Genomic DNA, 72,089 nt, shown 5'->3' on the forward strand with positions numbered 1-72,089 from the left:
CAAAAGTCCTTTACGTGAACAGCACAATAAAGATACAATCAAAGATCATGAAGCATTATGAAAACTATAAGTGTTGACGAGGCATTCGTTACTATGATGAGCATGAAACTCGTGCCAAGAATTCATTTAACGCGATTGTTTATAAGCAACCTCCACTACTTGTGAATATAAGTTCATAACGATTAGGTGAAACTCACTTATATTCTAGCGTCATATTCATGCATGAAAATTAAGCACGCATTCTCAATAAACATACATAAATAAGTTATCAATCAAACGGTTAAACAAATTGAATCCACAACTTATGAAATTCCAACGAAAGTTAATCAATTCATATTGCAAACATAAACATAGTTTCGAATCACCCCCTAGCTAAAGGGGGTTTAGTTCCTCATAACTTTGAAATCAAAGAAACACCTAAACATTCCAACAACTCAAACTTGAATTGTATGAACGTTTAGGCACTCTTCTCTTCCATTCCTCATACGTACAAAACAAAGAGAATTAAATTTAAACATTGAAATCAAAGAAACACCCAAACATTCCAACAACTCAAACTTGAATTGTATGAACGTTTAGGCACTCTTCTCTTCCTCTTCGTTGTGGCACAAGGTCTAAGGAGATGTTTAGGGCTTTAGGTGTATGTGGAATGGAGTGGGGAATGGTTGGAGTGGCTGCAATGGAGGAGAAGAAATGGTGCAGAAATTGGAAGGGGATGCACGGCAAAGAATGGGGAATTTTGTGTTGGTGTGTTGTGTGTTGTGTTGTGGTGAATGGAATGCATGTGAGTGACAACTAGATATGTTGATGAATGCATGTGGAATGTTTGTGGTGAGTGAATGTGCACGGCAATGAGTGATTTTCTGACTATGAATGTGTTTGCATGTGCACGGTTTTAGGGAGAAAGGTGGATGAATGTGCATGTGAATTAGGTTGTGAAAGCATGTGAATGCATGTGTTGATGAATGGGATTGTGGAGATGCACGGCACATGTGTAGGAATGGGCTGGAATGTGTGGTGGATGAAGATGTATGTGCAATGAAGTGGAATGGATGTGGCTGCAAGGTTTTGTGTTAGGTGATAAGTGGTGATGATAAGTAATGATATGTGATTATGATAAGTGATAAGTGGTGATGATAAGTGTATGATATGTGATTATGATAAGTGATAAGTGGTGATGATAAGTAATGATATGTGGGAGTGTGGCTGAAATGAAGGAGTGGAATGTTGGAATGTTATGCACGGCTAAGGATATAGGAAAGGTTTAAATGTCCTAAAACTAAAGGGAACAAGGTTCCAACACTTTGGTCTTCAATTAGGTCTTCAATTTCGTCCAACACTTTGGCTCCAAGCATAAGCTATCCATCCTTAGCCCAAAAGTGCTCCAAAAGTCTCCAAAATGCATCTTTTTGCTCCTTTAGCCCTTTGGACCTACAAACACACGAAAATAGCTTAAAGTACTAAAATAACTAAAGAAACATAACGTAAATGCACGAGAACAAGCCATTTAAGTCGCATGAATATGCTCCTATCACTGTTGCATGTATGTCATGGGCTGCGTAGGCATCAGATACATAGGATATAGAGGTTGCTGATTATGGCCAGCATATGGATATGCAGGGGGAGGCTGACTTTGGCCCGACTATTGAGGAGGCTGACTATGGCCTGACTGTTGGGTTCCCGGACTATACAGTGGTTGTGGCTAAAATCTTTGGAAAAACCACGCAAACAACTGATATTGCTTGTTCTCTAGGTCCGAAATCCGTTTATTATTATTTTCATCCCTTATTTTCAACTCATTATTTTGAGTCATCAGCAATGCCATTGAACTCTTAGATGATCTCATGGAGGAAATTGATGTAGAAGATGAAGAAGATGCATAGGACACCATATCAGGAGTCACACCATGACCGTATCCTCTGACTCTATTATGCCTATCAGGACCCATTGTATCAACATAAACTCGGGTCCTAAGATCTTCATTATCCTCCTGGCCCGACTCAATCAACGTTTGCAGATTGCTCTCCATTGTTGCCTTGCATTACAATTTTTAAAAACAAAAATTCAATCGTAAAACAAAAAAATAAGCTATAGATAATAAAAATTAATAAAATGAAATACTAACACGAAAAAATCAATTACCCATGTACGCTCCGATGTTTCATCAATCCATGTTTTATCTTTTCATGTATGACATTCACGAAAAAAAGTTACAGGATCTGGTTCTTTCCCATGCTTCTTCCGCTTTATCAAAAATAAAATTTCATACAAACAATATTAAGCAAACCTCATACTAAAAATAAAATTTATAACTATAGATTATTTAAAATTAATCATTTCTTCAAAATGTACAATCCATACATATTCTTCCCGCACTCTTGCAAAGGATTTTGTACCAGTAGTATGGTTCATTGATTTCAATCCCCGATTAATCTTTTTTTTTTCAGCAACCTCCTGAAAAAAAAAGAAAAAAAAAGGATTATATTAGGCAAATTTAAAGTTATAACGAAATAAATCATGTAAGGTTTACAATATGCCAACAAATCATCCCACTGGGCAGGAATCACATCAGGAGGAGGTTGGCTGCGCACCTCTTCTGTTCTTTTAGTATAATACTTTTTTTTTTAACTTATTTCTAAACTCTTTGTGCGCATGCTCCGCAATCTTAAGCGTCATATGATGGATCAAAAGCATTTTTACTATATCTGCATCTTCAAAAAAAATATTTCCCTACATCCATAAAAACAAAAAACAAAAAAAATCAAGCTAGTCAATTATTATTACAATCATTGACTTATTCTTCTATTTTCAACTAAAAATAAAAATACCTATACCTTTATTCTATTCCAGAAAGCTTCCTTATCTTCTTCTGTAACCTTACGCCAATTTTTCTCCAACTGGAGATTTCTATAGTCTCTAACCTCCGCTGCTACATGTTTTGAAAAAGCACTAGCATTATCACTAATGCATTTTCCGGACGAATCAAACGAACAAAGCTGTTTCATCCATTTAGGAATTGAGGGTCCACGCCTCCATTGAGATGTACCTTGTTAATACAAAAACACAATTAAAAACCAGGTAACAAATGTATATTTTCAGTTTAGGCATAATAATAGTTTAAACACACACAAAAAAATAAAAATAAAAACTGAGATTAATAATAATTCAAAAAAGAACCAGCATCACCCTCGTCCTCTTCCAAATGAAGTTCCCCGAAACGTTGATCTTCACGAGAATTATCCATAGCAAAATTTAATGGAAGGAGAAGGAATATGGCTGAAATGGGGGAAAGAGTAAGCTTGAAATGGGAGAAAGAGAGGGAAAAAACAAGAGAGAGAAGTGGAATCACGGAAGTGATGGGAAATAAAGGAGATTAAATATGGATAAAAACTTAGCGTCGAAATATGAACACATTACATCGGTTAAAACCGACACAAGGTCTGACTCGACCTAGACACACGTAACCTGACATACTTTTGACTCAAAGCCTGACATACTTTTCACTGAAAGATCATTGTGTCGGTTAAAACCGACGTTAGTTTGCATAGCATCGAAATAAGGTCCTAGTGCGTCGGTTAAAACCGACGTTAGTTTGCATAGCGTCGAAATAAGAACAAGTTTGCGATGCTTAAAACCGACACTATATCTGACTCGACCCATCAAAACGTAGCCTGACATACTTTTCACTGAAAACCTGACATACTTTTCACTGAAAGGTCAGTAGCGTCAAAATAAGGTCACATTGCGTCGGTTAAAACCGACGTTAGCCTGACAGATTTTCATAGCGTCCAAATAAGAACAAGTTTGTGTCGAAATAAGAACAAATTTGCGTCGAAATAAGAACAAATTTGCGTCGAAATAAGAACAAATCTGTGTAGTGTCTCTGACAGAAAGACCACCGTAGCAGGTAGTCACGAAATTGGATAAGTTTGCGTCGGTTAAAACCAAAGTAAGCCTAACATGACAGTGACTGACAAAGGTCTTCCAATCCATTTCCCCGTGCAAAAAAAGGGGGAAAATTCCCTCCCAACATAAAAAAAAAGTTTTAACTTCAAATAAAAAAAGGAACAAGGATAAAAACAAAAACAAAAAAAAATAAAAAAGTTTAACCCAAAATTAAAAAATAATCAGTTATGTTATCTCATATAATATTTTAATAAATAAATTTATTAAGTTGAATTAATTTTTTTGCACTGTAATTGTTATTTTAATTTGTTGTTATTTTGATAATTTTTTGTTGTTATTTACTAGAATGGATTAGATGAACATAATTTGAGTTGTTATGAGAAAATGGAATGAATAATATTTATAAGCATTTATGTTAAATTAACAATATTAAATATAACATAAACTTATAATATTTAGTAATATAAGAATATATTATGTTAAATTAATTTTTTTTGCACTCTAATTGTTATTTTAATTTGTTGTTATTTTGATAACTTTTGGTTGTTATTTACTAGTATGGATTAGATGAGCATAATCTGAATTGTTATGAGAAAACGGAATGAATAATATTTATAAGCATTTATGTTAAATGAATAATATTTATAAGCATTTATGTTAAATTAACAATATTAAATATAACCTAAACTTATAATATTTAGGAATATAAGATATATTATGTTAAATTAATTTTTTTTGCACTCTAATTGTTATTTTAATTTGTTGTTATTTTGATAACTTTGATAACTTTTGGTTGTTATTTACTAGAATGGATTAGATGAGCATTTCTGAAAAGTTTAAACCTTGCCAATGTAACTCAAAGCTTACATTTTATTCCTTCTACAAGATATTCAATTTTCATTGATCATCATGACATAAAATCTAGTGTAAATATTTTAAATTGAAGATCGAATTCATTCATTGTATTCATATAGGTTCAAGGAGTGTAGCTGTAAAAAATCATCAAAATTGGACTTAAAATAACCATTAAATCGTCATTTTTCGTTGATAACCGTCGAAAATTTTTGTCCCGTTACTTTATCTCAGATTGTTTGTTTTTTGCAATTTTTTGCATATACGATCTCGATTTATATACAAACATGTTTGACGGTTGGATCGTTGAAATTAGTTTCGTAGAATGCGTATCCCATCAAAACGATAGATTCACTAACACTTAAGAGTTTATTCATACTTTCATTAAGTATAACATAAGATTTTGTGGTATCCACTAGTGTAAATATTTTAAATTGAAGATTGAATTTATTCATTGTATTCATATAGGTTCAAGGAGTGTACCTGTAAAAAATCATCAAAATCGGACTTAAAATAACCGTTCAATCGTCATTTTTCGTTGATAACCGTCGAAATTTTTTGTCCCGTTACTTGATCTCAGAATGTTTGTTTTTTGCAATTTTTGGTGTATACGATCTCGAATTATATAGAAACATGTTTGACGGTTGGATCGTTGAAATTAGTTTCGTAGAATGCGTATCCCATCAAAACGATAGATTCACTAACACTTAAGAGTTTATTCATACTTTCATTAAGTATAACATAAGAATCCACTAGTATAAATATTTTAAATTGAAGATCGAATTCATTCATTGTATTCATATAGGGTCAAGGAGTGTAGCTATAAAAAAAAACATCAACATCGGACTTCAAAATAACCGTTAAATCGTCATTTTTCGTTGATAACCGTCGAAATTTTTTGTCAAGTTACTTCATCTCAGAATGTTTGTTTTTTGCGATTTTTTGCGTATACGATCTCGAATTAGATACAAACATGTTTGACTATTGGATTGTTGAAATTAGTTTCGTAGAATGCGTATCCCATCAAAACGATAGATTCACTAACACTTAAGAGTTTATTCATACTTTCATTAAGTATAACATAAGATTTTGTGGTATCCTCTAGTATAAATATTTTAAATTGAAGATCGAATTCATTCATTGTATTCATATAAGGTCAAGGAGTGTAGTTATAAAAAATCATCAAAATCGGACTTAAAATAACCGTTAAATCGTCATTTTTTGTTCATAACCGTTGAAATTTTTTGTCCCATTACTTGATTTCAGAATGTTTGTTTTTTGCGATTTTTTGCATATACGATCTCGAATTATATACAAACATGTTTGACGGTTGGATCGTTGAAATTAGTTTCGTATAATAATTATATATATAATTATTATAGTTTTTAGGGGTATAAAACTGTTAAATTAATATATAATTATTATTATTAGGGGTATAAAACTGCAAATAATAAAAAATAATCGTCCTTGTTTTGCATTAATACATATGATTCACAACAGGTTTTTACCTTACGTCGAAATAGGCTAACATTGCGTCGCATAAAACCGACATAAGGTTAACATTGCGTCGAAATAGGCTAAGGTTGCGTCGGTTAAAACCGACGCCAAGTTTGACACAGATGACATATGCCGTCGGTTAAAAGCGACAGGAAACAAGCAAAAAAATAAAAGAAAAACAGAAATATAATTTTATGATACGATATGATAACATACAAAATGAAAGAGAGTCTAATTAATACAAAAAATAATATTCCCTATCATCATCTGTTAGCTCATCGTCGGCATTGGCATGATTAACGAACCCGATAGGCAACGCTAATGATTCAAGAAAGGGAGTCTCTTCCATGCCAACCCTTGTATGGAAATTTTCATTATCAAGAATTCGATCATCCAGGTTCGGCATAGCATAATCATCAATAGCATCACTATCCTCTAATACGTCAAATAAATCTCTTGGCTGAGTTCGAACAACTACGTGCCAATCTTTTTCAATTGTGTCCTCCACGTAAAATGCATGTAATGCTTGTGATGCTAGTATGAAAGGATCCTCTTTAAATCCCAATTGATTGAAATTCACCATAGTAAATCCATATTGATCGGTCTTCATTCCTCGTGGACTTTCACTATTAACCCATTCGCACTTAAATAACATCACAACTCGACCCCTATTGATAGGAGCATATTTATGCGACTTAGTTAGCTTGTTTTCTTGCATTTACATAGCTAATTTCTACTTGTTAGAGTGTTTTAAGCTATTTTCGTGTGTTTTTAGGTTCAATTGACAAAGTTGGCAAGAAAGTACAATTTGGAGCATTTTAGAGCAATTTTGGGCTTGGAATGGATTGCACATGCATGGAGCAAGGTGGATGGACGAATTTGAAGATCAAGAGAGGCTAGGAATGTGATTACGATCTAGAAGAATTAAATTGAAGACTTTGAAGATAAGGAATCAGCTACAAAGAAGGAATATTATCCAAATTTCCTTATCTTATCCAAACCTTATCCAACCTTATCTTATCTTATCCTATCCTAATCTTTTCCTACCTTAATTCCAACTTCAAAGAGGACTCCTTTTCACATTAAATCACCTAAATATCAAGTTCTAGAAGCCCTATTTTTGTGCATTAAGTTTATGCCACATGCAACCCTTCTAGAAGTTCTAGAATCTGCCACAAGGACCATTCCTTGTCCTCCTTGGAAGCTGATTGAAAGTGTCCTTGTTCTTTGGTGATTTGGAGTCCTAATTCCTCTCCTTTTCAGCCCAATTTCGTGCCTCCCCTTCACCCTATAAATACATGATGCCACAACACTCAAAAACAACCACCCTCTACCACAAATTCACACCACACCATCCACCACACCTCAAGAGCCTAAATTCACACAAATCCCCATTGTTGGCAGCAAGGAAGGAAGGAGGAGCCACCTGGAGTGTTTCTAGGTGTATTCTATCTTTGTTTTGTGAACATGTGGAACTAACTTCTTTTTAGTTAGAGGTGAATTTGAAGCCATGATTATATGTTTTATATGAATTGATTATATCCAGTTATTGTTTCTTAAGGCATGAATGTGATTTGCTTATCTAAGTTATTAAATCTTGTTTATGTATGTGGGTTAGGGGTCGACACTTAATTCGCATGCATGAATTTGATGCTAGAGTATAAGGGGGTCTCATGTAATAGTTATTCACTTATATTCACAAGTAGTGGAGGTTGCTAGTCACAATCGTGTTAAGTAAATCCTTGGTATGAGTCTCATGCGTTTCATAGTGATGAATGCCTTGTCAATGCTTATGATTTTCACAAAACTTAATGACTTTTGATATGTATCTTTATTATGCGTTTCATATAGAGAACTTGAGAAAGATAATTTGGTTGTGATGCGTATTCCATCTAATTCAATGAAATAAGGAAAATCTGATGGTTAGTTGTGCGATGCAATTAACTTGGGGCATTGTCATTCATAGTCTAAAGGAATAATAACTGGAAATTGGTTCATATGCATATGTGTCATGTGTGGAGAAGGACCCTCTAGCTAGCCATTCACCCATAGTTTTCCCTAATTTCGTCCAAGTTGTTTAGAGTCTTTATAATCTGTTTGTTTTTACCTTAATTCCGTCCAAAATCCAATCCCCCTTTACTTGGTTGTGTCTTTTAGTTAGAATATGTCCGAATTTATGTTTTTAAGTGTTTTGAGTCAAGTTAAAAATAATTTTCGTCCAAATCATCCTTTAGTGTCTAGTTTGAGTCTATTTGATTATTTTGTGCTGTTTTGAGTCTTTTTAGTTTGTTTTGAGTCATATAAGTATAGTTTTCTATTTTTGAGTCTAGTTTAGTGTTTTAGAGTCTAAATTTGAATAGATTAGCATCCCTTCTAATCCCCAGCCTAAAACGATCCCTACTTTCATATACTACAGTCATAGGGTTTTAATTTGAGTGTTAAAATATTTCACATCAAATTTTGGCGCCGTTGCCAGGGATTAGTAAAATTGCTAATCCCTATGTTTGTTTGTTTATTTTTCTTTTGATATTTGATTTAGTTTTATTTCTTTGATTTCAGGTACTAGAGAAGCAAGACATGGCAATTGCTAATCTTCAAGCTCAAATAGCGAATCTTACTTGTCTGTTAAAAGCGACAGGAAGCAAGCAAAAAAAAAAACAGAAATATAATTTTATGATACGATATGATAACATACAAAATGAAAGAGAGTCTAATTAATACAAAAAATAATATTCCCTATCATCATCTGTTAGCTCATCGTCGGCATTGGCATGATTAACGAACCCGATAGGCAACGCTAATGATTCAAGAAAGGGAGTCTCTTCCATGCCAACCCTTGTATGGAAATTTTCATTATCAAGAATTCGATCATCCAAGTTTGGCATGGCATAATCATCAATAGCATCACTATCCTCTAATAAGTCAAATAAATCTCTTGGCTGAGTTCGAACAACTACGTGCCAATCTTTTTCAATTGTGTCCTCCACGTAAAATGCCTGTAATGCTTGTGATGCTAGTATGAAAGGATCCTTTTTAAATCCCAATTGATTGAAATTCACCATAGTAAGTCCATATTGATCGGTCTTCATTCCTCGTGGACTTTCACTATTAACCCATTTGCACTTAAATAACATCACAGCTTGACCCCTATCTCCTGCTTCAATAAGACCACAATATTTAACCTCGAACATATCTATAACTCTGCCATAACAATTCACTTGCCCAATTGCTCCAGGAACATTTACAAGTACAAAGACACCACAATTTTGATTCTTATGCTCATCATCCACATATTTTATACGAAATCTAAATCCATGAACAATGTGACTTTTGTATCTACTCACAACCCTACTAGGATAATTAGCTAGCCAATGTTAAGTCTTGAGATATCAATGTGTCATTAGCATCATATCTTGAATTCATCTGTAATAAGTATGAAGATAAAAATTGACAGAATAACTATAAACATGTTATAATTAAAATGCAAAACAATAAATAAGTAATATGATTGTTATATCAACTCACATGTTGCTTGAACCATTCTGGAAATTCTTTCTTGCTTAGCTCCTTTATTTTGTTGCATAGTTAACCTTTCTCGACGATGTTTAGTTTTCAACAATTCCTCATGTTGCCTACACAATTATGTCCAATTTAGATAATTATTTTTTCAAAGTTAAGAAAACCAATAAAACATTAAGATGTATGATTAAACGTTCTTACCTTCTAAATGGGCTAACTTCATCACAATTATTTAGAATGTATCTATGGCACTGATCAAGAACATTTAGATCGAGCTCCTCATTTTCTCCTGAACCCATATAACATCATTTCGAGTAAAAAATTGATAACCCACCAGATACTCCACGTCTAATACCATCTTCATTTCGGCCTCTACAGGTACGACGAGACTCAACGTCTCTAAGATACATGGAACAAAAGGACAAGCACTCATCCACCAAATATGCTTCAGCAATAGAACCTTCAGGACGACCCTTATTACGAACATAACGCTTCAGTGTTTGCAAATACCTACAATTATAAAACGAAATACAAATTATTATAATTATTAATTAAAGTTATGACTACAATTGTAAAAAATTTATAAAAATTTATTCATTACCGTTCAATTGGATACATCCATCTATATTGAACAGGCCCTGCAAGAGCTGCTTCATCTGCCAAGTGAACTGGGAGGTGCACCATTATATCAAAAAATGCAGGAGGGAATATTTTTTCAAGTTGACATAATGTGAAGGCAATTCTTGAATTCAATTGCTTAAATCTTTCCTTAGACTCCTTTCTTCTCTTTTCAATGTGAAAAATGTTGGAGGTCGAAATGCTCTATTTCCTTCTCTACGTGGGTGTTGACTATGTCTTATGTTCAAGAATTCAAGATTTGCACGTGCAGCCAATTCATCTTTAGACTTTTCTATATCTAGCAATGTTCCCACCACACTGTCACATATATTTTTCTCAATATGCATAACATCAAGATTGTGTCTAATCAACAGATGCCTCTAATAAGGTAGTTCATAAAAAATAGATTTCTTCTTCCATTGACTGTTACTACTTGTACTGCTTGAAGTTCTTCTTCTGCGTTGCCCAACTGAAGCATCTTTGTTTGGTTTTCCAAAAGTAAATCTCAATGTAGAAAGTTCTTCAAGACATTGTAAACCAGTCCACTACCTTGGTGCACTACGATGCTCTCGGCGACCATTAAAAGTTATGGTTTGCCTTTGAAACCTATGATTATCTTCAAGAAAACATCGATGCCCCATATAACAAATCTTATGACTCGCTGGCAAGTAAATAGATTCTTTATCATGCATGCAATGTGGACAAGCTTTATGGCCATGTGTACTCTATCCTGACAACATTCCATAAGCCGGAAAATCACTTGTAGTCCATAACACGGCAGCCTTCATCGTAAAACTTTGGTTGGAATACTTATCATAAGTGGGAGTGCCCATCTCCCACAACTCATTCAGCTCGTCAATCAATGGACGCATGTATACATCAATCTCTTTACTAGGATTGCGCGGTCCTGGTATTAACAGAGACAACAACAAATTTGGTTGCTTCATGCACATCCAAGGTGGCAAATTATAAACAGAAAGCACCACAGGCCATGTGCTATGATCATTCCTCATTTTCCCAAAATGATTAAATCCATCACTGGCCAACCCTAATCGGACATTTCGAATTTCTGACGCAAAATCCGGATATAAATTATCCAAATGCTTCCATGCTGGAGAATGTGAAGGATGTCTCATAAACTCATCCTTAAGACATTCAGTTGCATGCCACCTCATATGTTCAGCCATATGCTTCGACATAAAAAATCGTTGCAATCGTGGTTTTAAAGGAAAATACCACATAACCTTAGCTGCGACCTTTTTCCTTGAGCTATCCTCTACATTGGTAATTTTATATCTTGATTTACCACAAACCGAGCACACGGTCAAATCCGAAGTATCTTTCCAATAGATCATGCAATCATTGGGACATGCATCAATTTTCACATACGACAGACCAAAGTCATTTATCAGTTTTTTTGCCTTATAACAGGATTCAGGCAAACAATCCCCTTCAGGCAACATTCTTTTAATTAACTCCAGTAAAGTGGTGAAGATCTCGTCAGGCATTCCCGCTAAACACTTGATCTGATACAGTCTTACAACTGCTTCCAATTTCTTAAACTCCTTACAACCTGGCCACAAATCTTGATCTGCCTCTTCAAGCAACTTAAAAAAAGTATGCACCTCTTCTGGACGCCCTCCCCCAATAGGGGGTTCAGTAGACGTCCCAACACCTCTTCTGTTAATGGTTGGACAAATACATCATTAAGAAAATCATGCATGCCAATCACCTCATATCCTGTTTCTTCTTCTCCAATTGCCACATTTTGCTCTCCAATGTTTTGCTCGCCATGATGTAGCCAGCAAGCGTTTTTATAATCTTTATCCATATCATACAATATGAGATGTTCAACAATAGTGTTCCTAACAAAAGTAAATCGATTACAACATCTTTTGCAAGGACATCTAAACTTATCAGGACCAACACCATTTGCAATTGCTTGATCCAAAAACAACTTAATTCCAGTTGTATACGCTTCAAAATTTCGGGGTATTGTCAACCAACTCTTGTCCATGTTTTACCACTTTACGAAGGCAAAATATTATGTTGACACTAAGATGCCTACAATCTTTCAATCCCTATCATGTAGGCATAACTATTAGAATTTTCAATTTCTATCTTTCACCCCTCGAACTCTATCACGATTGCAATCTTTTAATTTTCAACACCTATTATAGTAAAAACAAATTAAAATAACAACAAAAAGTTATCAAAATTATGCTCATCTAATCCATTCTAATAAATAACAACCAAAAGTTATCAAAGTTATCAAAATAACAACAAATTAAAATAACAATTAGAGTGCAAAAAAAATTAATTTAACATAATATATTCTTATATTCCTAAATATTATAAGTTTAGGTTATATTTAATATTGTTAATTTAACATAAATGCTTATAAATATTATTCATTCCATTTTCTCATAACAATTCAAATTATGCTCATCTAATCCATACTAGTAAATAACAACCAAAAGTTATCAAAATAACAACAAATTAAAATAACAATTAGAGTGCAAAAAAAATTAATTTAACATAATATATTTTTATATTCCTAAATATTATAAGTTTAGGTTATATTTAATATTGTTAATTTAACATAAATGCTTATAAATATTATTCATTCTATTTTCTCATAACGATTCAAATTATGCTCATCTAATCCATGCTAGTAAATAACAACCAAAAGTTATCAAAATAACAACAAATTAAAATAACAATTAGAGTGCAAAAAATATTAATTTAACATAATATATTCTTATATTACTAAATATTATAAGTTTATGTTATATTTAATATTGTTAATTTAACATAAATGCGTATAAATATTATTCATTCCATTTTCTCATAACAATTCAAATTATGTTCATCTAATCCATTCTAGTAAATAACAACAAAAAATTATCAAAATAACAACAAATTAAAATAACAATTAGAGTGCAAAAAAAAAAAACAAAAAAATTTAACATAATATATTCTTATGTTACTCAATATTATAAGTTTATGTTATATTTAATATTGTTAATTTAACATAAATGCTTATAAATATTATTCATTCCATTTTCTCATAACAATTCAAGTGACAAAATTAATTAATTCGACTAAATTTTTATTAATTTAACAAAAATAATAGAAATTTATCTAAGTACTTAAATTAAAATTTTTAAATAAATAAACTTGTGTATTATACAATTTAAAAATTAAAGAAGTTAGTGATACAAACCTGATTTGTTGAAGAATTCCAACGTCAACAATTCTTTATGTACTCAACCAGCTCAAATAAATTCCCTACAAAAATAAATTGTTACTAAAAATTAAACATAAGAGGAGAAAATAAAAATATTACAAGCAAGAAAAACTTACTGTTGTGAAGAAGGAACCAATGAAGTTGGAAGACCAAATAAGAAAGGTGAAAGAGAGAGAACACGGGGAGGCTTTATAAATTGGAAGAACAAATAAGAAAAGTGCAAGAAAAGAAGAAGAAAACACAGGGGAGAGTATATAAAGACCATCAATCTGTCGCTTACAACCGACACCGGGTTTCAAAATATTTAAAAAAACTAAAATATATGTCGCTCAGAACCGACGCAGGCTTTAAAATATTTAAAAACAAGAATTAGTGTCGCCTAGAAGTGACACCCATAATTTATGTCGCTTAAAAGCGACACTATTTTATTTAAAGCGACGCCAGTACTTAAAAATATTAAAATATGTGTTGGTTATAAGCGACATTAAATTTTTACATCGGTTTAAAAGCGACATAGACATTTTATGATGCTTATAAGCGATAGTAAATCCGACGTCATCTTCAGTGGGTGTCGCAAGTCTCTTTTTCGCCACTATATTATATTAAACCGACACAACAACTGACACTATAAGGTCCTTTTGTAATAGTGTCCTAAAACAGAGCAGCAGCAACCGCCAAATTCTTCGAAATGAGCTCCTAAAACGGAGCAGCAACAACCATTTCAACTTCGACAGCCACTGCGGTTGTTGTTCTCATGGCGGAGGACTTTGTTCATGACCACCTTCTTTTATACCGTCGATGCGAAAATGGAGCATGCTACGTCGCTGGGCTTGCAGATCAGAGGACGGCGTGGCTGTTGTGGCTGTCGGTGTTGTTGAAGTGGTGGTGTTCGACGGCGCTCTCTCTGGGCGGAGAGTAAAGATGCAGACGGCGGCGTCAGAACGGCAAGTTGGGCAGAGATTCTTAGTGGCGCTCTCGTACATCCGTGGCTGCTATTAACTCATTTCGGAAACCGTCCTTACGTTGTTGATGAATTTCGGAACCATCACTGGGCACGATGGGTAGACGTTGTTCCTCCATGCAAATCAGACTTCCAAACTTCTTTGGGCACCCATGCAACTGGTTCTTCCTTTTGAAATTGGGTTGATCCAATCAACGCGTGATGCCGAAATCTCCCTTGTATATCGCCGCGGTGGTTTTGTTGCGGTTTGTTGGGCAGCAACTTGAGAGGACGCTGGAAGCAAGTTGCTTCTTTATTTCCTGCAAAACCGAGAGAACCCAAACAACGAAATTTAGAAGGATGGATTTGTACCTTTAAATGCTTTGTTGCTTTTCCCCTTGCTTTCTTGTTTTGTTCTTCTTTGCCGTCCGTTCTTCGCCGTCGTCTCTCAATTTCTGCAGCGTTCTGTTTGTCTCTCAATTTCTCTCTTAATTTCTGCAGCGTTCCTCTTCTTTTTGTATCTTCTTGCCTTCTTACTGTGGCTGATGCCTATTTATAGGCATCATAGGAAGTCTCTGGAGCTTTTACGTGGGGAAGATAGAGGCCATATCTTTCGCCATTTTCTCTTAACCTCTCCCACTAACTGTGTAACTTTCCACGGCTTTGCAGAGAAGAACAGGAAATCTCGCTCCACGTTACTTTCCCCATTTTGTAGGAAGAAATACGTGTCTTCTTTTCTTTTCTTTTTTTATTTTATTTTTATTTTTTTGGTTCCTGCTTCTTCTCTCTGGTGTATTCTAAGTCGAAGGCGGAGCATGTTCGACATCTTACTTTGGTGTTGAAGAGGTTGAGGGAACACCAATTGTATGCTAAGTTTAGCAAGTGCCAGTTCTGGTTAGACCAAGTTGCATTCTTGGGGCACATCATTTCTGCTCAGGGTATTTTGGTGGACCCTCAGAAGGTTGCAGCTGTGGAGAGTTGGGAGCAACCGCGAACCGTCATCGAGGTGAGAAGTTTCCTTGGTTTGGCGGGGTATTATCGGAGATTCGTTAAGGATTTTTCGGTGATTGCCTTGCCACTGACGAGATTAATGAGGAAGAATGTTAAATTTGAGTGGGACGATAGGTGTGAGCAGAGTTTCCAGCAGTTGAAGCATTGTCTCACTCATGCACCTGTTTTGGCACTCCCAGACGATAGTGGTGATTTCGAGGTTTATAGCGATGCTTCCTTGAATGGTCTGGGATGTGTATTGATGCAGCATGGTAGGGTGATTGCTTATGCTTCGCGGCAGTTGAAACCCCATGAGTTGAATTACCCTACACATGATTTGGAGTTGGCTGCTATCATCTTTGCGTTGAAGTTGTGAAGACACTATCTTTACGGAGAGAAGTGCAGGATCTTTACAGATCACAAGAGTCTCCAATATCTTTTTACTCAGAAGGAACTTAATCTTCGTCAACGGAGGTGGTTGGAGTTGCTCAGCGATTACGATTGCACGATTGATTATCATCCTGGTCGTGCAAACGTAGTGGCTGATGCACTGAGCAGGAAGTCATAGGGCCGCATTAATGCGTTGTACGCTAGTCGTGTTCCTCTTTTGGTGGACTTGCGTGCTACGGGAGTGAGGTTAGAAGCAGAAGATCGAGAGGTGGCGTTACTTGCTAATTTCCAAGTTAGGCCAATTCTTGTTGATCGGGTGTTTGAAGCTCAGGTAGCTGATCAGGAGACTCAAGAATTAATTCAAGCTCGAGAGCAAGGAAGGAGGCGAGACCTCAGAGTTCGTGATTCAGATGGCATGTTGATGCTAGAGGGTAGAATGTTCGTGCCTAATAATGTGGAGTTGAAGAAAGAAATTCTCGATGAAGCACATATCTCGGCTTACGCCATGCATCCAGGAGCTACTAAAATGTATCATACCATTCGACCATTTTATTATTGGCCGGGTATGAAGAGGGAGATAGCCGAGTATGTGAGCAGGTGTGTGGTTTGTCAGCAGGTTAAAGCAGAAAGGAAGAAGCCGTTTGGGTTGTTGCAGCCGCTTCCCGTTCTAGAGTGGAAATGGGAAAATATCACTATGGATTTTGTGTACAAGTTGCCGCGTACACAAAATGGCTTTGACGGCATTTGGGTGATCGTTGATCGGCTCGCTAAATCGGCACATTTTATTCCAGTGAGAGAGAAGTATTCTTTGAGCCGTTTAGCGGAGTTGTTTATCTCGAAGGTTGTGAAGTATCATGGTGTCCCTGTGAGTATTGTCTCGGATCGTGATCCACGATTTACATCGAAGTTTTGGGTGGCTTTTCAGGAAGCTTTGGGCACGAGACTACTTTACAGTACGGCGTATCATCCACAGACAGACGGACAGTCAGAGAGAACTATTCAGACTTTGGAGGATATGCTGCGAGCTTCGGTATTGCAGTTTGGTGATGCTTGGCACCAGCGGTTAGATTTGATGGAATTTGCTTACAACAACAGTTTTCATTCGAGCATTGGCATGGCGCCATTTGAAGCATTGTATGGCAGAGCTTGTCGCACACCGTTGTGTTGGTCAGAGGTTGGTGAGAGAGTTTTAGTGGGTCCGGAGATTGTCGAGGAGACTACTCAGAATGTTCAGGTGATTAAGTCTAACCTGAAAGCAGCTCAGGACAGGCAGAAGAGTTTAGCGGATCGGCATGCTACGGACAGAGTGTATGAGGTCGGAGATTGGGTATTTTTGAAGCTTTCACCGTGAAGAGGTGTCGTGCGGTTTGGAAAGAAGGGGAAGTTGAGTCCCAGGTACATCGGACCATACATGGTCACAGAACGAGTTGATGAGGTAGCTTACAGGTTGGAGTTGCCTCCGGAGTTGGCTAGAGTGCATAACGTCTTTCACGTGTCTATGCTTCGACATTATGTTGCTGATCCATCTCACGTGATACCTCCTCAACCGTTAGAGATTAATCCAGATTTGACGTATGACGAGGAACCGGTGACGATCATCGATTGGAAAGAGAAGGTTCTGAGGAACAAGACGGTGAATTTAGTGAAAGTTTTGTGGAGGAATCATTCAGTCGAGGAAGCTACGTGGGAGACAGAAGATCGGATGAGGGATTTGTATCCTCGATTGTTCTTTGACCACTAGGGGTTGTTACTTGGTTGTTTTGAATTTCGGGACGAAATTCTATTAAGGTGGGTAGGTTGTGACATCCCGTCCCAAAATTCATATTAACGTACGTGTGAAATTACGACTTTGCCCCTAGTTCGTTTTTGTCACGTTATTGGTTGTTTTATGTGGTGTGGCATGTGTTGGACCACACACACACACTCACACACACTGTCACTCTCCCTTTCACTCTGTCTCTTCCCTGTCTCTCTCTCTCCCGTGTCTCCCTCTCCCTTCCCATCACCATAAACGTACGGACAAACACCAAACTCACCCAAACCATCATAGATCGAGGGAACTAAACCCATATTCGAGCTCCTGAGGTCGAGGGGAGCACAGCCATACCATTTTCAGGTAAGAAATACATCGTTTTCACGTCGATTCGACGATGTCCGTTTTGAGCACTATTCATGCAAACTTAATCTAGCACATTTTTGGAAATTTTAAGCTCGTAGGTAGCTTGGTGGTGTCCCAAGGAGCCTCGGAGTAGCTCGTTTGACGAATTTGGACGTCGGGATCACCGTGGTCGAAGTTGGCCGGTTTTGGATTGTGTGGACAAGTATGATCGCGTAGTTTTTAGGCTTTAAAAGTAGTCTATCGTGATTCTACAAGTCCTAAGCTTCATTTTGGTTCAAGAATCATGAAAAATGGTTGAGAAACGAGTGAGAAAACAAAGTTTGAAATTTTTCCAGTTTTCCGGCGCCGGCGACGTCGCCGGAGGCTCGCCGGAGAAGGTGACGGAATATTCCGTCAAATCTGACGGAATATTCCTGACGCTGTTGACGGAATCCGTTAAAGATAACGGAATATTCCTCACGGTGTCAGTTGACGCCGTCCGTGTGCGCCGCACGTGCCTGCGCGTGGCCGGCGCGTGGAGGCGCGTGCGGCGGAGGAAAATTTTTCTAAAAATATGGTTGTGATCCTGAAGTTGTGTAGAGCACGTTGGTATATTCATTTGTCCATTTTGAGCAATGTATGAGAAGTTATTACGAGAAGTTGGTTATGTGCTTTAAAGTTAACGTTTTTATAGTTACTTCGCATATAGGTGACACGTACCCCGAGGACGAGCGTTCGCACTCGAGGCAGGGGGGCTACGACCCTTCCACATACCAGTGAGTGGGCTTTTGTTTTCCGTATATACCTATATACATTTATATTCCCAGAAATTGTTTAAAAAGGGTTATTTATGTTATGCCATGCACTTTATTATTATCGTTTATGCATCATTGCATGCATTAGTAGTGGCATACATATACATATGCATATTGGGTGCTGTGGACGCACAGGTAAGTGCCATGTAAGTGGTATTCATGTTTACATTCAGCAGTAGTTTGAGATGCTTAGAGAGCTCATAACCTGCACCCCCGGTGTTAGTGCTCCCGCCCAGAGTAGGGCACAGTCCTTCACGTGATGTTCACCTCCCGCACCACACGCTCAGCTTGGATCCAAGTTAGGTGCACAGTCCTGTCGTACAGACCACTTTAGGTGGTTCCGACTCGTAGGTGACCCGCGATTATTCGCACAGCCTTCACGTGATCGTAGCACTAGAGCGTACATATATATGTTACACCCAGGCCTGTCGTATAGACCACTTTAGGTGGTTCCGACTCGTAGGCAGGTTCAGTTATTGAGTTTGAGATTTGAGCTCTATATGCAGCCGTACAGGTCACGTTAGGTGACTCCGGCTGCCAGATGTTATGCTATTGATGTGATTTATACCTGAGCACTTGCATTTCATTATGAGGTTCTGACATGGCATATCTTGAGCATGATTGATATACCCTTGAGCATGTTTGGCATATTTATAAATACGTATATATGTTATTTTTCTGGGAAGTATACAGGTTTTACGGTGAGGGGTTAGATTGTATTTGATAAATGGTTTTCAAAGAGATTTGTTTTTGCCCACTCACGCTTTTGTTTTGCGCCCCTCCAGGTTCTAGTTGCTTAGCAGTTTCGGTGGTCTCCCAGAGGGTTCTTCCGGCTTTTCTGACAGATACTCACCAGCGTAGGGTCACCTTCGGGTGTACTTATGTCGCAACTTTTCTTTTGGACTGCTATAGTCTTGCTCTGAACTTGTATCTCACTTATGCTAGCACTTGTCTTAGTACTTTGTATGCTAGTTTTTAATTATTCGTACTTTTACATTACTACTCTATTAGCTTCCGCACGTGCACATGGTTACGTCACCTTCGCGTGATGGCCAGCACGCCCTGATCTTGGTCGGGGTGTGTCACAAGCTTCTCCCGTACCATTCTTTTCAATTCTTTGATCAATTCATTATTTTTTAAGAGAAAAACAGAACGGTCAGTAAGGCCTTATACTTTTTCGTTTTGTTTGGATTTGAATGAATATTCCGCAACTTCATTTTTTTGTATTCTTGATTTGTTGCAGGTGTCTTTTGGTGGTGACTCTTTGCTTTGGAAACTTGCCTGATGTCTTCGTACAAAACGGTGGGATTTTTTTTATCCCTTTGGTTTTGATATGCAACTTTATTCATCTTTATTTTATTTTTTTTCAACACATGCATCCAAATTCATGCAAAAAACTAGTGATCAGTCCTTTCCCGGACGTGGTTCTGTGGATTCTCTTTTTAACATGACAAATCAAATCCATCCAAGATGCGAGACAGGGGGTATATTTCTCAGTATATAGCTGTACCATTATTCAAGCATGGTTGTTGCTTTTAACTTTTGATCAAGTACAGCTACTGTGCAGCACCTATGAGCAAATATAGTTTTTGATATTTGGACTTGGCTTCTTCGTCAGCCAGCCTGCATGACAATTATTTTTAATGCATCAGACTCCCTTTTTTTTTTTTACTCAACACCCGTCATAGCACCTGAATTTGCCTTTGTTTGGGTAGCGGAGCTCTCGACTACTCCCGATCTTGACCTGCTAGTCTAGGCTGCTCTTCTATATGTTTGGCTTGTCTATGTTGCGGCTACGGTGCATGTGGTACGTTCCTGGCAGGCGAGCAAATTTCTCGCATGCTCTCCGTTGAACTTGAGCTGGATTAAGTGACTGCTTTTCTCCGTTCGTTGTGCTGCCTACTCGGATGTGCGATGAAGGATGCTCCTTAAGGGCCTAGCTGCGAATGAACAATTCGCCTGGAAGGTTGCTCATGTTGATTATTGGAGTGCACGTTCATCTTCGTGCTAAGATGATAGTATATGGGGATTGTACACTGCTAGAATGCTCGGTTCGTGACTAGTTGAGTGGTTTCTTGCTGGGACGCTACTTCGGGACACCTCATCTGGGGCACGTTGCATCTTGGTGCGCTACAAGAGCTGATTCACAAGGTCGTCTGCTGTACGAGGGCGTTTGTTAACTCTATGACTTGTCAAGATAAGTGTGGTTCGCCATTTAGGTTGGAAGAGCTTGGACAACATGCCTCTCTTTAAGTAGTGGAAGTGTAATGGATTCCGGGCACGAGATTTGAGTTGGGAAATGTCAAATCTGCAGAGAAATAGGGTGAAAATACCCTCGGTTCAATCGTCAGTCCAAAAATCTGAAGTCGGGATAGTTGAACCGGTCTTAGACCGATTTTGGCTGCTAGAAGAGCCATAGGAGTGGGTTGCTTCGCATGCGGAGCACGTGGGTGTTGGGCTTAGGCTCGAGCCAGGTCGCTACTCTGATCGGCTCGCCTTGTTCTTGGGTCCGTGTAGGCTAGAGCGACGCAACTTAGCCATGGAGTGCATTGGGCTCACGCTAGCCTTAGGCCCACGACGTCTGAGTTGCTCCAATTATTGCAACTGCTTGGGCCCGTTGAATCTGGGCTGGATGCCTTGTAGCATGGGCTTAGGCCTGCTGCTGCGAGGTAGCCTGCTCACCGTGGGCAGTGGGCTCGCCGAGGGTCGCTTTCGTGGTTACTACCATGGTGGCTGCCATGGTGGTGCCCCGTGGGGGTGGTACCGCTCCACTCGTCTTTGCGTTGAGCCTTATGGATCGCCGTGGTCTAAATCCTTGAACGTAGGAAGTTTCGTTCGTTGTGGTTTTCAAATTTCTAGTCATTGTACTTTTCTTTTACGTTTTATCAAAGAATTCTAAGAATAAGAACGTACGAAAAATCTACAAATGAACAAGAAATGAGAAACTTTGAAATACGAGAGTCTTCTTCGAGCATGTGAATCAAGACTCTCTGAAAGCACCAATTTGTGGATGCAAATTTCCGCCTTCTTCTCCTTTGACGAAAATGCACCTACAAAATAATAACACCTAAGATTATGACCAAGAGCCTCACGTGCCCACGATGAATGGGAGGGCTTTGGCCGAAGAATCTCTTATGCCAAAGTTAGAATTTTAGAGAGAAAGTGTTTAGGGATTTTTAGGGAGAGATTGGACTTAACTTTTAGGAGAAAAATGGGACTATTTATAGGGGTGTGACTAGCCCTATTTGGAGAATAAGGACCGGCCACTTATGGTGGTTTTATGAGGTTAATTGCAAGATATTATGTGAAATAATATCTTGCAATTAACTTGGTAATCAATCCGAATTTAAATAGAATAATTGGGAGTTACCTTTTGGGTGAGGATTTGATTAGGAGTGATGAGAGGGTTTTGAATAAATACCATTTTGATCACCTTTGACTCTTCCTTGATTAAGTTGTTATTGTCCGTTGCATGTGTGAGGGAATCCCAATGTGCCTCGAGGGTAATTTTATCTTTTTCACTCAAAAGTCCCCGTGTCACCTCCTTAATTTTCTTGATTATTTTTTGCTCCACAATATCAATTCCATAATTAATTACAACTAAGCTTCATTGACTAAATCACAAAATCAACCATTTATGTTTTCGTTTTACATTGCTTGATTTTGCTATGGATATATGTGAGATTATGCCTAGTGGAATTATCAATATTTGAAACTTCCAATCTCATAGAGGAGGTGCTAACCGTGCTATGAATATTTCATGCGCATAGGAACAACAATTTGTATTACATTATCACAAGCATTTGGAATTGTAAAACTATCTTGTCCATGACATTCTTAAATCTTAATTCACTTAGTGCCATGCTCTTTTTGTGAAGTGTTAGAAGGTTTTTTTGCCTTGTTTAACTCATCATTGTGGAAGAGCATATTTCGTAATGCCTATATCATGCCTCAAGAGGTAGATTATATTTTCCACCATTTTTACTTGATCTTGATTATCAATGTTTTGCAAGCGTTATATTACAAATAGCATTGATCGTGGATTGGCTTGACTTTTTAATACATAAAAGATGCCACAATGACCGAAAGAGAAACTCAAAAAATGTGACAAGCTGTAACCCACTAAAGAAAAAGCAAAAAATGGCCTGCATATCACATACGTGTGTAGGGCAAATAATGCACAAGCATGATCAAGTTAGGAACTATGAAGTAAAATTAAAAGTCACTTATTCGGCAAACATTCAAGGCTTGAAAGCAAAAGAAACGCATTGAATTCGCTACGACAATAACGAAATTGCTCGACAGATAAAAGTTACTACCTTACACATGCTCATTAGCAATATTGATGTTATTCGAATTTCAATTACTCTTGATGCATATGCTATTACTTCATAAATTGGTGATCGAAGATCATGAGACTGTGGGTTGAAAACCTAGACCAAATAAGAGCCGAAGGTCGAAGACCTAAAACTCATGATTGAAGACCCTATGATTGTGGCCGAAGGTTAGAATTATGGTTGAAGACTGTATGATCATGGCCGAATGCTAAACTCATGATGAAATCTCAAGTAGAATGAATTTTTGCAAAAAAAAAACAATTACAAACCCTAAATGATATGTTTTTTTTTGCAAGTCCCCCTGCTCCCATTGATGACAAGTGAAGATGGTGTCTAAAACTTCTCAACGTGCTTAGTAGAGAATTAGAGTACCTAAATTTTTTCGCTCCAACAATAGCCCAGACATTTGCGGCCTATGCCACTCTTCCTAGGCAACTGATGGGCTTAACTCATTTTTACATTTTTTTTTTTTTTTTGCTAGGTTTTTGTTGAGTGGTCGGACAATTTTTGTTGACGTGGAAATCGCGAAGGTCAAGAACCAGTTGCTACTTTACATGGCAAAATCTGAACAATTTAGTATTTAACAGTATGGAGATCGAAGGGTCTATAATTTTTCAGCTTTAAAATTAAAATAAAGTAAATAAAATTTTAATATATATAAATAAACAAAATATAAAAAATTCAAGAAGTTTTTTTAAACCATAGCCAACCATCTCTTTCACTCCGATGCAAAAAATAAAACAAACTTTTCCTTTTATAAGTAATTTAATATGCATTAAAAATAAATAGAAACTACATGACTCTTAATTCGGTGGAGTTGCACTAGGACAATACCATTCATTGAGTGAATAGTCACTGCTTTGACCCCCACTCTCATGCTAAGAGGAACGGTGGAGTTGCTCTTAGATGATGAGTTCAATATCTAATTATTATGATTGACCCATTGTATGACTTATCTCAAACCGCCCCCACCTTTAGTGCCAATTTGGCATTGTTGTGCTTTTAGAAAAACTGTTTCTATTATACTTTGAAATAACAAAAAGCAGTGAGGTGTTTGGTACAAAATTTCATAAAATTTGATGTCCACTACGAAATAATGCTAATTTCATACTCGAATTAGTTCAAATCTTTTCTTTAGTACATATGATTAATTCAACTCCATGCTTAAAATATTTGGCTGATACAACAAAGGTGCAATTCAACAACAATTTGAAGATTACTTGTGAATGTATATAAATTTTGTATTTGCATTGGTTACATTATTGAGCCTGAGGTCTATTACCAAAGAAGGCTAGCCTAAATATGTCAAGCTAAAGTCCAGCTGACCTAATTCCTAAGCCTAATCAGCCAACATACTCTGTTGTTGGGTAGGGCTATCACAAGGGTTTATAGTACGGCCTTACCCAATTCCTCTAAAGCTCACCTAACTTGCCTATATTTTATTTAAAGTCATCATTTATAAATATTTAGTATAAATTAACTTTAAAATTAGTCTAAATTGTATTTATTTAGGAACTGCTTGATAATCATTTCGTTTTTAGTTTTCACTTGTTTGTTAGACTAAAAACTAATTTCTTTTGGTTTGAAATGGATTTCAAAATCAAGTCAAATTTTGAAAACTCATAAAAGTAACTTTCAAATTTTAGTTTTTTTTATGTTCAAATTTTTTGCTTCCCTTTCTCATTCACCAATTCTACGTCACCAAAACATGAATTGTACTTAAAATCTATACCCGATAGCTAGAAGATATCATCTTGGACCCGCTTGCTTAATACAAGCTATTGGCCATGGACCCGGTACAAACCTCGTGTCAGGATCCTCAAATATGTTTGTAGACTACTGGTTGAAAAATTTAACAGTATTATTATAACATGATTTATTAATTGAATGAAAATTAGAAGTGGTGTCTTTTGGTGCAAATATGTGTCTATACTAATATGAAATTCAAATGAACAACTATAACTTGTGACTCTTCATGAATAGTCATATATTTTTCAAAAAGACTTTTCAATTTCTATAATAGGGAAGCCCCCCAATAGTTGTTTAATCATTTTTCATCACGCGCATAATCATAGTGCACTAGATATTAGAGAATGTCTTATTGCATTCATATGAGAGAATATTCAACACAATTATTATTCATTGGAGCCTTGTCATTTGGCGGGTTGGGATCCATGGCCTAGGCTGCTAAGCGGAGCCTAAACATATTTGAGTAAATTATTATCTATTGTATAAATAAGTATCTAATAGATTTGAATAAATATGTATTGAGATACATAATTACAAAATAAAATGACAGATAGTTTATAAAGTATTAGAACATACTGAAAACATGAGGAACAAATATATAATAAGTGTTCATTGAAGTTTTTAACAAACCTTTTACATATTATTGGAAAAAAAAAAATGTAAGATGAAAGTTATCGATTTTTTGTCTAAATGAGAGTCGTGATCTAAGCAGGCACCTAGGCGAGCTAGGCATATGCCTACGTAGGTTTATGAGCCATTTCTTAATTTTCAAATTCCTAGTAATTAATCGAGACGGTGGCTAATTGCCTAGCATCTAGACGGCACTATGCAGAGATTTTTAAAACAGTGGTTGTAAACTTAAATCCCTTACATTGATTTATTATTTCATACATTTGATACCGTTTTCGTTAGTTTCTTCATTATATGCCTACGCAGCCGTCGCGGTCCCTGCAAAATTTGTGCCACGTGGATAATAAATTACAAAATAATTTTTTATTATAAAAATGGTTTAGGGTTAAGAAGCATGTTGAGCTCGGGACTTGGCCTTCAGCGGTGCCCTGTGATTTAGGGCTGGTTTGGTATTGCTGTGATTTGAAAAAAAGCTGCTGTGAGAATAAGCGGCTGTGCTGTGAGAATAAGCGGCTGTGAAATAAAGCCAGTAAAGTGTTTGGTAAACTTTTTTGTAAAAGTGCTTTTGGAAAAAAAAGCAGTATCATAGTGTTTGGTAAACTTTTTTGTAAAACAGCTGTGACTGTGTGAAATGACCAAAAAGGGCATATTACTAGATGTGCTATTAATTTAATTTTCTTAACAAATAAAAGTGAATTACTAAATATATTTTATTTTTAGAAGAAAAATATTTATAAACTTTATCTTAAATATTAATTAGTATGACAAACTACTTTAATAGAAATATTTTAGAGTGAATAGCTAGGATTCATTAGTACAATATTGTTAATGTACTTGAAAGTAGTCTAATTAGATGCATTCATCAAACTTGTTGCTATTCTATTTCTTAATGCCTCTATCTCATGTGATCCTTCAACTTGATAATTTTGATATTCATCATCATCATCATCACTACTATCCTTCAACTTGTTGCTATTCTATTTCTTAATGCCTCTATCTCATGTGCCTCTATCTCATGTGCGCATTCCATGTAGCTACAGGATTTGACGAAGATGCCCCCTTCTTTGCCATCGATACCAACTACTGATTTGTATATATACATATATATATATATATTAAAACACGAACAAATGATATTGTAATATAACCAAGAAATGATCCACATACAACTACATATACATTACATCACAGATTGGTTTCACAGTTTGTATATATACATACATATAAATGAATTCACCATGATATTGAAAACCTTTTATGCTTCAAGACACACCAGCGAGATTCGTCAAGGTTATAGGCATAAAGTATAGACACAAGAAAGCAAGTATGTAAATCACTTTTCATGACATGGTGAAACGATAGTCCACCCCCGGTGTCGACTGTTGGCATTCACTTCCAACCATAATTTTAAGATTGGTTTCACCTATAATAAACTGCAAGTGTTCTTTATTTATGATGACTAGACTACTATCAGTTAAACATTCAATGATACCAACTACAGATTGGGTTCACAGTTTGTGTATATACACACATATAAATAGTTATTAGGCCTTTATGGGCCACTGGATTTCATTTTGATTAATGTTTGTCAAATGTTATAAGAATTACAACGTTCTATATGTAAAGGACGACATGCTCCCTAAAATTTATGTTTATTTCTATCTCAAATGCTCCCTTGAGTAGTTAGACAAGTTAATAATCATTCATAGATAACGTTCTATATGTCCTTGCAAGTATTTTCTGTAAGCCAAAGATGCGTTCAAGGCAAAGATGCGTTCACAGTTTGTAATTTGATAACAAATTGACTTTTTGTAGTGCCGAGTCCAAGGCAAATATGCGTTCTTCACTTAGTCGTGTTTGGGGACAGCGTTTGAAGTGGAAACAGTTTGTAATACAAGAGATTACAGTTTGTAATACATATACATACATATACATACAAAAGATTACATCACAGACTTCGGTACAGTTTGTAATATATATACAGTTTGATACATATACATACAAAAGACACTTCCTCTTCACACCATAAAAGTCCAAAAACCTCAAGGGAAAATAATCCTCCAAATTAAACCTATAAATCAAGTCGTACCCTTCTTGAACTAGCAACATTAGCGTTCGATTGGTGCTAACCTCCTTCTCTGAACCTAAACAATTTCAGCAGCACCAAATTACATACATACATACATATATATTCGCTCGTTAGAAAAAGATCAATTTTGGCAAAAACCAATCAAACACAGACGGAAGTAGCATTAAAACAGGTATGCAGCTGTGTTTAAAACAGGTATGCAGCTGTGTTTAGAACAGGTATGCAGCTGTGTTTAAATGCTCGTGTAAAAACAATTTCAGCAGCACCAAATTACATACATACATACATATATATTCACTCGTTAGAAAAAGATCAATTTTGGCAAAAACCAATCAAACACAGACGGAAGTAGCATTAAAACAGGTATGCAGCTGTGTTTAAAACAGGTATGCAGCTGTGTTTAGAACAGGTATGCAGCTGTGTTTAAATGCTCCAGTAAAAACAATTTCAGCAGCACCAAATTACATACATACATACATATATATTCGCTCGTTAGAAAAAGATCAATTTTGGCAAAAACCAATCAAACACAGACAGAAGTAGCATTAACCATGTATCTCCCCTTCACAGGTTTTCTAAATAATGAAGAAATAATCTGATCTCATTTCTAAGAAAACCCTCTTTGTTAAATCAAATGTCTTGAAGCACAACTGTGAAATTGAGGCAAACTATGACAGTGGAACCGCAAATCCAATTTACATTTTCCCCAATGATTGAGAGCATGTAGCCAGCAAAGTTGAGCGAATTATAAATATAACCAAAAGAGAATTACAAAAGTGACCTGAACCGTAAAATTCACCAAAAATAGCTCGTGCAACCAAAACATGTGAAAATTTCCAAATCCAAAGTAGGCACCCGAAACTAAAGTTGTATCAAAATTTCATTGATTTTCAAGTTCAGGAAGTGTAAGAAAATTTAAAACTAAAACAGGTATGCAGCTGTGTTTAAATGCTCCTGTAAAAACAATTTCAGCAGCACCAAATTACATACATACATACATATATAAATGATCCCTCACTGCAGTTGTGTTTAAATGCTTTAGCTATAGCTTGGGACTCCTTGAGGTGAAAAAAAAAAAAGCTACTATGAAAATAACCCCCACATGAAAAAATACAAAACTGGAATCCAAATGATAGACAATTTAAAAAAAAACAAAACAAAAACAAACAAAAAAAATCTAATGTGAGCTGCAACTTAATTTCATACTCAGTTTGGAAACTCATCTATTCCTGATCAAGTTCGTATTATCTCTAATAAACTCATCTATTCCTCTTTCTGTTTCCAATAAACAAAGGACAAAAGAAATTGAAACAAAAGCTGTTTCAAATTCTTCTTCCGGATTTGTTTTGATATCTTCCCAGTCGACTCAATTTGTGTCATTAGTGAAAGGGAAAATACAATGGCATCATGTAAAAAAAAAATTAAGCTTTCCAGCAAAAACCAAAGAGAGTAATAATAAAATTTATTATAACTTGTGCTATTATATTATATCAAGGAAAACAAACCAGAATTTTGGAGATTATACCCTCTGACTTCTTGGCTGCGATCTTCTAATGTGTCACCTGCAACACAAACCCGGAACTTCTGAGGAATATTTTGACCCAAAAAACACATGACAAATCAGAAGCACAGTTCACAGATTAGAAGCAGAGCAAAGCAAATTATCCCTTACACAAACCCAAATCAGAAGCAGACCTTCTTCAAAAAAACGAATACAGAAGTAATCAAACTTCTCTCTCAATTTTTTTTTTTTGTTTCCTCCACAAACCCTAATTTTTTCCCCAATTAATTTTTTCCACAAACCATATCACCTTCCCCAATTAATTTTTCCCCACCCTCCATCCCCATTTGTTTTTCCCGACACCCATACCCTCATCCCTTTGCTCTTCCCACCCCTCTTTCCCTAATCTCCCAATCCCTAATTTGAAAAATCCAAACAAATTACCTGGAGAAACCTGGAGAAACCTGGAGAAACCTGGAGAAACCTGGAGAAACCCGGAGAACGAGAGGAGAGGACGAGAGAACGAGAGGACGAGAGGACGAGAGGACGAGAGGAGAGATCGCAGAGGTTCGGGTTATGCGAGAGAGGTCTGAAAGGTGGAGCGTGCAAGAGAGCTCTGGAGAAAAGTGAGAGCGTAGGTGAAGGAAAGGGGAGGGCAGTTTTGGGTTATTAAAATTTCATTAAACTTGTACACTGTTCACCCGTGTGTGGGTGAAAAAAAGCTACTTTTGGAAGCTGCAAATTGCAGCTTCTTGTCATCCCCTTGTTTTGGGCTTTTTTTCACCCTCAACTTTGAAACAAAGCTGCTTTCCAAAGTTTACCAAACACCAAAAATTTTCATAGCTTTTTTTCATAGTAGCTTTTTTATTAATCACCTCAATCCCAAACAGGCCCTTAAGGAATTTGTCGATCCAAATGAAATAAAGGTGTGGCGGTGATGGGGAAAGGGGTGGTTGCGCTGTGGGTGGGGAAAATATGGTTGTAGTTGTTTTTTTTACTTTTCTTTAATTAATTATTTTAATATTTTAATATCCTAACTAAATTTTAATTTTTTAAACATATTAATGGAAAATATTTTTTATTTGGTCATGTGGCACAAGTTTGCCAGTCACCTCAACATAAAAATAGAACTCATTGTTGTCATGCCATCACTTGATGGTAACTTAACAGATTTTCAAAAAAAATATATATGACATTGAAATAAAATAATAAGTAAGTATTGGATTGAAATGTTTGAAAAATATTGCATAAAGTTGTTATTAAACACAGGAAGCCTTGAAGGAAAGAGTTCTCCAATTTTTTATAAAAATTGGGATTAATTGTGGGGTCCACAAGACATTGAACTTTAACGTTCTGAACAGTTTATTTTTTAAGTTGTACCTCGTAAATTATTCTTGCAAAATATTAGCCAAATCGGAAATATTTAAGACATCTAATTAGGTTCAAAGAAATGAACGAATATTTTATTATATAAGAAATAATGAAATTTGTTCTTGATAATTAAATAGGTAAATGGTTTCAGATTGAATTGAATTTTTGCAAAGATGATTTATGAATCGAAGCTAACAAAATAAACGATTCGGATCGTTAAATTTCGATATGAAGTGAGCCTCACACCTAATCTCCATTTATTTCAAAAAATGAGAATTCATTTGCATAAAGAGCATGATTACACACAAACTTGAGAATATAACATTACATGATAAGAAAAATAAATTAGTAATAATGACTACAAAAAATGTAATGATTGTGCGAATACCATTAAAACACCTCGAAGCGGAACTTAAATTATGAAGGCATGGCAAATATTAAAAATCTAGAAGAAAAGGTTGAAACATTACAAGCACTTGCATTAATTTTTTTTAGAGAGAGAAAGGGCAGCGATTGGTGGAGAGAGAAGATTGAAATGTTTTTGTGTTTGTTGGGGCTTTGAGATTGTCTCCGTCCCGTTTCTCTCAATCTCTATTCCTCCTCCTTAGTCCTTACCCTTTCCTTATTCTTCCCTCCGCTAGAGAGAGATTAAAACCTAGAAATTATTTTCTCGAGAAAATTTGGCGGAATTTTCCCGTTTTTCCGGATTTCCAGAAGCTGAGGATCCGAGCTAGGGTTTCGGGTGTGAATATCCAGGATTTTTTTGCAAGGTGAGGTCTGGGATCGCGGGAACTGGATCGAAATGTTGGTTAGGAATGCAAATTCGTGGGAATTCTAGTTCCGATCTTGAAATTAGGGCGCGAATCGAAGGCTAAAGCAATGGATGTGGACTCATCGTCGATGGAGCCGGAGACCGATCACGATCCGGCAGTACCAAACCACAGTACGACGTCGTCACCGGCCGCAGTGGAAGGGGAGCAACAGCTAGGCGAGCAGGCGCAACCGGGAACTGGATCTCCGCCGCAGCAGCCTCAGACGGCGGCGGCGGCTCCACAGGCACAGCAGACTCCGGTGGCCGGGCCCAGGCACGCTCCAACATACTCGGTGGTCAATGCAATTTTAGAGAAAAAAGAAGACGGGCCAGGGCCCAGGTGTGGCCACACGTTGACTGCGGTGGCGGCCGTGGGAGAGGAGGGCACGCCGGGCTACATTGGCCCCAGGTTGATTTTATTTGGGGGTGCCACAGCTCTTGAGGGCAATTCGGCTGCTTCAGGGACTCCATCATCAGCTGGAAGTGCTGGCATAAGTATGTTATTTTCTTTGTTTACTTGGGTAGCTTCGTCTTTTGAGCTTCTATGATGTTTGCGTCTTTGAGCTTCTATGAATGGAAACCCTAATAGTAATGGTTCTGTTATGATATAATTAGTCTATCAACCTAGCTTTGTTAGTTTCAGATTGCGGTTTTTTGTTCTTCTTTGATGTTTACGTCTATGATATGGTTATGATATGCTGCGCGGTGGAATTCTAAGTTGTAGTTATGTAAATTGTCTGTGAAAAGTCCTTGTTATGTTCAAGTTCTTTAACCTTAGGCTCTCTATCTGTGTGCTCCCATATTGTTAATGATACAAGCACTGTCTTACAGTTCTGGGAAGAAAAAAGTTACGTGTAATTAGAGTTAAATTTCGGTTCCTAGAAGGTTTCTGATTGAAAAGAATTTTAGAAAGCTTTATCTTTGCCCAGCTCTTATTGATACTTGATAAATTCATTTTGTTTTATGCAAATTTGCGATATTTATAGCAAGTGATTTTAGTGGTTGGTTGTTTTGTTGTATCCCAACAAATATGCATGTAATTTTCTTCTTTTTGTCATTACTATGGTTCAGAAACTTACTCTCTTTTGAACTAAAAGTGATCAAGTGGCATCTAATGCCATTGGAGCTTCAAATCTCTGTGTTTGTTGTTTTCAAATTGCGTCTAAATCCTTGCCTTCTAATGGCTATTTTTTTAGCATCCATAGTTTGGATTCTGCTTTGAGCTTCTAGGGGCCAGCTAGCATTTATTTATGGTGTGAAGGTGCTGGCTTCTGTGGGGATGTTTGAGCCATTCAAGTTGTTGGTCTTTCTGATATGTTCAGCGGTCCAAATTACCATGGGGCCTAATCTACATCTTGATTAATGCTTGTGCTTGTAGTGAATCTCACAAGAATACTGATTCATTTCATTTTAAATAATTCTAATTTAAGACACTTAGTGGGAAAAAGGCTTTGTTGTTGTTGTTGTAAGACACTTGTTTGTTCTTGATTTCAGGACTTGCAGGTGCCACCGCAGACGTGCATTGTTATGATGTGCTAACAAATAAATGGTCTAGGTAAACCTAGGAATAAATATCTTGTGTCTTATCAGCCTGTGGCTGTCCCTATTTTGTATTTATCCTCTGTGTTTACTTTAGTGGGTACATTGTTATGACATGCATTGTAGGATCACACCCTTTGGAGAACCTCCCACCCCAAGGGCTGCACATGTAGCAACAGCTGTAGGAACTATGGTGGTTATTCAGGTCAGCACTCAATATTTTATCTCTCAAGCTATGATTCCCAAGTCGCTGCTGTTTTAGAATTTTTCTATTAATTGCATAATTACTTTCCTAATGGAATCTTTGATATCAATACAGGGTGGAATTGGTCCTGCTGGTTTGTCTGCTGAGGATCTTCATGTTCTTGACCTCACACAGCAACGGCCTCGATGGCACAGGTTATACTTGAATTGGCTGCTTTCTTTAAAAAAACTTATTGTGGGACTTTTAACCAAGTGGAGCTAATTTTACTATAGGGTTGTTGTTCAAGGCCCTGGACCTGGGCCACGGTATGGACATGTGATGGCATTAGTGGGGCAAAGATATCTTATGGCAATTGGTGGGAATGATGGTGAGTCACTTCAGGGTCTATCTTACTATCTTTTCTGCATTGAAGTAAAGGGAAGAAAGAAGCTACATGCTTAAGTTTTTACAAATATTGAGAGAAGGGGAATTGGTGTGTGGTTTTCAGGAAAACGGCCATTAGCTGATGTTTGGGCTCTCGACACAGCTGCCAAACCTTACGAATGGCGTAAGTTGGAACCAGAGGGGGAGGGTCCACCACCATGCATGTAAATCTTTCACGCTTTCCCTCGTTAGCATTCATGACATTCAAATTCTTATTATAACATATATACATGCATGTGTCTCACCATTTTGGTATTTATATAAAAGGTCACATGCTTGGATATTAAAATGAATATGTATTCTTTTAGTTTTGGGTATTGGCTTCATACTTAAGTTGTGTTCTCCCTATTTTTCAGTTGTATATGCCAATAGATTTTACTGTTAGAGGCATATATTTCATGGACTTATGTGAGTGTTTGGGTACTGATTTTAGTTCTACTAGTGAGAGAATGTGTAGAAATCCTTCTCAAATAAAAAGAGAATATGTAGACATGAGTATATGACATTTGCTACTTTTAGTTGCCGGGAAGTTGGTTTTTCTTTTTTAATTCTTTTTCCCACGTGATATAGTATGTTCAATAGAATTTGCTTTATGAGTGGACACCATGGGGTAAAGCCACCTCTACAGGACCCTTGACAGTTCGTCTTAAAGCATGTGATCCTTAATAGTGATGGTAAAAAACGAAGAAAATAAAAGAATAAATCTGAACTGTTGCTTCAGAGAACGTTACCTAGAAACTGCTGGTAATTGTTTCATTGATTCATTCTTTGCATTTCTTACCATAAATACCGTGTCACTAGTAATCAATATGATACTACAGTGAATAATTTATTCTTTAGAAGTTATGCATCTTTGACTTGCTATTGAATTGTCGTGGTTAATTTTCAATTGCATAATTACCATGTTTTTTGTTGATGATATTGCAAAGTCGATATCTTATCGTACTCTTTGTATATGGCCAGGTATGCAACTGCAAGTGCAAGGTCTGATGGTCTTCTCCTCCTCTGCGGAGGGAGGGATGCAAATAGTGTGGTGAGTCAAACAGTGTAATTTTTTGGGCGGTTTGTTTTTGTGAAGGATGAATGTGATAGTATCATATTCAGGGATTTTATTATTTTTATATTGATTGCTGGATGGCTCCAGATTGTATTTGCACTTTGTCACGCACATTTTGAAAAACTGTGGAACAGTTACCCCTTCGCATATGTATCTAATCTTTCTGAAAAAAATGTGATTTTGATATTTGTTAGGAAACTACTTAACTGAAACAAAAGTTACCCGTAGCGTATTGGTGACTCAAGGATTGGCATATCAATGTAATCAGAAGTCTTATTTTGGTGTGTGGGAAGGACAGGGTGGTGGGGTTATGGCGTTTGTGGCACAGATTACTTCTATTTGTCTTTATGGTTTGTTTACGTAGCTCGTGTCTGAATGTTGTTGACTCCCCTCCCTCTTCAAATTTTGCGAAGCACATGTGTTTCCAATATTAGTAACAGCTTTGTAATGTTTGCTTGAAGAAAAAGCAGCTTTGTCATGTAATTCTGGGTTAAGTTTTCTTTTGGTTTCTTCTGTTTGCAGCCATTGGCAAGCGCATATGGTCTTGCCAAACATAGGGATGGCCGTTGGGAATGGGCAATTGCTCCTGGTGTTTCACCTTCTTCAAGATATCAACATGCAGCAGTGGGTTTTTGCATCTGTTATTTTTAATTCCCATTTTCCTTATTTGAATTCAATTTCCTAAAACTAGCATATGTTATGATACTAGGTCTTTGTTAATGCACGTCTGCATGTTTCTGGAGGGGCCCTTGGTGGTGGCCGCATGGTTGAAGATTCATCAAGTGTTGCAGGTATTTATTTATGTTTTTACAAGCATTATATGGAATGTAGGCTTTCTCCAGTTTTTGGAATGGATGATCCTTGAAAGAGAATCTAAGAACTGAATGGTTTCGACCCTTGAGTCACAGCCCTGGAAACAGTACCTTCATAAGTTTTCTCAAGTGAGCCTTGGCAGGTGTTGTGGGTTTCTTACCCTAGAAGGTCTTGTGGGTTTCTTACCCTAGAATGGATAGGCGTTGACTAAATTATTGCTACTCCATAACATGAAATCAAAATTCAAAGTAAAGTTTACATATGGTTATGCAAACACTTGCATATTCTTGTCGTTGTAAAGTTAAGATATATGGTTCAATTAAGTGTTTTTCAAAATAGATTTTAGTTTCTGGACTCAACATTAACTGGTTCTCTAGTAAATACAATGAGAAATATGGTTTTGTAGGATGTGATGGAGGTAAGCTGGTTGTTTTTTTTAATCTCTTGGGGTTGGTGAAAGTTCACTGTTAGGTCATGTATAGTGGGGGATGCTTTTTGAGAGGTGCCAAATGGTTAACTTCTTCCAGTAGTTTCTGGTAGATGTATTTTAGTTTTTCTCTCCCTCACTCTCCAGGATAACTACATTGTGCCTGATCCTCTTGTATTATGCTTCAAGCAAATATTGAGATCTTATGATCTTTAGTTTTGTTTTCAATGTCTGAAGCAATTCAAATGAGACTGCTGTGGCTTTTATTCCAGTTCTTAAAATAATTGATCCTTACCACATCAACGTGTAAAATTTGGTAGATTAACTATGCTTCTTGGAGAAACAGTTACATTGGTAGCCTAAGTTTTGTTGCTGTGTGTTGGTGTTGAAATATTTATGCTTCCAAGAAGTTCTTCATGTTGTGAATATCGCGTTTAAGAGTGCAAATAATAGAACAAACTTGGAAATCAAAAACAAAATAACCAAGACAAATAACACCAATAATTAACGTGGTTCGGCTATATGTGCCTACATCCACAGGGCAACAACAACAATCTTTCACCATATCAATAATGAGACAACGAATTATCTTGCGAAGTCTCCGAAAACCTGAAAAAATAAGAACAAGAAATACACTCTTATCTCTATTCTTTTCTCTTGAATTCACTTTGCCCTTACAATACCCACTCACTCAACTCCTTCAGTGGTATACAACTTATTGTTTGGCTCCAATTCAAAACTAGTGCCCCCTTTATATAGACGTAACAAAGGTCTTCAATAAGGATTACTAATCCTAATGGAATCTAGTTATGAATCTTTCTCAAATTGGAAAAACAACTGTAATTGGGAAAACAATTTAATCCTCTAATACTATAACTCCTAAAGGACTTAGGACAACTCATCATGAGCCGTAAAAGCCCAACAATCTCCCCCTCCAAACCATGAGGAAGGCATACCAGAATAGGATTGCTCCTCTTGATCAAACTCCCATTGATCGAACTTCTCATAGTTAGGCTCCCCCTGATTGTACTATTCATGACCAAACTCCCCCTGATCGAACTTCTCTTGATCAAGCTCCTCTTGACCAGACTCCCATTGATCAAACCTCTCATTACCAGGCTCCTCCTGATCGAACTTCTCATAACTAGGCTCCCCCTGATCGAACTATTCATGACCAAACTCCCCTTGATGGAACTACTCATGACCAGACTCCCCTTGATCGGACTTCTCTTGACCAGGACTCTCCACTCCATTAGCAAAAGCAATTATATACTTCTTTGCCAGAAACCATCGCTCATCTGCATCTTGGTCCAATCAGCACCAGACATTCTTGGTGGCTTGCTCTTAACACCTTCAATAAAGCATGTCCTCCGTTCTTGATTTCCACGTAACCAAGTTGGAGCGGGTGAGTTTCATCATGGTGCTAATCGCACCCTCCATTCGAAACGGATATAAGCTAAATGAGGCTCTGATACCCCCTGTGGATATCGCGTTTAAGAATAGAAAAAAAATAGACCAAACTTGGAAATTGAAAACAAAATAACCAAGAAAAATAACACTAAGAATTAAAGTGGTTCTGCTATTTGTGCCTACATTCACAAGGCAGCAGCAACAATCTTTCACTATACCAATAATGAGTACAACAAATTATCCTTCCAAGTCTCTAGAATTGAGGCATGACGAAAAACCTGAAAGACCAAGAACAAGAAATACACTCTTATCTTTTCTCTTGCACACACTTTACACTTACAATATTATCTCACTCTTAACTCCTGGAGTGGTATACAATATACTGTTTTGCTCTAATTCAAAACTAGTTCAATAGCCCCTTTATATTGACATAATAAAGGCCTTCTTCAATAAGGATTACTAATCCTAATTGGAATCGGAATCCTTCTCCAATTGAGAAACCAACTCCAATTGGGAAAACAATTTATTCCTCTAAGACTCTGTTTCCTAATAGACTTAGGGCAACTCATCATGAGTTGGAAAAACACCATAAGTGTTCTTACAAGTTTCTATGTTCTTATGTGCAGTGTTGGATACTGCAGCAGGAGTTTGGTGTGATACAAAATCTGTGGTTACTAGTCCAAGGACAGGTAGATACAGTGCTGATGCAGCCGGTGGGGATGCTGCAGTTGAGCTGACAAGGCGTTGCAGGCATGCAGCTGCAGCGGTTGGTGACTTGATCTTTATATATGGTGGTCTACGTGGCGGTAAGAAATGAACGTATTATTTTCAGTCATGCTGCAGTTTTTTCCTGTTTCAGTAATTCAATGAAGTGAATCCAGCAATCATTTAATTGTTGTATAATGCATACACTTTGTGACAATGGAATGTAGGTTGCAACTCGCAGTCACTAAAATATTTTGCACCATGAATCGACATGTTTAGAGAATAATAGACTTCTTTTGTTTCTTGAGGTTGACGTTTCCAGTACATGGTTATTTTTCTGATACATGTATGATTATTTCAAAGTTGAGGTCTCAATGGTTGGTTTATTAGTTAATTTAGGTTTCGAACTCTCTTTTTTGGGTTATATTTGTCTTTAGTGGATGAGTCAACTAGGGTAAAACAACAGGCAAGGATACTGTAGGTGCAGCAATGTAGCAATTTATGAAGGATTTTAGGAGCTGTAATTTTGATGGTTTTTGAAAGATTTTATACCATGGATTCTGGAGTTAACTTACAGTTTTATCATTCTGAACTTATAATTGCTTTATTCTTTTATGCTATAGGAGTGCTGCTTGATGACCTACTTGTTGCGGAAGATTTGGCTGCTGCTGAAACAACAACTGCAGCTTCGCATGCTGCAGCTGCAGCTGCTCAATCTGTACAAGGTCGTTTATCTGGAAGGTATGGATTCATTGATGACAGAGCAAGGCAGTTGCCCGAAGCAGCCCCTGATGGTGCTGTTGTGCTGGGAAATCCAGTTGCCCCCCCAGTAAATGGTGACATGTATACTGATATAAGTACTGAAAATGCTTTGCTCCAGGGAACCCGGTAAGCTAGTCGTTGTGTGTACATTTTGATTCCAGGTTTTGAAGTCACATAGTACTTGTTATATTAAAGAGTGATTGTTGTGTAGGAGAATTAGCAAAGGTGTAGAGTACTTAGTTGAAGCATCAGCAGCAGAAGCTGAGGCAATCAGTGCCACTTTGGCTGCTGCCAAGGCACGACAAGTTAATGGAGAAGTTGAACTACCTGATAGAGATCGTGGTTCAGAGGCTACCCCCAGTGGGAAGCAGATATCTACCTTGATCAAGCCTGATTCTGCTGGGTCAAATAATATTCCTTCCGCTGGAGTGCGACTGCATCATAGAGCTGTCAGTATTAAATTTTATGAGGCAACTTCTGTGTGGCAAGAAGTTTTAAACCTGTGTAGATCTGTTCTTAATGTTTCTTACATGCTTTGCCAGGTTGTGGTAGCTGCAGAGACTGGTGGAGCTTTAGGTGGCATGGTGAGGCAACTTTCAATTGATCAATTTGAAAATGAAGGCAGGCGGGTTAGTTATGGGACTCCAGAGAGTGCTACTGCAGCAAGGAAATTGTTAGATCGACAGATGTCCATTAATAGTGTGCCCAAAAAGGTAGAAGACATTATGTGACAGTCTTGCCTCCCTAAAATTGCCATATTTCATTAGTACATCTAATAAAAGCAAATGTCCATGCTCAACTGTTGATGGGTAAATTTTGCTAACTTCTTCCTTGTCCACCTGATTAATGCTAATTGTATCTTAGAAAATAGAAGGATAATTAAATAAAAGAACAAGTTCCTAAGTGGTACCCTAAATTGTATTCAATAGTGTGAATGCATTTTTGCACTTGTCATCATTCTGGAAACCTAAGGTAGATGCATCTGTGAGTTAGAATATCAAGCATGCTAATGCAACCAACTATAGAATATTGGAGGCCACTTTAAAGTCATATCCTTGCTTTCACATCTGTGTCTATCTGTTGCCTTTAATTTCATTTTCAAATTATTCATCGTTGTTTTATTTATGCTGCCCCTGTACCATGAAGAGATATAAAGCTCAATTAAGAGTTTCTCTTATCCTGTGCTTGGTTGTTCACTTATAAAAGATTAAGACGATTATACATTCTCATCCTCGCATGGTCGTACCAATCCTCATCCTGACATATTCGAACCATTCCCCATCCTGAGTCCAGACATAGTTGAACCATGATTCGTGTATTCAATTCTTATCTAGTGTCCTGGATACTTCTTTCTACCTATTATTATCCTACAAATGCGGTGACCCTAACACTTGGTATTACGAATGTCATCCAGCATATGTAATGTCTACTTATAAAGTTTATTGGGGTTCATAATCAATAAATTTTCTCTATTCTTATCAGGTAGTGGCACATCTTTTAAAGCCTCGTGGGTGGAAGCCTCCGGTTCGTAGGCAATTTTTCTTAGATTGTAATGAAATAGCAGATCTTTGTGACAGTGCTGAGCGAATCTTCTCTAGTGAACCAAGCGTCTTACAGCTTAGGGCTCCTATCAAGATATTTGGTGATTTACATGGGCAGTTTGGTGATCTCATGCGCCTTTTTGATGAGTATGGTTCACCTTCAACGGCTGGGGATATTGCGTAAGTGGCTTTACTTAACGCACCACTAACCAACTTGGTTTATACGGTTCAATATTGAAATATTGAATTACATATGTTAAGGGGTCTGTCTCTGCACCCCATGATATTACATTGATAGTTATATCTTAATGGTTTAACCATATAGTTATATCCTAAGATGACAGCATGGCAACAAATAAGTCATGCGTAAACTTCCAATCCAGTCCTAGTGTGAATTTCTTTTTTGGTTTATAGAACGCGGGAACATTTAGGTTAAATTAAATGAAATCTCTTTTGCATTTGTAATGCAAGGTGGATTCTATAGGTGACTATGCAAATTGTTCCAGGCTCCATCTACTAATGCTCGGTTTATTTGTTTGAGTTATATTTTGTTGTAAGTTTTGCCGTTCAGTATTCACATAAAGGTTTTGACCTTTGTACATCTTGTATAATATAGTTATAAATATTTCATTGTACGTCTTCTACAATACAGAGTTTTATGTTTCTTACATTTACGCTGATTTTATATGGACAAAAATCAGATATATCGACTATCTCTTCTTAGGAGATTATGTTGACCGGGGCCAACATAGCTTGGAAACCATTACTCTTCTGCTTGCTTTGAAGGTACATTTTGGCTGCCTTTTTGTTCTGTTCCAGTTTTCTCACTTGATGCTTATCTCTCTCTGTGATTGCTGTATGAGTATTTCTATGCTAATGCAATGTTTGTGAAAAAAATGTCAATATTGCAGGTCGAGTATCCCCAGAATGTACATTTAATTCGTGGCAACCATGAAGCTGCAGATATCAATGCTCTATTTGGCTTTCGGATTGAATGCATTGAACGAATGGTACTGTATTTTAACTACATCATATCTGTGATTTTTATTTGTAATCTCTGGTGTTCAATGACTGAATGGCTTGATGAGCAGGGTGAGAGAGATGGAATTTGGGCATGGCATCGAATAAACCGTTTGTTTAATTGGCTTCCGCTAGCAGCTCTGATTGAAAAGAAAATCATTTGTATGCATGGTGGTATTGGTCGGTCTATAAATCATGTGGAACAGATTGAGAATCTCCAGCGTCCTATTACAATGGAAGCTGGCTCCATTGTGCTTATGGATTTGTTATGGTCAGTGCATGTCTATGTTGATATATTTTATAATTATCTTTATGTTGACTGGTCAATGATGTTGTCATATGATTCTCTCTAGGTCTGACCCAACAGAAAATGACAGTGTGGAAGGTTTAAGACCAAATGCTAGGGGTCCTGGGTTGGTTACATTTGGGGTGAGTAATTTTAAATTTTGTCTTCCGTTATTTCACATTACCTATAATGTTATAGAAATTAATAGGTATCTAAATTAGTACATTTGTCATCAAGTAGTCCGGATGTGTCATCATCAATGGGTACATTCGCGCACTAAACATACTCACATGTTATTGATGCATTTTCGTCAATATCGATGAATATCTGTTCTTTAATAAAAAATGGATGTCCTGCACAAAGATTGTTGGTTATCAAGTGCTGACTTTTTTAGGAAATGATTTTGTTAATACTGTACAGTACTATTCTTTTAGCAAAGTTAATGGTCCTAAATGGGATGTGGGATATCGTACATAGATGCAATCTAGATTATTTACAAACAAAGTTGCATTTGTAGTATTGTCACAATTTGTTGATCAGGATGACTTTTTTATATAAAAGGTTGAAATATATAGTAGTATGCAAAATTGTTAATATTGTTTCAGTTGGTGTCCTGATAAAACCATTTCCAAAATCTGAGAATCGGAAGTATTTTGTTCTCTTTATTTCTAGAAAATTCCATTCCGAGATGTACGTTACTCTAGAATTCCATGCCACAAAATGAACAGAACCTTGAAGCAATGGAATTGGTATTTTCTATGTACGTGTCTTGTAAATAGGAATTGGTATTTTCTATATATGTGTTGTAAATAGTTCAATATGACGGTCTGCATGGAACATGGAGTCAAACATTCATTGTTCAGTAATTCATCTTGCTTGATGCCCGTTGAGGCTTTTTCAGTTTATGTTAACCTCAATGAGTTCTTATTTTGTAAAGTACTGGGATCGTAAAATTGTATAGCGTTAGCTGGTATTTTTTGTTTTTTATATCTGTTTGTATGCCATCTAAGGTGTGTTGATGTTGCAGCCTGATCGTGTCATGGAATTCTGCAATAACAATGATCTTCAGTTGATTGTACGTGCGCATGAATGTGTAATGGATGGATTTGAGCGTTTTGCCCAGGGGCATCTGATTACACTTTTCTCTGCTACCAATTATTGTGGTATGTACTTGTCCCCTTTTCTATTTATGCAGCTTTGAGATCCTCAAAAGACATCTCAGGTTTGGCCTTTACCACTGTCAACCAAACATCTCATGTTTGCTCTTACCGCTCTCAACAGGTACGGCCAATAATGCAGGGGCAATCCTAGTCTTGGGTAGGGATCTTGTGGTGGTTCCAAAACTCATTCATCCCCTACCACCAGCAATTTCATCACCAGAAACTTCACCGGAACGCCATATTGAAGACACATGGATGCAGGTACTGATGTTTATTTCTTATTTCATGTTTAGATCTGTAGTTATAACTTGTAACTCAAAAGGTTTGAATGAGAACCTTATTGTTGAATCTCTCTTTGTACGTGTGCGCGCATGAGTGCGTGCGTGTGTGTGCCTCTATATATTTATTGTATAATATATAAATGTATGTATGTGCATACTCATACTGGAAATTTTTTGCTTCCCCTTTCCCATCGGAACATGTAGTCATTGTTTTGGTGGTAATCTTTGTTTGAATTGGCTTGTTATGAAACCAGGAATTGAATGCAAACAGACCTCCAACACCGACTAGAGGCCGTCCCCAAGTAGCTAATGATCGGGGTTCCCTTGCTTGGATATAGTTGATTATTCTGAATTGCTTCGTCATATCATATTCATTCTGGCCTCGTTCTTCCACATGGGATTACTAGTGCTGTATAGAGCATGATGTCAAATACAAGAAGTTCCCCTGTTCTTCCACATGGGGTTTCTCGTGGTGTATAGAGCATGATGCCATATACAAGAAGTTCCAAAACTTGTGATCTTTTTTCCAGATAACAAGTTTGAAGGCTTTCTGAAATTTTGGTTTACTTTACACAATTGGTAGGCCATGAGATGATGAGAAGATACAGAGTCGAAGAAGCAGGTTGCGTTCGGCGGGTAGGTTTTACTTTGTATGATGTGCTAAAAGTTGCGGTTCAGGTCAACCCACCCTTTGTAAATTGAGCTACAGGCAGGTAGAAATCGTCTTCGTTCTTCCCGTGGATTGGTAGTGTTGAGTATTCTTCTGATTATATATTGTTTTATTCCTCGTTTTAGGTTTATTAATTTCCGTTTGAAGAGGACACGGGGTCTATTTGTGGTGGTGAGATATATGAAATGTTTAGAATCTTTGTGAGCGTCGGTCCGTCTTTGTATCATAGAGGTATTGCTTTGTGTAATATTTCATCTCTGTTTTGTACAATGTAACATTGTGTGATATCCGACACATGCATTGTGAAGTTTTGGTCGTAAAATGTTGTGCATCTTTCTAGTTTCTTTTCCTGACGATCAGCTATGCTTTCCCGCAACCTTGTAAGATGTAAAATTATGTAACTGGTGGAAAACTTAAGGTTTCGGAGAGCCTAGTTTTCTCTGCGTATGCATGCCCCAAAACAAACAAATCCCAGCCTTGTATTTTTATAGCTTGACAACTAGCGGATGCGATGCGTTTGGCAAGCAAGGGGAGAAGATGTAGTTGCTTCAAGTCTTTTCGAATGATTGTTGAAGTCTTCAATCGGCGTAGGCAGTTACACACGTGAATCTAGAGTAAGGTTGCATTAAGGAAACATAAACTCACAAAAACCTAACAATGGTAAAACCCAACGTGGGATAAAACCCGAAGTCCCCGAGACAAAGGTGAAAAGTGCGAAGGCAATGCTTGAAGAAAACAAGTGGTGATTAACGCTCGCATCAAGGTATGACCAATCTAAGATAGGTGTCTCATTAAAACCTTGTCATGTTAGCAAAACTCAGTATGGCATGCTCTTGAACAAAGGAAAAAAAAAGTACATTACGATCAACTAGGTATCTATCAGATACTCCCCCTGAATTCGACAAAACTCCTTAATTAGATTGCAAGCGGTGTAATTCTGACAATTTAAGAATTCTAATTTCTCGTACAAGCTTAAGGAAACTGGACTTTGGTAATGACTTGGTGAAGATCAACAAGGTTGTCATGGGAACGTTCGCTTGATTTGATCTTCTGATGCTCTTGTTGTTGATGAGAGGAACTTTGGCGCAATGTGCTTGATATGGTCTCCCTTGTTGTGTTCTTTATGAATCTGGTCCATACATGCAAAATTATTCTCAAATATCACTATTGGGACGTCAACGATAGATGACAATCCACAAGTGCTTCGAATATGCTTGACACAATGGCTTTCAGCCATGTACACTCACGAGTGGCCTCATAGGGGATGAATATCTCGGCATGGAACTAATTTGAAGGTTTTTTTTGCATTAACTAGAGAGGTTTTGTGTGAGTCTGTCCTAATTTATGCAAATAAGTCCCTAGTTGGAGGAAACCAAAATATGTACATGATTACTTGCAATTGTAGAAATGTAGAGTCCTTAGATGTAACTCTAGTGATAGTTGTGATATGTCACACTTCTAGAGATAAGAGTTGCAAGAACTCATTGGGATTGATGTTTTCATGGAACGTTATGACACATATTTGTATGAATGTTACCAAGTTAGAATCGGTTTCACTCACGTGAAACGATTCGCCCTGGCACTGAGGTAGTGAGATGAGACATATGTGCCTGAAACATATTGGAGTGCGAGATATGACATGTGTATGATTTCACGTACAAAACATACACTAGATATAAATACTGTTGCCTTGGAAGTGTTTAAGATAAAACCTAGCAAAAGGTCGACACATGGAGATTTTTTCATTTGGAATCCATGTTTCCATGTTAAAGCTTATCAAGACAATGAACGTGTGTAATTAGGTAGGCGCCGAGAGGGCGACTAGGCTGAGTGCTCGAGTTAGGCGTTTGTTAGCGCTTAGACTAAGATTTGTATGGTGTATGTCCAGTGGACATGTGACACGCTCATTAAATTGAGAATACACCATAGCATATGTTTCGTATTGTATGTGCTAGTTGCGATTGATAGTGGGAGTGACAAATTGATCGCTACTTCAAGTCATTGTGTGAGTCTATGTGCTCCAACTCTTATACCTTTTGGACTAAAGTCTATGGTAGAAAGATGAGATTTAATGATCGCTACTTTAGCACGTTTGTGGGGTTCGTGCAACTATTCATAGGAACAAAACGTTGATCCGGAGTTGGTTAATTTTGCAAGGTATGTTATTTAACAAATTCATTTGTTTATATTATAGAATTCTAACGCAACCAACTATCATGCTTAAAGCATTCTAGACTATAAATTAAACAAAGACAAGTTAGTTCTCCACGAACTTTAACAGGCAATTTGTGCAAAAGAATGTCGTTTTAACCACAGAGGAATAGTTGGCTGGACTTGCTCTCAGTATTTCCACCTGATGAAGTTTCATTAATCACAGGGACAGGGACAAGAGGCAGTGACAGACCGACAATATCGTAAATAAGTTGAAGACATCTGACCCGTTTGATAAATGGGCCGAGATTTCTAACCGGTTCAATTCATCCTCAGGAGCCGGCCCATCTTGTACTGAGTTGGGCAGGTGGCCGAGTCAACTCACCCGATTAAAATCAAAAGCAGAGTTTGGCAGTGGAGGAAGGAAGATTGAAAAGGCTATTCTTGAGATTTCAATCTCCGAGGCGAAGCTTTAGAGCGACATCCATGGACGACGATTTGCTTCTCAAGAACTTCTTCGCTGAAGTTAGTGAAGTTGAGCGGGACAACCAAGTCCTCAGGTCTCTCTCTCTCTCTCTCTCTCTCTCTCTCTCTCTCTCTGCATATATGTATGTATGTGGATTTGGTGACAATTTAATTGTATAAACTAGGGTTTCGGGCGATAGGGTTATTTATCATATTGCGCAATTGAATGGAACCCTGATTGTAATTCCCTTCTTTGCAATTTGTTCTGCCCTGATTCAAATTGAATTGGTTTCAGTATGTATAACTGGTTTGGCTGTGTACTATTCTTGGAGAAAGGAATAGTGGGTCATAGGTAGCTGAGCGTTTTGCCGAATATAATTTAGGCAAGTGTGCAAATTGTGAGGGGAGGATTGATATCGGTGGAGTTTAATATTTCGGAATTAGCAAATGAGACTTGTGTTTGTGAGTCTTCTTTTTTCTCCCTAAAGGATGGTAACGCAATTTGTATTTAGAATGTCGAATGACAAAATAGAATGATCTTTTCTTTCTTATAACTTATAAAGGGATGGATAGTTTGAGAGGTTGGTTGGTTCATGTAGTTATAACTTATAGGAGGGAGTAATGCTCGGTGGTTTTCCCATTCGAGAACCTTTGTTTAGAAATTGCAAGATATGGTAGGGATGGAGAATGGCATTAGGGAGACACTTCATGGCAGAGAAGGTTTGAAGAACATAAAAAATGCTAATGGGCTGATTTTTTTTATTTTTTTATTTTTTTTGTGTAGAAAGGGCATTGGTAGGCGGTCCACATTCTTGGAATTTTTTTGCTAGTCTTTTTTTCCTTTTGATTTTCCGATCTAGTTGCATTGGTTGTTGGCCATCTAATTGATCAACTATGTGAATTATCTGGTGGTGTCAGTTCATGAGAGTATGCACACACACACACACAATTACATTTTTAGGCCTGTCACAAATATCTAATCAACTTTTTCTGTGCGTTTCAAAAAATATGTAGGATCCTCTCCTGCTTCAAGTTAAATCCTTTTGAGTATCTTAACTTACCCTTTGATGCATCCCCAGAAGATGTCAAAAGGCAGTATCGTAAGGTAATTCCCTCCTTCAAATCAAAATGGTATGGCCATTTGTTGGTGGTTTCTTACTAGTGATTCTATTACTGATGACGCATTTTTGTGTTTGAATTTCTTACAGTTATCCTTAATGGTTCACCCTGATAAATGCAAGCATCCACAGGCTAAGGAGGCATTTGGAGGTGCTTAAATTTATGTATACTGTTTGTTTGGTTTAAATATGCTTATTACAGTTGTCTTTCTATTTATTTTTTAAACATAAGTTGGATATATAAATAAATATATAGTTTACTTTCGAAAGCAAGTATGAAGATTCGAATGTAAGACATAATTCATCCTATAACCAACCCATAATATTGGAAACATACATGAAGGGACATGATTATGGATGGCTTCAGTTACGCCATAGACTGAATTATCTGTGAATTCTGTATTTTGGTGTTTAGAGAGATATTTGTTGCTGGCCCCTCGATGTAATTGAGTTAGCATGTATTTGTACGTAGATTGTGGACATCTTGTTCATACCTAGGCAGAACTTGTTGTAACCACTAAATATTATCAATGAAGTTATGGTTGCTCCAAAAAACAGATGTTGAATTTGTCATATGTGTTAGTATTGTTTTTAGGTTGGTAGTATTTCCTTTGAAGATGTGCAAGATGACACAATTTGATGTCGTTCCATTGTTGGTAGGAAGCTGTTGACAGTCTGATGTTTGGTGATGATTTGTTTTTGTACAGAGGAACATGGATGCAGATTCATAGATTTATTAATGGACAATGGCATTTCTAAATTTGAATGCTTGCTTAAATTTAACCATGGGTTATTGATTTCTTGGCAGCATTGGCAAAAGCCCAACAACTATTACTTGATCAACAGGAAAGGGATTATATCATTAGCCAAGTAAATGCCGCCAAAGGTCAGTAACAGAGTTTATTTATTTTTTGTATGTCCTTGTGCCTAGATTTCTCTATTCGAAATCATGAAGGTGTCAAGTGAGGTGTGGGGTGTACTGTTACTCAAGGCATATACCTTTCAAGACTTGCAAAGCGTAGCATAATATGAACCAAAATATATATAGTAGTGCAACAGTTTCATTATTCATGCTTAGTAATCAACCAAAACACATTTAATTCAACAACAATGTCACCATTCTTGCATAATACCAAAATACATATAATTCAAGTTCAACAACACCATAAACTTAAATAAAAATCAAATATCCGAACAAGCAGTGGGTTAAGGCCGAAAACTCAAAATAATATATATTTTCTTGTTAATTAGTAAGATTTGGGGATTCTAGGGTTTTAATTTTTGGGTGGCCGGTTGAAGGAGGAGTAAAATTGGACACAGGAGAAGATGGTGGCTGATGTCTATTGTGGAAGGGAAAGGGTTTAAACAGGTTTATAATTTTTTGCCCAAATCTACATGGTTCTGGGCAGTTTAATTTTTAATCTTTAATATTTTGAATAGGAACAGCCCAGATAGCCTACACTTCGTCAGTATTGCACAAATAGCGTAGCGCATGCTATGTCCAAACAGTGTTCGCTAAAGGGGACAATCACAAAACATTTAATGCCTTGTAGCAAAATCCTTCCACTTCATGCCTTAGGCGTGATTCACAATGCGTTATTTGAAATTTTGATCTACAGTGGGCTCTTGGTTAATCTTTTGTTTGCTAATTGAAAAATGTTGTTTGGTGATAATTTTGTATGAAGTGTTGAAATTGCATATCTGTGAAATTTATTGCTATTCATTGGCTATATCTCATGGCAAGCGTATGTATATGGGTTTGGATAAATTAGTTTGTTCTAAAATATTAAAGTAATTCATAATGCAATTGTCCTCCATGCATCTTCTATTCTTAATTAGCAAGTTTTTACTTTCTGGGCGGGGTTGTTTGTGTTTGTGGAGGGGGAAAAACATTCATAAAGTTTTAATGCGGACTGCAGAAGAACTTAGAGCTAAAAGGAAGAAGCAGTTGAAGAAAGATACAGCTTCTAAAATAAAATCATTGGTTGATGAGGTATTTTCCATTCCCCAAAATTGTTGTCGTTTGCATAGGTTGCACATATTTGTTCCTTATTATTACCAATCTGGTGACATCATTCGTAGATTAGATATAAGTTTTTGTTTTTCGTGATATATTCATGCAATTAAATTGATATAATAATATCAACCAAAAGAAGTTACAAAATTAGTACATTAGTGGTCCTGGGAATTACTGTACATAATTTTTAGGGTAAATCCATAACGAATGCCTAGATGGATGACTCTTTACTGAAAATTCCGATAATAAATCTTATCACATGAGTTAAAGTAAAAAGATAGAAGTTTTCTTGTTATTTTAGCAGATACGAAAGCAGCTGTTTTGTAGTTCTTTGAAAATTCTAGCGTCTTTCTGATTTCCTATCAGGATAGAGTTTCCTTGTTGCAGGTTTCATGTTTGTATTTTTTTTCTTTTTCAGAAATGAACTTCTTGTTCAATTTGTACTGCTTATTATTTTCTAATGAAAATTTCTGTTACTTATGTATTAAAATAAAAAAAAAAAAAAAAATCATGAGTCAGGTTTTCTGAGAAATGCGAGACAAAGTACTCTTTTATGTATCCTTGTTAGCATAGGGTATTGAAAACCTATTCAGGTTTATTTTTACTTTGCTTACAGTTTATCTGCCTAGTTAATTATAGTTCCTTCTTTATTTACTGAGTTACATTAAATTCATTTTATCATAGTTAAGTAAAACCTCTATAAAGTCAAAGTTGGGACCAAACCAAGTTTATAACTTTAAGGAGGTTATTACTTAATAGAGGTGTAGTTAAAAAATATTATTTATTGACTTATTTATCATGAATGAATGTTGTATTTCCTAAATAGGATTCCTTGGGTGCCAAGTATTTTATTTCTTGCACATATGTACTCGCAAGCTCAAAGACGCGACATCAGCTCTAAAAACTAAAGCATTGTCCCAAACAACTTTTAGAAAAATATTTTAGTTCATCTTAAACTTTTATTTGTGATATTGCATATTTTTGTACTCACTGATAATCATTACTATGTATGTAGAGGCGCGTTTCCTTAAGATGGGACAAAGAAAAATTATAACTTATTACCATACATAATTAGTCCCAAGTTGGGACCATTATTTTTTATGACTTTAAGGAGGTTATTCCTTTATAGAGTATTACTTTACAGAGGTTTTACTGTATAATTTCTTTGCTGCTATGAGGCAGGTAATGGAAGTGTTTAGAAATAGGGGTGGTAATTCATGAAGTTATTTTCTATTGCCCTTTCCAGTTCCTTTGTTGGGAAACAACCTACTAATCATTATGTCTCTTTTATATATGATACAGGGAAAATACGAGCACCAGTATGAACAGTCAGAAGAGTTCCAGCAAGAACTCAAAATGAAGGTTCGAGATATATTAACAGAACAAGAATGGCGAAGGAGAAAAATGCAAATGAGGGTATGCAACATGCTGGAAATATTGTTTTTGAGTTATGCTTATTGAAGGTTCCCTAAAATAGGTTTCTTTGTCTTCATTCTCATTTAGATTTCAGAAGAGGAAGGTAGATTGAAAAAAGATGAAGAAGAAACCAAAGAGATGTGGAAAAGGAAACGGGAGCATGAGGAACAATGGGAAGGAACAAGAGAACAGAGGGTTTGTTTCTATCTTTTTGTGTTTTCTATGTTGGACAGCATAAGATGTGTGTAGTCAGGCCTGATTTTACAATATGAGGTTGTTAGCTATCTCCAACGCAATAGGTGTTGTGTCACGGGCTCCATAAGTGTCCACTACTAAGGCCACCATGCACCGATACTGCCCCCACTTAACCACCTAGGCCCATTCCCCTGAGTGGTACCAAGCCCAATGGACCTCAGGTGTGAGGTTTTATCTCAAAAGGCCTCGGTGCAATTAGAAGTGGAACACCTATATTTAAACCATAGATAGTTGTACTTTTCAGATGTGGGATTCTCTTCACACCCATCTGGGCTTGTATCGAGCCAACTTTTACACCAACAATAAAATCTTGTACTTAATTTCAAGACCCTGAAAGACACTATTTGTTGGTTGTCTCATGATTGATGACCTTGATGAATCAAACCATATATAAGGTCTAAGGTGAAGGGCAGTGTATTCAGGTTCCCTGAGAACCTAACCCATTCCTCTTATTATTTCCCTGTGCCCACTCAATTTTTTTAGCAATCTCCATTGAAATGTATGTTGTATCTTGAAATAAATTATCCCTCAATGGCCTTGGAATATCCTTTGTATTGCCCCAAATGCATGTGAATTATCATGAGGAGATGCCCATTTGTGTTGCTTTGAATTCATATTTGTCCCGTGAGTCGAATGGTTGCAGTTATATTTCTTCCAAATTCTATGCAAATCTTTTCTCAAACAGTTTCTTAATCAACCCTCGCCTCAACTTTAACAGTTTTCCGTTAGTAATTCGAGATGAAACTGCAGTATCAACTTAATTTTCCTAAACTGTGGTTAGGTTGAATGACACTAATTTTTTTCGTAGTCAGAATTCTAATTTTTAAAATTATTTCTAGCAAGCTGGCTCCCCTTTAACATTTGTTCACTTTCCTCATCACATTCATGATCAGGTTTCAAGCTGGAGGGATTTTATGAAGGGTGGAAAGAAGGTAAGTTGTGCTGATTTAGTTACGTTGTTATAAGCAACAATTTGTCTTTAGTCTTGGAAAATTTAAAACAAACGATTGCGTTATTTGGGTTCATTTGCAGGCCAAAAAGGGAGAAATTCGACCTCCTAAGCTCAAGACTGAAGACCCTAACAAATCTTATGTTCAAAGGCCGGTAAAACGAGGTTGATTTTGTTTTGGCCTGAGGGTCGTTGTAGGTTGCTGCATTGGTTAAAGAAGCAGATATTCGAAAGCCTGGTATGTGGAAGATCAGTATGAATCTTTGACTCATATTTAAACAGGAGTATTGTTGTGTCCATGTGAGATATGATTAATATATTGTTCTAATACCTCGTACAGTATAAATATAATCTGATCAGGAATTCTGGACCTTGATTAGGTTTAGGTTATCAAAAGAGTTTAGAAATCCCCCGCATGAACTTGTTCTTACGTGTTTACGACTTCTTTAGACTTGCACTGCTGGCTAATAACCCTAAATTGTTGCAAACCAAGAGTTCATATTTCTTTTGGGCATGTTTTTGTGGTAATTTTTTAAATGTTAGACATCAGCGGTTGGAATTCAAAGAATGTGTTACTCTTAGAATCAATGGTGGAGAAGAGGTAATTTTGGTTGCAAGCTACTGAAAATATGAAAAATTCAGTTAGTTGCTACTGAACAATAGGACTCATGATTGACATCTAGTTGGACATAAATGAAACCAAATATTTTAATGATTTTCAGTTGCTAGTCACTGAATGGTTACGTAGTTTCTAATTGGTTGCTAGTGAATTGTTTTCCCAATGGTCGGAAGGTTTTTCACTCATAACACATTAAGGACGACTTGGTGCCACCAAGATTTCCTCTAGGTGGTTTAGCCTCTGGTTTAGAGAAAGCACAAAGCATAACTAAAGTAAAAGACAATCAAGGCCAAGGAGCATAAAATCCCAAAAGTTTGTCAGTCTCAAAATATGATGAAGGGAAAAGAAGAGAAATCACTAGCTAAGCTTACACTGTTCCTACAAATTGTTCTAATTCACCAAGGCATCAATGATCAATGAACAAGACAATCAATAAGAATTTTGAAATCACCCTCCACAATAGGTCTCTGACAGCCAGCATGTTTAGTATGAATAAGGCCCAATTTGCGAACAGCCGTTTGCTTGTTAGTCTTTTTGGGCAATTAAGAGCTTTGATCACACTTCAAAACTTTGCTCTTGTGATCAAATTTGCATGTGACAAGTCCACACTACCCTTCATTAATCAAAAAGGGGGCAACGACGCCTTCACGAGATCCAACGACACCCCTTGACTTCATTTATCAGGAAGGGAAAATCAATTACCCTCCCAGACCAAGATTCAACACTAGGATCTTGTTGGATCAACTCAAACGTTCATAATCATTCTAGAGCCTAAGATAGTACCACTATAGAATGCAAAGCTTTTGTTAGTAGTACTATATATTCTCGCTTAAAAAACTGTTTAACACAAGTAGTGGGAGTATCATATGCTACTAAATCAATCATATGGACCGATAGTTGTAATAAGATCATATTATTTTAAAGAGATGAAAATGCTTATTTTTATGTGATGAGACCAAAAACCTTTCAACCTAACTAACTTTAAGTTGACAAGCATGAGGGTGTTTAGAACACTCTTCCGTGGCCTTCTACCATGGTAGGCTCCAATCGTTCATGACTAATACACCGTCTTCACTTGATTATGGGGAAGTTCAATGTATGTGCTTACACGCAAAAGGTGTTCTATGTACATACATGATGATGTGAAAGGCAACAAGCGTGCCCAACATCATATTATTGTTAGGTCATTCTCGAACCCCTAACGAGTTAAGTGCAATGGCGCCAACATCAAATTCTTGTAAGGTGACATTCTCTAAAGTCTGTAAATGAGCATGAGTTACTCTCTCGTCATTATTAATGCTAGGCAACATCATATTATTGTGTGGTAGGTTTGGTAATGGTGAGCCTCTCATACTCCGCTAAGAGTTGCCTCCAAAACTGTTGAATTCCAATTGAGGGATATGAAATTTGTCAAAATAGTGGGTAGTGCTATTTGATTTAAAGACCCTAATCAAGTAGCTATAAAATCAATCTAAATTATATTCATTATATAATTTATAATTACCATATATTTGCAAACACGTTATTCCTTACACCTTCCTAGTGATAATGTATCCATGGAAGTATATGTTAGAAATCTATAACTAGAAGAGTTTCCGTTCGTAACCATCAAAGGGTTGTATCATGTTACATAATCTTCGAACGTTTATTTTTTGTGATTTTTGGTGTATGCAATCTCAGAGTATATGCAAACAAGTTTGACAGTTAGATCATTAAAATTAGTTTCATAAATTGCGTATCCTGTCGCAACAATAGATTCAACAAACACTTAGAGTTTATTCTAAACTTTCATTAATTAGAATGTAAGATCTTGTGGTATCCACTAGTGTAAATATTTTAAATTGATTATCGGGTTTGTTCATTGTATTCTTCTAGAGTCAAGGAGTGTACTCGTGAAAAATCATCAAAATCGAAGCTAAAATAACTGTTAAATCGTGGTTTTTTTATTTCTAACCGTCAAAGGATTTTATCCTGTTTGTCACATCCCGGCCCGGGGCGGATCACTTCCCGGGCCCGCTCCACCACCGTAGCACGATATTGTCTGCTTTGGGCTTACCATTCCCTCACGGTTTTGTTTTTGGGAACTCACGAGCAACTTCCCAGTGGGTCACCCATCATGGGATTGCTCTCGTGCGTTACTCGCTTAACTTCGGAGTTCCTATGGAACCCGAAGCCAGTGAGCTCCCAAAAGGCCTCGTGCTAGGTAGAGATAGGAATATACATTTAAGGATCACTCACCTGGGCGATGTGGGATGTCACAATCCACCCCCCTTAGGGGCCCGACGTCCTCGTCGGCACATACGCCACCAGGGTAAGGCTCTGATACCAAATTGTCACATCTCGACCCGGGGCGGATCACTTCTCGGCCCCGCTCCACCACCGTAGCACGATATTGTCCGCTTTGGGCTTACCATTCCCTCACAGTTTTGTTTTTGGGAACTCACGAGCAACTTCCCAGTGGGTCACCCATCATGGGATTGCTCTCGTGCGCTACTCGCTTAACTTCGGAGTTCCCATGGAACCCGAAGCCAGTGAGCTCCCAAAAGGCCTCGTGCTAGGTAGAGATGGGAATATACATTTAAGGATCACTCCCCTGGGCGATGTGGGATGTCACACTATTACCTAATCCTCTATAGTTTTTCTTTGGTGATTTTTGGCGTAAGTGATCTTGAAGTATATACAAACAAATTTTGGCGGTTGGATTGTTGAAAATAATTTTATAGACTATGAAAATCATCAAAGGAATTAAATATGCCAATCATGTCTCTCATTTTGCCCGACCGAATATAAACCTTAAACCCTAAAGTACACTTTTGAGTGGCGAAACCTGAATGGTTTCGTTGTTCAAAGATTCAAGGTTCGTTGTTCAAAGAATGCCATATTACACGCCAAGTTTTTTTTCCTCCACACAAACACTTTAACAGACGAAGTATACTTTACCTGTCAAATTTTGTACGTTAGGCAAAAGCCTTTGAAGAAACCAAAACATTGACCAGTTTTGGCCTACAAATCATTGTATTCCGTCGGGTAAATACTCTCTATCGAAAAAATTATAGTTTGTTGAGCAAAATATTGTCCACCAAATGATAATTTATGGTAGTGCAAAGATATATTTATACTAAGAAGTCTGGAGAATATTTGGTTTTAAACTTGTCAGATATTCAAATTGGTTTTAAACTTGTCAGATATTCAAATTTAAAACTTCTCACTTACAAGTAGACCTGACATTTGTGTTGCGTTTTTCGTGTTCATGTCATTTTCTTGACATATCTGATATCTTAATGGGTCATGTCGTGTAACACTTGTTAAGGTAAACGGGTAATATGACCCGACACAAAATCGACCCGTTACCTGTTAAAGAATCTATATATATATATATATGTATGTATGTATGTATGTATGTATATATATATTTTAAATCAATAAATAATGAAAATGAAAAACATAATTTGACCCAAAAAAATGGATAACATAATACTGAATTAGTATATGCATACCACATTATCACATAAATATTACTTCAAAACAAAAAAGAAAACATTTGTCTTTCAAATATTAGATAAGAGCCTAATGAAAAAAAGATTAGTACATTACTACTATATACCAAATGTTTAAGGATATGCAAAATGAAAGGAGTTGCATTTCAAGTTGAGGAATCTTAACACATTTTTGACAATAAAACCTTTCAATTTTCATCAATCACCGAAGGAATGGTATTGGAACTTTGGCTTGATATATTAGTTTTGCACTCAAATAAAAATACTATTCATGAGATTTGGAGGGTTTTAAAACTCTAAACGACCACGTAACCATCGTCTAAGTGTAGATGATGCAATTACGATTGTTTATATATGCTTTCACAATTTTCAGATGGATGTTATCTATTTTGAACTCTCTTAAAAATATTATTCATGAGGGTTTGTATGGTTTTTAAAATTCAAAACGACAATGTACCCCTCCTCAAAGCGTAGAGGATGCGATCACGAGCATTTACATATATTTTTTCCTAGTTTTTGCACTTGTAAATGAATTATTATGATTTTTTAATGTGTTGGTATTTTTAAATTAGTTGATATATTTATTTTAATGTGTTTTATAATTTTTAATCTCACTCTTTGCCTATAGCATACTATAAAAATAAATAAATAAATAAAATTTTAAATTTTAAAATTTATATAGAATATAAATACAATAATACATATTTAATATACAATATATACATATACACTATGACTATTGTATTTCAAAGTAAGTTTTTTTAGTAGTTTAAAAAGTTAAAAAATCATCAAAATAACTTTTTCTTTAATGTGTCAAAATAGGTTAACCGTGTGTCACCCTTGTGTAAACTTGTTAAGGACCCGTTATTTGTGTGACCCGATAATGACCCGATTAGTTATCGTGCTGATCCGAAACTCGTTATTTTCGTGTTGTGTTAACAAGTCTGTAAGAAATCGCCAAATCTACTCACAAGTGATGCAAAATACTGTTAAATCATAATATTAAGTGGCAATTAACTTTGGATTAGAAAGGCCTCAATTTTTGTAAGAGGACCCGCAAAAGACCTCCAGAATCTCATAGCCGGTCTTGATGCCAGTTTTGACATATTGGTTTATAGATGCTCTTAGACCCAAATTTAATACAGTTTCCGAAAAAAAAAAAAAAAAAAAAAATTTATTACAACCCTATAATTATTGCATGCAAGGTGTATATAATAGAAGAGAATCCATGCAGACGCTGACACTGCTAGAGTGAAGTCTTCTCTTTGAATTTGAGTTGGAATTCCCCCTTCTCTAAAATTTGATTAGTTTACAAAAGAATACCTCTTTTACTTTGTAGCTCAATAATTGATTTGGAAAAAGATTTAATTTGATTTTAGATATATGATTATTATATGCCTACCTAATATTGTGCTCTAAGTGGGATACATCCATGATAGCAGTCATACGATTTATAACCTAAAACCGAAACAACAGAAGCAAATATGTAGCGTAGTAATCATGCTGTTCCCCAAAATAAATATCAATTACGGCAGACAAGACGCATATTAAAATCTCATTGGCTTAAGTTTTATAAAAGCAAATAAAGTTGATGACAAACCACATACAATGCATGGAAGGAAAAGACAGTCCGACAAGTCAAAGATGACACTAAGATTTTGTTGTAGCTACTGTAACAGTGGGATTTTATATAAATTATACATGCGACACGCACTGTTGAAATCTTCTCTCTTTCTTTCTCTGAGATCGTAGTTTGATCATCTAAATCAAAAGTTTTCCCTCCCTTGTACGTGTTTTCTTTTATTTGACTACACAAACCCTAAAGATGGAGGGGATGAGAAAGCGAATGATGGAGCGATCGAGCTGATTAATAATGGGTAGTGAGTAGTAAAGGATTTGGATTATCACTTGGACTATGAGGAGTTGGATAATCAAGAGGTGGCAATGCAATAAGGCTCCCAAAATAGAAGAGATCTTCTGGGCTCTTTGCAACCCCTTGAAAAAGGGAGCAAATGATCCCCTTTGTTCCCTCTCAAGACAAGCAGTTGTTGCCGCTCATTTGCCAACTGATTCTTGGACATGAAGCCATTGTTTTTTAGGGACTGCGACGTTGGCGGCGGAAGAGGGTTGAGAGCGGCAGTTGTAGGCTTGGTGCGCCAATAGTACTCGTAAGCGTTGAAAGAGGCTGCTGCGGCCGCTGTTTTTGTGGTGGCCAGTGGCTTAGGTATCAACCGAGCCAGGCGGCCAGGCCGTGGAGGGAGTGATTTTGCAATTGGGGTTGGCTCCACTACTTCAACCTCCTCTTCATCCCCTCCATATTTCACTACTTGATTGAACTTGTTAATCCACCCATGAGTCTTATTGGCTAACCCAATCGGCTTATTCATCATTAATGCTAACCTGTGAGCATTTGCCACTCTACTTGTCAGTATTCTTGGTGCTTCCTCCATCACAATTTCTTTTCTTTTGATTCCATTTTCTTTTCTTTCTTTCTCAACCTCTTCACTTTCTTCCTCCTCATCCTCATCCTCATCAACATCATCACCATCACTTTTTTCGCTGTCTTTTTCCTCTTCTCCTTCCTCAAAGTTCACATTCTCCTCGAATTCTTCCTCTCTAAATTTCTCTTCTTCATCAGCAACCTCTTCACACTTAGGCGCCTCGCAAGAGCTAGGAGTAGCATTGAGAAATGTGAGGACAAGGCGACCATCATGGCGTTCGGCACGGAAGTTATTTGGAGAAGGTATAGACACCGCTTCAAGGACTAGTCGCCCGTTGTCGCGATGAGTCCTCATGTGAACAGATACCCCATCACATCCTGATAAAGACGAAAGAGGTGGAGGGGAAGATCGAGCTGAAGGCAATTTCTTACTAGCAGCAGAGTTGTATTTGACAGCTCGGAATTCGTTCTCATCAAATGCTTTTGACCGCTGAGGTTTCTCTTTTTCTTTTTCTTCTTGTTGCTGAACCACGGCTTGGTCTTCTTGCTGATCTTTATCCACTACTTCTATGTCACTGGTCTCGGAAGTAGGGTATGAAGAAAACCCTTCAGAGCCAGTCTCGGATCCAAGACTTTCAGTGCAAACTTGAAGACTCTTCTTAGTCAAAGCGCTCGATTGTTTCTTCACAAGAGGATGAACATAAGGCGCTGCAGTAGCCACTTTGCTCGCCTCTTCTTCGTTGGCCTTTTGACATACAATCGAGCTCCAAATATCGGCTTGTCCTGGCTGCTGCTTTGCAGCCTCGGCTTTGTTTTTCTGCCTTTGAGCTTGCTCGTCAATTGAGCTCCAAGTATGGAATTTGGCCTTCCTTTGATCTTGGTAATGATCTTCGTCTTCGGACGATGAAGATGAATTATCCCGCATGTCTGCGGAAACGCCGAGTTCTTCGGATGACGCAATCTTCTTCATGGGAGAGAAACCATTTTGAGCCAGCCATCTCTTGGACGACATGTCTGCGGACAGTGTTCGCCGCAAGGAAGCCGCTTTGGTTCTTTCAGAGTCTGACGGACCGAGAACGGTGACGATCCCTTGCTTCTCAGTGACCACCTCTTGCTCCATAGTCTTCTTCATCATGAAAAGAGAAGATGGCGAGCGAGTTAGGCTCTTGCTGAGAGAACCCATCTCCCTGAATCAGCTAAGATTCGAAGTAGCTAGTGCGAGTGTTAGCTGCGTATATAGAAAGATGGAAGAAACAAGATAAAATCAGAAAAACAAGTTGCTGAAGATTGCAACAAAATTTCAAGTTACAAAGCAAATTAAAATGGTTGGTTGTATGCATTCATGTGAATAAGAAAATACAAAACCAGCTGTGCTAGCTGTGTAATTGACCTGATCAGAGATTCAGAGAAACAAAGCATCCAACAGAGGTCTCTGGAGTAAAGAGAGACCACTGAAGGAGTGAAGGGTTGCGAGAGTAGCAGAGAATAATAGTAGAGAGAGAGAGAGAGAGAGAGAGGGAGGATGATGAAGGTGATGTTTGAGGATAAGCGGGTTGTGTGGGTGATGATGGCAAAACAGGGCGGAGGAATGTGGGTATTTGTAGGGAGCCAAAAGGGCATGGAACCGTGTGCATTGGGACCCGCCTACAACACCAATGAAAAAGGTCCTTCAGCATTTGGTTTTCAGTTTTTTTCCCTTAAATTTGTAGGAATTTTTTTGTAAATTAAATAACATGAAAATTAATGATTAGATTATTAATTAAACGTTGATAAACATGTTCATTCTTACTAGTGACACATCATTTAGTTTATAAATTTTACATACAAATTTAGTCTTCTTGATATTATCCTATCAGAAAAAGTGGGTTGGATTAAAGAAAGAAAGAACAGTGAGGGAGAGAGACAGAGAGTTTGGATTTCAAGAGGATGTCCTCAACTTGGGAAAGGGATCATCTCCAGATCTCTTCCTCCTAATCCACCAAATCAGTGGATCCATACCATTAAAATTTGATCCAATGGCTACAAACAGGAGCCCACTTTAAAAGTTATAATAATTTTAGCCGTTGGATCAAATTTCAATAGTACGGATCCACTAATTTGGTGAATTACCCTCAATTTGGTCCTTTACTAGCTTTCCTCTCCCTTGTCAAGTTATCGTTTTGCTCAAAATTAAGCAAGATTAAGGTGGTCTAATAATCATTTCATTTTCAGTGTTAATTTTTATTTTTCATTTTATTTAAGAAAATACCTTTTTTTTTTTTTTTTTGGGGTAAAACAATAGAATTTGTTAGAACAGAGGCTCAAATGAGTTAGGGGTGAGGATCGGAGATTAGGAAGTACCAGAGAGCGACCGCTTTCGCTACCTAGGATCTATCTTGCAAAAAAAACAGAGAGTTGGATGGAGACCTCAACCATAGAATACAAGCTGGATGGATGAAGTGGAAAAGTGCATCCGGTATGTTGTGCAACCGTCGTATACCACTAAAGCTCAAGGGAAAGTTTTATAGGACGATAGTAAGGCCAACAATGCTTTATAGCACATAATGTTGGGCGCTGAAGCATCAACATGTACATAAAATGAGTGTAGTAGAGATGAGAGTGCTTTGTTGGATGTGTGGGCACATGAGAAAGGATAAGATTAGGAATGAGGATACCCGAGGTAAAGTAGGAGTAGCTAAAATTGAAGGAAAGATGAGAGAAATTCAGTTATGGTGGTTTGGACATGTGAAACGAAGGCCTACAGATACTCTGGTTAAAAGATGCAATTATGAGATAGAGGTTCGGGGCTAAAGGGGTAGAGGAAGACCTATGAAGACTTTGGAAGAGACTTTAATAAAATACTTGGAGTACTTGGATCTAACAGAAGACGTGGCATAGAATCGAGTGCAATGACGTTCTAGGATTCATACAGCTGAACCCATTTAGTGAGATAAGGCTTTTTTGTTGTTGTTGTTGATAGAATTTGTTAGATTAAATGTTAGATTAGCCACCGATGGGGTTTGAAACCACACCGTCACTTAACTCCTTTCCACCACTGTGATAAAGGGCCACTTGCTGATATACTATTTAGAATCAGAAACTAATCATGTTGCTGATATACTCTGTATTAAGAGTAATGCTAGAGAGACTGAATTTGTAGACAAAATTTTGTAAACTAAATGACATGTAAGTTGATGATTGGATTATTATTTAAGCGTTGATAAACATGCTCATTTCCAATTGATGACACATAATTTAGTTTGGAAATTTTGTTTACAAATTTAGTCTCCCTAGCATTACTTATTTATTAATTAAGTGCTACTACTGTATGTAATAATTATTTGCATTATAAACTCTATTGGTAATATAGTTAGTTTTGTGTAACTAAATAATATTACTTCTTTGTACAAGAATTCTCTAGAAAATACCTCTCTGGACCAATTCAACTAATTATGTATTGTACCATATTTTTAATAAGTGATGGTCGAAATTAAGTACGCTTTTTCAATTTGGATGATATTTATAAGCATAGGAGCACTCAAGTGCCAGCTAGTTAGTAACTTAATATGGCCCTAACTACGCTTTTGGGTCCAATCCACAATATTTTTCCATGATCTAGACTGTTCATATTATAGATCTTTATTCATAGATTATTCATACAAATTTTGTCAAAATCGAAAAGTGTTTTATATCTAATTACGTTAACATTTAAGGTTTACTCAAAACCTTTATGCGACGGACATTATATACGGCAAGGTGGAATTCATCGGACAATGTTTTGGCGCCAAGACAGAAAACATGGCACGTAATATATAATGGTTTGGCAAACCAAACTGATGTTCGTCGGCTAGATTAACATTGCCCATCAGTTTGGTCTAGATTAACATTACTCGACAGCCCAATTCGTCGTCCCAAGTTTTCTTGTTGTTAGGCAAAGGTCCACAATGACATGTGTAAAAAATCCATCGGCAAAACCCTTGCTCGACGTTTTCTTTGTAGTTACCAAACAAAATGTTTCGTTGGGAAAACCTTATTCATCAAATAGGTACGTGCTTTCCTCTTTCTCCCTTCTTCTTTCTTTTTCTGCCCTCCCTGGTTGCTCTCTGCTGCAACCCTCCTTCCCTCACTCCCTGGCTGCTCTCTGCTGCAACCCTCCCTCCCTCCCCATCTCTCACACACACACACACACTCTCTCTCTCTCTCTCTCTCTCTCTCACACTCACACACACACTCACACCCTCTCCTCCATCTCTCTCTCCCAATTAATTATTTAAGGTTAGTTTCTTTTAATTTATTGAATAATTTTTTTATTTCAATGCGTAATCAATTAATTTTGATGATGCAGGTTTGTGATTGGATTGTAAGTAAATTAAAGAAAAGGTATGTATTTATCTCTTAATTATAAATTAAAGAAACAGTATGTATTTGTCTCTAAGTTCATAGGCCCATTTATCTTATTGTTTAGAAAAAGTTAATTGAAGTTTTGCCCGACGAAATTCAAAAGATTTGTAGGGTAAAGGAGTCTTGCCTGACGGAAATCTAAACCTTCCGTTGGTTAAAGTCTTTAGGGTTTAGGGCTTATAGTACATATTCATTCAGCAAACCGACCAAAATCCCTCCAGGCAAGTGTTTTGGCAAATTTCACAAATTCAATTCCTTTGAGGATTTTAGCAGTCGGAGAAATTAATTTTCTCAATCCAACTGCTAATATAGTTTGTATAGGGAACGATTATTAGCACTCCAAAAATCTCATTATACACTCCTTATTAGTGTATTTTTCTTTCTAATTATAGAAAGTTTGGAGTGCCAAATGAGAATTTTGGAGTGCTAATAATAATTCCCTAAATTTATAGCCATTAATAAATACCAGATTTTTAATTTCCAGATTTTTCTTCACAACAATCTCAATTTTCAAGTCAAGTGTTTGAACAAATCGATGTGGAAGCGTCTGGAAGCAAGAAAAAAGTTATTCGTGGTGCTGGGTTCAACAAGGATGAGGATCATGTTCTTATTAGTGCATGGTTGAACACTAGCATGGATACCATAATTGGAAATGACCAAAAACATCAAACTTATTGGCAACGAATTGAGGAGTTCTACAACCAAAACAAGTGGTTCGAGAGTAATCATGTTGGCCGAATGTTGTCTGAACGACGGCAAAAAATCCAGAAGGAGGTCAATAGATTTTCTGCATGTCTTGCCACTTTATATGAGCATAACCAAAGTGGCGCAACTCAGCAAGACATGGTAAATCAAATATAGTGTTGATGTATTTAATTTTAATTATACATATTTATTCTCATGTGGAATTTTATTTTTCAGATTGCAAATGCGAAGGCTACGTATGAAGCACTACACCAAAAAAAAATCAATCTTGATCATGCGTGGGTTTTGTTGAGGCACCAACCAAAGTGGTTACAAGTGGTAGAATCTTTGAAAAAGAATTCTACTTCAAAAACACTAGTAGAGATTGAAGAAGACAACATTGATACTGAGAAAAGGCCACTAGGAAACAAGGTTGCCAAGAGAAAAATGAAAGAAGCTGCGAAGAACGAGTCCACACCTATTTCGGTGCAAATTCAAAAGTTACATGAGGAGAAAAAAGAAACAGATGAGACGAAAATGGAACTTATTAAGAAGAAAGTTGAGCGATGAACAAAAAATTTGATTTAAGCGAATTGATTTTGAGACAAAAATTATGTTTATGGACACAAGTGAGATGGGTGATGAGGAACGACTATATTATTCCCCAACTTAAAATGAAAATTCTTAGAGGTGATGATTATTGAGTTGGATTTTTATTTCTTCTATTTTCAACTAAAGGGTTGTATTTTGTTGGATTATTTGGATTAGTATTAATTAATATGACTTTTATTATGAATTATTTATATGTAAAATTTAAAGAATAAGAAAGAAATTAAGAAAATAAAATAATGTAATAAAATAATAGTTTAATTTGGCATATCGGGTGGAGAGCAAAACATGAAAATATGTCAAAATGCCACATAAGTTGTCAAATTTAAATTTTAGGTTCAAAATTTGACATCTCCTTTGGAGGTGGTCTGAATTCACTACACTATGTTTTTCGGTGATCTGACCGTTAATTTTTTTATCATTATTCATAGCTCACTAATAAAAAAAATAAAAAAAATACTTGTCAGACAAAAAACATTCATCTCCTAAAGTAGGAGTTCGTCGCCTAAGATTTGGGATGACGGATATACGTCTGGCAAAGGTCGTCGTGCAAAATTCATCGCTGGACATTTTATCCAACAAATATTAGTATCTGTCAGGCAATTACACCTTCCTTGACTAATTTGCTGCTAAACATTCGTCAGCCAAGCCCACGTTGACCAAAGAGACCCGACGAGAAATGGTTGGCCGACGAAATATTTTCCTCGGCCAAAATTTTCTAAAAGTAAAACCTTAATGTTTCCCGACGAACAATTTGTTTGGCAAGCTTTATTAAAAAAAAAATTAAAACCTTGATTCAACGATTCACGTTGTCGGGCAATGTTTATTTAATATTTAAAAAATAATAAATATGTTTAAATTTAATTAATTAAATTTAAACATATTTATTTCATTAATAAGCCCGCAATGTTTACAATTATATTGAAATTGAAAGAACAAAAAAAATTTTTTTTGGTGAGAAACTGCTTCACTTGTTCAACTGCTTCACCTTGGGATGACGTCCATTTCCAGAATTTATAAATTCTGAAATAACCGCTGAGCCAGTGTCACTCATCCATCTGTGCTCAAATTCAGGGGGTGGATGGGTCAGAGCTTCTTCATGATTATCAAAAGTCATGTAGTTGTTGCACATCTCATACTTCCACTCCCTTAGCGGATCATTCCAGAGTTGGGTTATGTAGTCCGATGTACCCCAGTCTTACATGTTGATCTCGAAGTTGATCTAAAATACACAAAAAACGAGTGTTAGGTATAAAAATACATTAAGTAATTAAGTAATTATCCAAACCAATTAAAATTACTAAACATATTAAATAAATAAAAATACGTTTATTGACAGCTTTACCATCAGCGCCAGCTTCAAGCCGGGGGAGATATTCCTCCATCTATCGGTAGTCATGGGGCACCTATTTCGGATGAGGGCTCCTCAATTGATTCAATATTGCATGAACTTAGAAGTGCTCACATATATGTTCTGAGTTGTATTCAATCCCCATTCTTATGTCATCCTTTATGAGGCTTTCATCATCCCTCATACGGCAGCTATTGAACAATCTAGACATCTATGGAAAAATTCCAAACTTTTCTAAATATTTCATACAAATTTATAATATATCCCAAATTTATTATAATTCCTAAAAAATTTAATATATCAGTAATTTTTTATATTTCCTACTAATTTATAACATATCTAAAAACTATAATTAATATTTTCTAAAAGTTCGTATTAGTCCCTCTCACCCTCCCTCAAACCCATCCATTCCCAACTCACCCATCCTCCCCGGGCCCCCCTCCCCAAAACTTCCCCCCAACACACACACACACACACACACACACACAAACCTCACCCATCCTCCCCGTCCCCCTCCCCAATCCGTACCTTCCCCCTGCGCTCCTTTTCTTCAACCCCTCAAATCATCCCCTACCTCCCAAACTCTTCCCTCACCAATCTCCCCAATTTATTTGTCAACCCAAATTCTCAAAAAGCATACAAATCACAAATGCACAATATAAATTACACATTGACATTATAAATTACAAAACCACAATTCGACACACAATATGATCACAAATTCAAACATAGGAATCACAACTTCGAAATAGATAAATATCACACCTTCGTGGGAGTATGAGAGTTAGAGAGATGTAGAAAGAGATGGAAGTGTGAGAGCTTGTTAACCCAAGTCAATCTGCCGTTTCATCCACTCCATGATTTGATGCTCCACATGCAGTGCAGAATCCTAGTCAGCAAGCATGGGTGTATGTACCTGCCATCATCCACTGTACTTTACAGATTGGAAGCATATTCCCACGTTAAGAATGTATGATTATGCATAGTGGACAGCAAGGATGCCACTTCCAGTGGCTTTGTTTATTAGCATGCGTATGTAGTAAAGCTGCCACTTCCAGTGGCTTTGTTTATTAGCATGCGTATGTAGTAAAGCTGTATTGTATATATATCTCTGCTGCAATTGCTGTTTTGCATAGTGGACAGCAAGGATGCCACTTCCAGTGGCTTTGTTTATTAGCATGCGTATGTAGTAAAGCTGTATATATATCTCTGCTGCAATTGCAGTAGATCAAGATTAAAGATTTACTGATTGGATCCAACTTTATAAACATCTCTGCACACCTTACCAGATTCCTATAAAGAAACAATTAGCTTGAAAAGGGCGGAAGAAGGATTGCTGCAGTTGTGAAGTTCAGTGGGAAGCCTACTAAAGATATTGTTTGTGCAAAGGAGAAAGCACTGCATGCTAGTTTCTTATATGGTATCTAGAGCTTTTTTTGTCTAAACGACAAAGATCCTAATCTGTTATTCTGTCCCTCATCGCTTCCATGGCTGGAAACAATGTCCCTGCTATCAACCCTAATCCCCAAACAACCACTTTCAACCTTTTTCCATTATCGTCAATATCAAACTTGATAGAACCAACTACCCACTGTGGTTGGCTCAAATTCTCCCTATTTTAAAAAGCCGGGACTTGATGGGGTATGTTGATGGCACCTTGGTGTGTCCCCCAAAACATGTTGCTGGTTTGACAACCGTGAATCCTGTGTACACAACGTGGGTGCAACAGGATCAAATGATCCTTAGCTGGATTAATGGATCTCTGACTGCGTCTGTCTTGTCTGTGGTGGCAAGCAAAAGAACTGCTCGAGCTACTTGGGAAGCTCTGGAGCAAAGGTATGCATCCACGTCTCAGAATCGTATTTTGTTTCTACGGAATGAATTGTTGCAGACCAAAAAAGGTGATCTCTCTGTGGCGGATTACCTTGATCGCATGAATGTGATTGCTGACAATCTTGCTCTTGCTGGGCAACCTGTGAGTGATGATGATCTGGTCCAGATTGTGTTGAATAATCTTGGACCAGCGTATGAGATGACTGTGAGCGCAGCACAAGCTCGTGACAACCCTATCACTTATCCTGCCCTTGAATCCTTGCTGCTGACAACAGAAAGGAGAATGGTGGAACAAAATGTTCCGTTGGTTGAAGGAGCCACTGTTAATGCCTTCGTGGCTTCTCGAGGACGTGGGGGTGGTCGTTCTCGTGGTGGTGGACGCGGGAACTACTCACATCGTGGTGGTGCTCAACGAGGTCCCAATCCTCGCCATTACAATGCTTCGCAGAATAATCAAGGTACTGGCGAAAGGTTTGTTTCTAGTGGTGATAGAATTGTGTGTCAAATATGTGGTAAACCAGGTCATCCTGCGTTGGATTGCTACCAGCGCATGAACACTGCCTTTGAAGGACGAATTCCGGCCAAACGACTCTCGGCCATGACTTCTTCACCAATTACTCTTAACAAACAGCAGAATGGTTCTTGGCTCCTAGACACAGGAGCCAATGCACACATTACTCCTGACATTCAGAATCTGGCCAATCCAAAAGAGTATCACGGGAATGCAGTGCTTTCTCAATTGCACATTATGGTTCCAGTAAACTTCAAACTAAATCTTGCTCATTTGTTTTACGTGACATTCTTCATTGCCCAACTGCCTCCACTAATATCCTTTCTGCTCATCAGTTTACCCTAGATAATGATTGTTACTTACTTATTTTTCCCCATGTTTTCCTTGTAAAGGACCTCAAGACACGGAAGACGCTTTTCCGAGGGAGATGTGAGAATGGGTTGTACCCATTTCCAAATGGCAGTGGCTGTCGTAAGCATTCTGTTACTGCATGTGTGGGAGTTCGAGTGTCGGTTCAAAAGTGGCATGCACGTCTTGGCCATCCTGCAAAACCAATAATCAAGTTTTTAATTTCAAATAAATTGGTACCAATTCATGGTACCTCTGATGTACGCTTTTGTGAGTCATGTCCTCTAGGTAAAAGTACTAAATTACCTTTCCAATCGTCAGAGTCTAGGTCTCAATTTCCTTTGCAACTTATTCATTCAGATGTGTGGTGTTCTCCAATTCCTTCTAACGAAGGTTTTCGTTATTATTTGTTGTTTGTAGATGATTATTCGCGATATTCATGGATTTTTCCTATGAAACAAAAATCTGAAGTTTTTGCCATATTTGTGAAGTTTAAAGCCAAAGTTGAAAATATGTTTAACCAATCCATAAAAACTCTTCAATGTGATGAAGGTGGTGAATATAAGAATCATTCTTTTCAAAGGTTTCTTGATATTCATGGTATTTCTCAACGTTTTTCTTGCCCTAAACATCCTGAACAAAATGGTTTAGCTGAACGAAAACATCGACATATTGTCGAAACTGCCATGGTTATGCTTGCTCAGTCTTTCATGTCAACTTCGTTTTGGTTTGATGCATGCTCAACTGCCACATATCTAATAAACAGATTACCTACTCGTGTATTATTTGATACATCTCCGTTTGAGAAATTATTTCAAAGAAAACCCAATTATGAGTTTTTGAAGGTGTTTGGTTGCCGTTGCTTTCCATGGCTAACACCATACACGCAAAACAAGTTACAATCAAAATCAAAGTCCTGTGTTTTTCTTGGATATTCTTTGAACCATCAAGGATACAGATGCTTGGACATGACCACAAGACGAGTTTATTTGTCTCGCCATGTTCTATTCGACGAGGACTCATTCCCTTTTAAGGGACTCACATCTTCTTCTGACAGTGTCGACGAACAAGGTAACAATTTTTTCCCTCATATCTTAACTAACTTTCCATTACCCACTACTCCACCATCCATGGTTGAACCTGTATCCCAGCTCAACCCACCTTTAGACCCTAACCTTTCTATAGGACCCTCACTATCATCAAATGAGCAAGTTTTAGTAACTGAACATCGTGTGCAACCCACTGTCCCTAGTGATACTGGACATTTTATGACTACACGGTCTAAATTAGGGGTTCTCAAACCAAATCCAAAATATGCTATGCATGTTGCACTTGATAACACTCTTGTTGAGCCTACCTGTTTCAGTCAGGCAGTCAAACATCAGGCGTGGAGAGAAGCTATGGCGCAGGAGTTTAATGCCCTACAAAGAAATGGAACTTGGAGCTTAGTTCCGTACAATTCTACAATGAATGTGCTACCCAACAAATGGGTGTTTAAAATTAAACGTCATGCTGATGGCACTCTTGAGCGTCATAAAGCTCGATTAGTTGCCAATGGTTTTCATCAGAAAGCTGGTGTGGATTACACCGAAACTTTCAGCCCTGTAGTCAAGCATAACACCATTCGACTCGTGTTGAGTCTTGCTGTGTCAAAGAAGTGGCCTGTACGCCAACTTGATGTGCAGAATGCGTTTTTGCATGGATATTTAAATGAACATGTTTACATGAAACAACCATCAGGCTTCATTGACAACCAGTTTCCTCAGCATGTATGTAAGCTACATCGATCTCTTTATGGTCTCAAACAAGCGCCTAGGGCTTGGTTTCAACGGTTCTCTGATTTCTTGTTTCAACTAGGGTTTGAGGAATCTACGTGTGATTACAGCCTTTTTGTGTTTGACAGGCAGGGTGTATATATTATTCTGTTAATTTATGTTGATGACATTCTTATAACAGGGAACAATTCACGCCAGGTGGCTCATTTGATTCAGAAACTTGGTAGTTTGTTTCTAATGAAAGATTTGGGACCGCTCAGTTATTTCTTAGGCATTGAAGTAAAGTATAATGGTGATGCCATGCATCTGTGTCAGTCTAAATATGCACTGGATCTCCTCACTCGCACAAAATTCACAGATGCCAAACCTATTTCTACTCCTGTGTCGTCTGGTCAGAAACTGAGTGCTCATATTGGCGATCCTTACGTCAAACCAGATATGTATCGCAGTGTTGTGGGGGCGCTCCAGTACCTCACCATCACACGACCTGATCTGTCCTACGCTGTGAATCAAGTGTGCCAGTTTATGCATTCCCCGAAACACACACACTGGATGGCAGTCAAGAGAATTCTTCGGTATCTAAAGGCTACATATAATCATGGCTTACTGTATCAACCAGGAACTGCTACGTTGACAGCTTATTCGGATGCAGATTACGCTGGCAACCCTGATACTCGTCATTCTACGGGTGGTTTCTGTGTTTATTTGGGTTCTAATCTTGTTTCCTGGAGTTCAAAGAAGCAGAAGACCGTTTCACGTTCGAGTGCAGAAGCGGAGTATCGCCAGTTAGCTTATACTGCTGCAGAATTATCATGGTTAAGGTCTCTCTACAAAGATCTTCATTTAAATTTGGTTCCACCAACCATTTGGTGTGACAACATCTCCTCAATTGCCCTGGCGTCCAATCTAGTCTTCCACTCGCGCACTAAGCATCTGGAGGTCGACTACCATTATGTTCGTGAAAAGGTGGTTCGCAAACAGCTCGTAGTAAGTTATGTGTGTTCTCAAGACCAGCTTGCTGACATTTTTACTAAAGGCCTCTCTTCTTCACGATTTAAGTTTCTTGTCTCCAAGCTTCCAGTTGTTCCCCCACCTGTTCGCTTGCGGGGGGCTGTTAACCCAAGTCAATCTGCCGTTTCATCCACTCCATGATTTGATGCTCCACATGCAGTGCAGAATCCTAGTCAGCAAGCATGGGTGTATGTACCTGCCATCATCCACTGTACTTTACAGATTGGAAGCATATTCCCACGTTAAGAATGTATGATTATGCATAGTGGACAGCAAGGATGCCACTTCCAATGGCTTTGTTTATTAGCATGCGTATGTAGTAAAGCTGCCACTTCCAGTGGCTTTGTTTATTAGCATGCGTATGTAGTAAAGCTGTATTGTATATATATCTCTGCTGCAATTGTTGTTTTGCATAGTGGACAGCAAGGATGCCACTTCCAGTGGCTTTGTTTATTAGCATGCGTATGTAGTAAAGCTGTATATATATCTCTGCTGCAATTGCAGTAGATCAAGATTAAAGATTTACTGATTGGATCCAACTTTATAAACATCTCTGCACACCTTACCAGATTCCTATAAAGAAACAATTAGCTTGAAAAGGGCGGAAGAAGGATTGCTGCAGTTGTGAAGTTCAGTGGGAAGCCTACTGAAGATATTGTTTGTGCAAAGGAGAAAGCACTGCATGCTAGTTTCTTATAGAGCTAAGGAGGGAAGCGAGTTTGCAATGGAGGAATTTTCGAGAGTGAGAGATTAGAATTGATGAAATGAATTTGTTGCAAATCGAGGAACTCTCGGGCTGATAAAGAAAATAAGGCATATGCTCGACGAACCATTTCGTTGGGCTAGGGTCTTAATTTTTTAACACGTGTCTGTTTCCAGGTTTGGCCAGCGAACCATTTCGTTGGGTAAGGGTTTCAGAAGAAAAAAAAAAGTCGCCAATTGAAAAGTTTTGGCGGAAAAATTGGTGGGAAATACAGTTCGCCTGAAGAGAACCTAAG

General features: G+C 37.3%; 3 protein-coding genes across 4 annotated transcripts; 2 read left to right on the forward strand and 1 right to left on the reverse strand.

Annotated features, from left to right (window-relative positions):
* Nucleotides 1-31,013: 31,013 nt before the first annotated feature.
* On the forward strand, nucleotides 31,014-44,005 carry LOC137741504 (serine/threonine-protein phosphatase BSL3). 2 transcript variants are annotated; one of them, XR_011069304.1, is made up of 22 exons: nucleotides 31,014-31,858; nucleotides 32,858-32,918; nucleotides 33,029-33,107; nucleotides 33,222-33,301; nucleotides 33,380-33,474; nucleotides 33,595-33,694; nucleotides 34,494-34,563; nucleotides 35,110-35,211; nucleotides 35,297-35,378; nucleotides 37,864-38,043; nucleotides 38,566-38,830; nucleotides 38,916-39,153; nucleotides 39,247-39,417; nucleotides 40,187-40,425; nucleotides 40,947-41,031; nucleotides 41,157-41,255; nucleotides 41,337-41,536; nucleotides 41,619-41,694; nucleotides 42,579-42,714; nucleotides 42,833-42,972; nucleotides 43,247-43,705; nucleotides 43,788-44,005. XR_011069304.1 is itself a non-coding variant. In XM_068481210.1 (21 exons), exons 1-21 carry the CDS (start codon nucleotides 31,432-31,434, stop codon nucleotides 43,328-43,330), a joined length of 3,009 nt encoding a protein of 1,002 aa, XP_068337311.1. In that variant the 5' UTR covers nucleotides 31,014-31,431; the 3' UTR covers nucleotides 43,331-44,005. The 2 variants fall into 2 exon arrangements, 1 of the variants encoding a protein (XP_068337311.1); XM_068481210.1 differs by having other exon boundaries at nucleotides 43,247-44,005.
* A 2,210-nt stretch (nucleotides 44,006-46,215) lies between these two features.
* LOC137742347 (uncharacterized) lies at nucleotides 46,216-52,403 on the forward strand. Its single transcript, XM_068482196.1, has 9 exons — nucleotides 46,216-46,373; nucleotides 47,293-47,383; nucleotides 47,487-47,547; nucleotides 48,205-48,282; nucleotides 49,316-49,389; nucleotides 50,716-50,829; nucleotides 50,917-51,024; nucleotides 51,978-52,016; nucleotides 52,117-52,403. The coding sequence occupies exons 1-9, from the start codon at nucleotides 46,300-46,302 to the stop codon at nucleotides 52,201-52,203; spliced, it is 726 nt and encodes a 241-aa protein (XP_068338297.1). The 5' UTR covers nucleotides 46,216-46,299; the 3' UTR covers nucleotides 52,204-52,403.
* A 5,313-nt stretch (nucleotides 52,404-57,716) lies between these two features.
* On the reverse strand, nucleotides 57,717-60,135 carry LOC137743809 (protein FAF-like, chloroplastic). Its single transcript, XM_068483746.1, has 2 exons — nucleotides 59,980-60,135; nucleotides 57,717-59,817 (listed from the first exon to the last, which is right to left on the reverse strand). The coding sequence occupies exon 2, from the start codon at nucleotides 59,770-59,772 to the stop codon at nucleotides 58,081-58,083; it is 1,692 nt and encodes a 563-aa protein (XP_068339847.1). The 5' UTR covers nucleotides 59,773-59,817; nucleotides 59,980-60,135; the 3' UTR covers nucleotides 57,717-58,080.
* Between the last annotated feature and the right edge of the window lie 11,954 nt (nucleotides 60,136-72,089).

Source organism: Pyrus communis, chromosome 8 (assembly GCF_963583255.1).
Source record: "Pyrus communis chromosome 8, drPyrComm1.1, whole genome shotgun sequence".
NCBI classification, from domain to species: domain Eukaryota; kingdom Viridiplantae; phylum Streptophyta; class Magnoliopsida; order Rosales; family Rosaceae; genus Pyrus; species Pyrus communis.

Coding starts and splice junctions, on each gene's coding strand:
- LOC137742347 (XM_068482196.1), top strand. CDS start 46,300: ATGGACGACGATTTGCTTCTCAAGAACTTCTTCGCTGAAGTTAGTGAA. Junction 46,374..47,292: donor CGGGACAACCAAGTCCTCAG/GTCTCTCTCTCT, acceptor AAAAATATGTAG/GATCCTCTCCTGCTTCAAGT. Junction 52,017..52,116: donor TTATGAAGGGTGGAAAGAAG/GTAAGTTGTGCT, acceptor GTTCATTTGCAG/GCCAAAAAGGGAGAAATTCG.
- LOC137741504 (XM_068481210.1), top strand. CDS start 31,432: ATGGATGTGGACTCATCGTCGATGGAGCCGGAGACCGATCACGATCCG. Junction 31,859..32,857: donor AGCTGGAAGTGCTGGCATAA/GTATGTTATTTT, acceptor TCTTGATTTCAG/GACTTGCAGGTGCCACCGCA. Junction 33,108..33,221: donor GAACTATGGTGGTTATTCAG/GTCAGCACTCAA, acceptor ATATCAATACAG/GGTGGAATTGGTCCTGCTGG.
- LOC137743809 (XM_068483746.1), bottom strand. CDS start 59,772: ATGGGTTCTCTCAGCAAGAGCCTAACTCGCTCGCCATCTTCTCTTTTC.